A 72089-nucleotide genomic window follows, 5' to 3' on the forward strand; every position below is an offset into this window, starting at 1 on the left:
GAACCGAGCAGGTCGGTTGTAAACAGACATGTGGTTGACTTGGCAGATTATGGGCAATTTGTAAAAAAAAAAAAAAAAAATACAAGATTTGTACTTTGTACAATACAGTATACCTGTATAATATATGGTAATTCTATTGGTTCAGTATACCTTTATTTGATTTTTATTGCCCACAGCTAACAGTAATTGTGATCAGCTGTTCACATAGGGCATACCAACATTCCCCTTTTTCCTATGTTGGCAGACCTAGAGCAAGTCCCACAAGATGTACCACCTAGAATGTGACCAACACTTGGGCAAACCTCACCTTGAGGATTCCTCATGAGGAAAGCCCACATAAAACGATCATGAATACTGCTGACTGTCCTATTACAAACACTCATATACTGTACTGTACTACTTATTATATTAATACAAACAACTTAACACAATTTATAGATGAGACAATTGTAATACAGTACTGTACAGTATACTGTACAGAACAGTACAAGGTACCGTAGTACAGTACAGTACTGTATATAATTACTGGTATGTCATTGAATAATAAAGGCCATTATATTGCTCACAATTACCGGTATCATCATCTTTTAAAAAAAAATGGCATGAATATTTTTTTTTTATTGCAAAACAACTTGAAAACTTTCATATTTGAAGGTTTACAACCAAATATGAGTTTATACTGTATTTATAATGAAACAATTATATAAGAGTATTTTTTTTTTACAAATCTCCCTGGCTGATATGTTATTAGTACACTACAGTAGATTATGTTAACTGAAAATCTAATTTACAAAATAATGTTTTACACAATATGTGACCATTCCAAATATGAAATTTGGTATAGAAGTTTATTTTGATTAAATTTTCAACAAATTATGTGAGAATAAATAAAGAGAAATTGGACATTAAGACGATTGGCTGTGTCTGTGTGTGATGAGTCGCCTTGTCTTCATGTGAGTATGAGGAGTAATTTATGGTGAATGACAAAACACTATTTGTACAGTATACTAGACTGATAGTACTTGACAACACCGAGTGTGTTAGTGAATAGTGGAGTACAGTAAGTCAGTGTACAGGTACTTGTAGACACTAATAATATAACCAAACTAATGCAAGTACAGGCCTAATATCTCTCTCAGCCGGAATCCCTCTTAACCGGAACTCTTCGACAGCCGGAATTAAAATTTTATCGGAAAATCATTCCCCAAACCGTAATTTTCCAGAAAAATCCAGCTTTGGGAACGATTTTCTGGAAAATTCCAAGAAAAATTTCTCAGTGTCCAGAAAATTTGGGGGTTTGCGAAATGAAAATCAAGCTAATTTTTTCAGAAATTCCGAGAAAATTTTTCCAGTATACACGGTCAAATTCCTGGGATGGGGGATATTTTCCGGCTTTGAGAGAGTTGTCTCGTTACCCGGAAAACTCTCATTCCCGGAAGTGCTCTGCACCAATTGCTCCGGCTAACGAAGATATCACTGTACAGTATACTTGTAGTGTACTCTGGTTTATTACACATTTTCCTCGGACACTTGTTCGTCATAGTTTCCACTTTACATTTTAAGGATGCCTCTTGGTCCCAAACTTTTGGACTGCCAGCAGTGTACATCAGATATATAATAAGTTATTTATTTACTTGAAACCTTACACAGTGAATGTTGAAAACACGGCTTCTCGTATGATCAGCGAAGTTAAGTAAAATTGGATCTAGTGCAGTGCAGTATACTACTGTACACTGGCTTCAGGTACTTAACCAGTCTAGTGCAGGGCATCTGGCCATAAATGAAGGATTGACCCTGAAAACCAATTTCAAGGCCGAGCCCAGAACTAGGTTGCTTGAACTCTTCCCTCCGACCAAGGGTAAGTGAGGAAGTCGGCTGTAAATAGACAATAGACTGAACCCTGGCAAGGTCAATATGGCTGACCCAAAAGACATGTATGGTTGACTCTGCGAGGAGAAAACATTGACCTCTAAACACTGTAATACTGTACCATACTTTTTTTTAGGTCTATGGCTGTTATAAGAAATGTTTACTATTTGTTTACATTACTTGTACCTACTAATGTCAGGATTTCCTGGGTCCTAGACTAATGGTTTATTAAGAACACATATTTAAGCTGGCGACATCAATGCTTGCACTACTTCTGACATCAATATTTGTTAAGATTATTATACACTGAGAAAATAAGTGGCTACAAACACCTGGTGATCCATTACAGAGAAACACACTTCAGGTATCACTGTAATAAGTTGGGGACACAAAGTACAGTACTGACACATACAGTACAAGATAGTAATGTCAAGGCACAAATGATTTCTCTCACACAAGGCAAAACTTCTTTATGTACAGTGTGTGGGGGGAGTGTTACAGGTATACAGTGTGTGGGAGAGTGTTACAGGTTTATAGTGTGTGGGAGAGTGTTACAGGTATACAGTGTGTGGGAGAGTGTTACAGGTATACAGTGTGTGGGAGAGTGTTACAGGTATACAGTGTGTGGGAGAGTGTTACAGGTATACAGTGTGTGGGAGTGTTACAGGTATACAGTGTGTGGGAGAGTTACAGGTATACAGTGTGTGGGAGAGTGTTACAGGTATACAGTGTGTGGGAGTGTGTTACAGGTATACAGTGTGGGAGAGTGTTACAGGTATACAGTGTGTGGGAGAGTGTTACAGGTATACAGTGTGTGGGAGTGTTACAGGTATGCAGTGCGTTACTGACCCACTTGTTAGCATCATGGTGTTACTGACCCACTTGTTAGCATCATGGTGTTACTGACCCACTTGTTAGCATCATGGTGTTACTGACCCACTTGTTAGCATCATGGTGTTACTGACCCACTTGTTAGCATCATGGTGTTACTGACCCACTTGTTAGCATCATGGTGTTACTGACCCACTTGTTAGCATCATGGTGTTACTGACCCACTTGTTAGCATCATGGTGTTACTGACCCACTTGTTAGCATCATGGTGTTACTGACCCACTTGTTAGCATCATGGTGTTACTGACCCACTTGTTAGCATCATGGTGTTACTGACCCACTTGTTAGCATCATGGTGTTACTGACCCACTTGTTAGCATCATGGTGTTACTGACCCACTTGTTAGCATCATGGTGTTACTGACCCACTTGTTAGCATCATGGTGTTACTGACCTACTTGTTAGCTCAGGTTATAAAGTGATGTAAGCAGTTAAATCAGGCTGACAGTTTAGCTCATGTGTTTGTCCTCCCTGTTAAACTGACCATAGCTGACAACTGTATATGTAATTTGTATGAGCTTAAATTAGCTATTGAACTTTGTCTAAGTGGAAAATTTGTAAATGTTGTGGTTGGTTGATGTATGGTTCAGTGATCTGTATGACCAACTGTGGTATGGTGACTTGTGAGGCACAATCTTGAAATATTTCCTCTGACTCATCAACTAAAATACTAGGCTGCTGAAAGGTTTGTTCAAGCTCCCCCTTTACTTCAGCTTTAGAAATACGGTCTTGGATAGCTTGAATAGTCTGTTGTGATTGATATACTTGGGCACTCTGTCTTTGAAGGACTTGTTTCAGTGTTTTTTCCACAGTAATCTGTGAACTATGGGGTTGGCTCTTTTGAACGGTCTTCTTCGGTTGAACACTTTGCTTCTCAAGAACTTGCTCAAGTGCTTCCTTCACATCAACTTTTGATTGGTGGCGCTGTCTTCCCCGAATAGTCTGCCGTGGTTGGCGGACTCGGTTGCTTCGTTTATGAACTTGAAGTGATCGTTCAGTCATGAAATGTAAGTTGCACAGTCGGCCATCCTGAACAGTCTGTTGTGGTTGTCGAGTCTGAACATTTCGTTTTTGAAGAAAATGCTGAAGTGCTTCCCCAACAGTAACTTTGGGATTGTGGTGCTGACTTCCTCGACCAGTGTGCCGTAACCAATGACCTCGGACGCTACGTTTTGGAGGGACTTGCCGAACTCCCCTTTCCTCCGTTACTTTTGAGCTACGGCAATGTCTGCCTCGAGTAGACTGTCGTGGTTGACGTACTTTGACATTTTGTCCTTGGACGATTTGCTGGAGTACCTGTTGTACTGTAATATGTGAGCTGTGGTGTTGGTTGTCCTCATCATGCTGTTCAAGTTCTTCTTTCACTGTAACTATTGAGTCCAAATGTTTGTCATCTTCAACATTTTTCTGTGACTGATGATCTTGAACACAATGTCTTTGAAGAATTTGTTGAAGTGCATCTTCTACCTTAACATATGAGCCACAGTGATGATTGGGTTCAACTTTCTCCCGTTTCATTTCAACTTACAAATTGTTGTGTTGGCTTAACAGTAAAGGTGAGTGGCAGTTTAAGTTACAAGTGTTAATTGTTGATACTTGTTGATAACAAGTTGAAATGAAAGAGTATTACAGTATTACTGTACTGTAGCTTGTAAATTTGGGAGCTGTGTCCCTGCACAACTGACTGTAATAACCTTTTAAGTTGGTTTACTTTGGGAACTAGTTGTTGAATATTGACTTCACAGTTCTGTTGTAGGTTGACCTGGTGAGATGACTGTGGGTTATTTAATTCAAGGTTGTATTTCCCAGAATTTTGCTGCACAATTGAAGTTTATGAGTTGCACACCTGCAGTACTGTATTCTGGTTCATGTGCAATGAATGTGAATGAATAATGTATTGAACCTGTTTCCATCTAGTTGTGGATGTATGAGAAGGTGACTGCCAGGGTTGGTTTACTGACTTGACTGTTGACATGTAGTACTGTAGTTGGTTCACTTGTGGTCGGCTGAGTGACTTGTGATGATGTGTCCTTCTGTGTAAGACCTTCACTAAGGTTGTTCCACGTTCTTGATTCTATAACAAACTTGTCTCAGCCTGTCAAGGGTGATTAAAAGTTTACATTAATTGATTCCGTGCTTGTCAAAGATAAATATTAATAAATAGACTACTACAGATACAGTACGGTACAGCACAGTACAGTCAGCCCTTCATATACGCGGGTTTAGCATTCACGGATTCGCAAATACGCGGATTGCCCCGCCGGAGGAATATTCTGTACATTGAAGTGATTGAAGTACATTCAAATCTGGCGCCATTCAACTCGCGCGCGGCACCGAACACGGGACACCGCCCGCTCCCGCAACCTCACACACACACGCATAGCTCTCCCTCACTCAGTCAGTCTCGCTGTAACCACGCTTGTGTTGACTTCAGCATTGTAGTTGCAAAAATATTACATTTCCGTGAATGTATTATATCAACCACAGTATGAATAGAATATCACTAATATAAGAGTATTTTAACCGAAAACTACTAAAAAAACGAGTAACATATCTTGAACATCGGAAGGCTAGGTAAAGTCCTTTGTTTTCATGTAGTTTATCCTAATTTACATTGAAATGCATTACGTTTCAGCAAAACTACTATTTATTTCTGAGAATATGGAAATGTAATATTTTGCTGAAATGACGTACGTATTACAGTGGAAAGTGACGAAAGCAATGACTCGCTTTCTTTCGTTCAAAAGATGTTACCGTAATCGCTTTTCGAATGGTTTTCAGTTAAAAAACTGTTGTATTACAATAATATTCTATCCTAATTCACTTGTGATGCAACAGTTTTTTAACTGAAAACCATTCGAAAAGCGATTACGGTAACATCTTTTGAACGAAAGAAAGCGAAAGTCATTGTTTTCGTCACGATTTTATCCCACTTTCCACTGTAATACGTACGTCATTTCAGCAAAAATATTACATTTCCGTGAATGTAGTATATCAAGCACAGTATGAATAGAATATCATTGTAATATAACAGTATTTTAACCGAAAACTATTAAAAAAACAAGTAACATCTCTTGAACATTGGAAGGTTAGGTAAAGTCTTTTGTTTTCGTCATGTATTTTATCCTATTTTACATTGAAATACATCACGTTTCAGCAAAACTACTATTTATTTCTGAGAATATATTCATTCAGGCACAGTTTAGGTAAAATATACATGTGCTGTAACATTTTTTTAATTGAAAACGATTCGAAAAACACGTACCCTCTAGCCCTGTTCAAGGAGAAGACTGGGAGGAGCTGTTTGGTGCTTAAGACGATGACAAGGAAAATGATTTTGATGGATTTTAATGAAAATATTCAGAAAGACCCTGGCACTGTCAAGGAAAGTGGCTGCTGAAGGCTTCCGGGACATGGCAGAGGACAAGATTAGGGAGCTAATTGAAGAGCACGACACTGAGCTGACCGAGGAGGATCTACAGGAGTTAGTAGACTCAGGCAAGGAAGAGGAAGCGAAAGGGAAAGAGGATGAGGAAGAGCACCAAGAAATAACGTTGGAGAAGTTGGGGGAGATGACCAGGAATATTGAGGCACTGAAAAACCTGGCCTATAGTATGGACCCCTCCATGGTGCGTGCCCTGAAATTCATGCGAGGGATGGATGACGTTTTCGCTCCATACAAAAACATCATGGAAGAAATGAAAGAAAGAGACGACAACTCCCCATCACCATGTTCTTTGATCACCGAAGGAGAGATTTAACACCATCAATCACTGGCGGCAGTGAGGAAGCAGCTGAATCCACCGTCGCCCCCACTTCACCACCCGTTATGGAATTGAGTGACGATGAGCCCGATGACCCCCGTCCTGTCGCCAAGGATAGGTACTGTACAGTAAAGTGAAATTTTTATCTCTTTTTTTTTAATAGCTTTTCTTGCCATGTTTATTGTTTGTAAAAATGCACAGCACAGTACAGTTCAGTACTGTACATAGGAAGTGGAGGTACAGTTATTCACAAAACATTTGTGTTTGTTGTCGGCAGTAGTGACGGGGAGGAGGCAGTAGGGGTGGAGGAGGCAGAGGAGGTGGAGGAGGTGAGGAGGGAGCGAGTTGGGAGGAGTGGTGACCTTGGACGCGGGAGCAGGGATGAGTGGAGATGCCAGCCAGTACATTACGGGTGTATTAATTGTTTTTATAGCTATTTTTGCATTTCAATATTAAATATTGTACATTACGTTTCAACAAAACTACCATTTATTTCTGAGAACATGGAAATGTAATATTTTTGCTGAAATGATGCACATATTACAGTGGAAAGTGGGATAAAATTGTGACGAAAGCAATGACTCTCTTTCTTTCGTTCAAAAGATGTTACCGTAATCGCTTTTCGAATGGTTTTCAGTTGTGGGATTATAAGGCTAATGATAGGATAGAATATTATTGTAATACAGTACGAGTACAACAGTTTTTTAACTGAAAACCATTCGAAAAGCGATTACGGTAAAATCTTTTGAACAACGAAAGAAAGCGAAAGTCATTGTTTTCATAATTTTATCCCACTTTCCACTGTACAGTAATATGTGCGTCATTTCAGCCAAAATATTACATTTCCATATTTATTTCTGAGAATATATTCATTCAGTCACAGTTAAGGTAAAATACTGTATACTTGTGATGTAATATTTTAATGAAAATACGGTATCGTAGTTTTCTTTTGTATCAATTTTAATTAACAAAGATTGATGTTTCAAATGTAATGAACAAAAATTTATGTACAGTATCTATAAATAAACTTAACAAATGAATACTTTGTTTTACATCGTCCTGTGTATACCATACCATGGATTTGGCTACTTTGGGCTAGCTATGATGAAACAAGAGACTGCCCTGGCGACTGTACCGACACTCACAGCTGGTGGTGCGTTGGTGCATCGTTTCCATTGTTTACTGGTAGTTACTGGTAAATATTTTTCAACCTAACGAAACTATTACCCTTTTAGAGGTCGACCCCCAATTTTTTGCAAAATAATTTGGTCTTAAAAACTCAAACTACACACAAGTATATACGGTAAATAAGAACATGGCGGGCCAGGGGTTTTTTAGGTGGGGCGGCAGCAAAAGTACACGGATTTTTAACATTCACGGGTATCTCTGTTACCTAACCCCTGCGTATGTTAAGGGCCGACTGTACAGTACATTTACGACCATGGATGTCTGTGATGGGTGTCACTTAAATTATATGGAGCTGATTGAGAGTTTTTGAGAAAAAAACCAAGAAACTATAGCATTTTTTCGATCGCATGGTGTTCTTCCAACCTCAGTAAAGTGTACTAAGAGCAAGACTGAATGTAAATATCGCAAAGACCAACATATGTGGTGTTGTATAAGAATCTCAGAATCCAACGACGAACAAGAACCAGGCCAATAAGGTAAGAAGTAGGTGATTCCATCATATGGTTAGAGTCAGTTAGGTTAGGTTAGGTTAGGGTTTTTTTTTTAGGTAAATTTGCATTGTCACACCATTCTCTGTTAGAAAGTCAAAAATATATTTCTCTACTGTACATTATTTGTGTGTGTTTATACCGAATATGACCTTCATTTCTTACGGATATTAGCCGGGTTTTTTTATTGAATTTTTTTCGTTGGACGTTTTCCGAAAAAATCATACCAAAATACACCAAAAAACACTAGAAAAACAAAAACCTAACCTAACCTAACTGACTCTCACCATATGATGGAATCACCTATTTCTTACCTTATTGGCCTGGTTCTTGTTCGTCGTTGGATTCTGGGATTCTTACACAACGCCACATATGTTGGTCTTTGCGATATTTACATTCAGTCTTGCTCTTAGTACACTTTACTGAGGTTTCTTTATGAAGGAGACGTAGGAGACACGCAGTGTTGGAGGTGAGACAGGCGATAATGGAGGAAGGTTATTGGAAGAAAATAGAGAAAATTTTGGATAAGCTATCTCCGTTATTATACATTTCCGCCGGTAATGTAATAGATGAAAATTATCTTATAATTAGACGTCTTATTCGAATATGATAATAGATGAGTGGTAGGAATGAACGGTGTGTAAAAGCAATAATACCTTCTTTTTTTTCCTAGTGGTTTTTAGAGTATTTTTTATTCGCTTAGCCATTATTTTTTTCGGAAAACGTCCCACGAAAAAAAAAATAGATAAAAAAAAACGGCCAATTTCCGACGTAAATGAAGGTCATATTCGGTCTAAACACACAAATACACCAGAAAAATATATTTTTTACTTTCTAAAAGAGTGGGGTGCACTTATGCAAATTTACCTAGGTTAGATTGGGCTATATTTAGGGAAAAAAACTACTAAAATTTTACCGTTCCGATTGTCTTACTCGGTATCATCCAAACAACATCTGAATTTTGGTGTAATTCCATAAAGTGCTTCAGGTTGTAAGTACTCCAGCATTACTGTGGACCTTTTTACAAGCTAAGAAAGCATTTTCTTTTTATCTTCTAACGAGAAATTTCCTGTTACTGGTTAACTTGGATAATTGTAATTGAATAATATCCACTGTACAGATATATAATATACATAACAGTACTGTATATACAAACAATGTTAAGACAAAATAAGTAACATGTGGTACTTACTGGAGCCTACAGTATAAGCTGCCAAGACTACATGACATAACCATCAGGAAATAAATGTGAAGCAGGTAAAATATAATAATAATTTAGTCTAAAATATGACGCCTTTTAAGTCTTACTAAACGGCGAAAATGACAAAACATTGATAATCGTTAATATAGCCATTAATAGCAAACTCGCTCACCATTAATGTTCTGAGGATACACACACATGGTTGTTCAATTCAAGGTTTCGTGTATAACAACAGTAATAATGCAGCAATAAAACAGTTACAAGGACCCAACACAACTCCTTACAGTCTTACTCCGTGAAGGAGTCTGAATGTAGAAGGAGAACTCACTGCAGGGAGTCTGCCGAAGAAGGCAGGGAATCTAATACACAAGTAGGAGGATCCACTACACTGGCGGACACGTTCACCGCCAAGTAAACCAAAGACTATTACGGCCATATTATTAAACAACATCTTCCCTTGAAGAATATCTTTATGTCGAAAGCCGTATTTTTAAATGCGAAGAACATTTTAGTGCAGCGCACGAATGAGTGTGATGGCATGAAAACGAACTAATATCACCTAACTTTGATGAGGTAACTGTGAGCTGCTTTTCGTCACCTTTATTGTCAATACGATTAACGTACAAAGAAACACGTATTGGTAATTTTACAAATGTTTTTTTTTACATTATTGGTTTTACGGCCCATATTATGACAGTGCAGAAGCTGTTCCCTGTCATAGTACGACTGAGGTAAGAGATGTGCTGCCAGACACTGTGTTGTCCAAGGCAAGCTGGAGTCATCCCATCTTACTAACGCTAGTACTAATCTTTTAAGCACATTTACGGTAATTTATTAAACTTTTTAGCAGTTTTATAAGTGAGTTTCCGTCAGGAAAATATAAACTAGTGACGTTCTTGCCTAGAAATATTCCAATGGATAGAGGCAAATTTCACTGGCAGAAAATCATCTCAAAACTTTATGTTGCACATATTAATAAATTAAGTCCATTAAAGTTACTTAATGCAACTTTTTAGCAGTTTTATAAGTGAGTTTCTATCTGGAAAATATAAACGGGAAGTTTTTGCCTAAAAATATCAAAATGGGTAGTCAAATTTCACTGGGAGGCATTATGACAAGGATGGTAATATTACATACAAAAACACCTTTCATACAGTGGATCATGATATAATATGTGAAATACTGCAGGCTCTAATTTTTCATCACCAATTACATTATTTCGTTTTGGTAAACTTCCATTTGGCTGAATAAGGTGCATAATAAAACAAGTTCACTGGAAGCTGGAGTTTGATTATTTAATGAAAATGTGCCTTAAGCATATATGATACAATATTTTGGCTAATATAGAGGACTTCACAGCAGCTTCCCCCATCTCAGTAAAATTAAGTTCGCCCACGGCAGGTGATAATTTATGCTAGGTTAGGTTAACTTAACTAATACTCTAACACCTTTTCCAACATTTGCCATAAATACGACCGTCTCGCTATAAAACATATTGAAATTGCGGCATTTATAAATTTGTTTTCTCTGAAAACAATGATTTCTTTCCAGGTTGTCCTGTTCCTCCAAACCTACAAGTTCTATTAGCAATACGTTGCATGGCGACTGGAAGCCATCAAATAGCAATTGGAGACTGTTATGATGTGTCTCAAGCCTGTGTCAGTCTGTATCTTGAAAGTGTTTCGAGAGCAATAGCCAGCCTTAGTGAACAGTTTATAAAATTTCCTGCTGGCAATGATTTACTCAAAACAGTACAGGCCTTTTATAATATTGCTACAATGCCGGGAGTCATTGGATCTGTAGATTGTACTCATTTAGCAATTTTAAGGCCAACATGCAACAACCCTGAAGTCTTTCAATGTAGGAAGGGGTTCTTTTCAATTAATGTTCAGGCTATCTGTGGACCAGACTTATTATTTTATAATGTTTCTCGTTGGCCTGGTAGTGTACATGACAGCAGGATTTTTAAAATAGTCTAATTTGTGCCACACTTGAAGAAGGCTTGATGCCTGGACATCTCCTTGGTGACAGTGGTTATCCCTGCAGGAAGTATTTGTTGACTCCAGTATTAAATCCTCGTGATCAACATGAGGAGGCCTACAACAGAAGTCACATAACAACAAGAAATACCATTGAAAGAGTTTTTGGGGTTCTTAAGAGGCGGTTTGCCTATTTAGGATCAACTAGCGTATTAGGACAAAGCTCAACACCACCAAAGCTGTAATTGTTTCATCATTTGTGCTTCACAATATAGCCATAATGACTAGGGTCTTATTACCAGAAGAGGTAGGAGAAGAAGAAATGGATGCTTTGCATATAATCCCAAATATAGGTCAAATAAATATGCAAGGCAGAATTAAAAGGCAACAAGTCATCAGAGACCACTTTTGAATATTGTTTATACAGTGAATTACTTTTAGTTGTCCATCCTTTTAACTGAACAAAGCGGGTGATTTCTGTACGTTAAGGTCTCAGCCGTCCAGAGGCATAGTTGTGGGGTTATGAGATATTGGTTCACACTCAGGATGGGATGGAGAAAGGAAACTCACAATGTGCTCACTGTATGGTAACAAGCGTTGAGTAGAGAGAGTTGGTTGGTGAGGGTGCCCAAGGGAGGACACGCAGCTTGAGGGACGCCAAGGTTGCTGGCGGGAGCGGGAGCCACCAGGCTGGCGAGGAGGAGGAGGAGGTGTTGCTTGCTGGTGGCAGTGAGTAGAGAGAGGCTGGTCACAGCGGTGTCAGGTCTTATAAGGCAGGGGTAGGCGTGGGTAGATAGTTGACCCCCGCTCCGTAGGCAGTGCTGGAGGCGTAGGCTGGGGAATTCGAGAAGGTTCAGCTACTCAGCAACAAACGGTGCTTGTAGGGGAGGTTTTGGTTGTTTGCAATACCTATAGTTACATTCATGATATAAAGACAGGAGTTGATTTTTTAATGTGTTATCTATATACTGTACTTAAAATGAACCAATGAGACGATAATACCGAAAAAGTTAGTATTTGGTTATATTATGTAACTTGTGAGCTGGGAGCCAAATTAGAAGTCTCTACCTCCGATATAACTGAATTAAGTTAGTTGTCTCAGAGATTATAGTCATCTGCACCCTCTTTAATCTAACCTACTAAGCTACTATATATATATATATATATATATATATATATATATATATATATATATATATATATATGCAAGTAAATCACTGTAGGTGATCTAGGTATATGCTGATAACCACAAGGAAAAAGAAAACTTTTAGTGTAATTCACATCTTCAGGGTGAGTACAGAATGGATGTGAATTACAAATTATCTATATATATATATATATATATATATATATACAGTGGTCCCTCGGTTAACGAGCGCCTCAGTTAACGAGTTACCTTCCATAAGATTCTTAACTTCGGTGAACGAGCAATCCCTCGATTAACGAGTTTCTTACGAGCCGACCTCAACATGTTTTCGCTTGCATTTGGCGGTCCACCAGCTGTAGTATTAGTCCGCCATACAGTAATCGGTTCTAGGGCTTGTATTCCTTACCATTTTAGTAAATATCAAGAAGTTTATACTATTCAATAATTTTAAAAGTTTAATATTAATTTTTTTTAGTCATTTTAACAATTATTGAACATAATTGAAGGTAAGGAAACTAGTTTTATGCGCGCCGTCCTGCTCCAGGGCATCGGTTTGTGTCTGGGGCAACTTTGGGCCCGTAATGGCCTGAGGGACGTGGCCAACAAACAGCTCAAAGTGTCTGGGGGGAGGGGCTTATAGCCCCCCAAAACCCTCCAACTGGGTGGGTTCTTGCTCACCATGTTCCCCCGACGAAAACTTGGACCCCCTTTTGATATTCCTGGATCTACCCCTGAAACAGGTTGGCATTTGGCTGATTAACACCATCTGAGGAACTCTTTATTCATAAATATTAAACACAAAATACACTAGACGAGTGAAGAATGGCTAACACACGAGATGCCATAAACATTAAACCACGGGGCAGAGGCTCATTGGCTGGTGGCATCTCGAGGCTACGCTGATTAGCCGCTGGTGTGAGGGATGCTTCGACCCATTCCCCACTGTCTTACGCCCAATACAAATAGATTTCTACTACCTGAACGACGCTGGAATTTCATTAGGATAATGACGAGCAGCACCCACACCATTCTTTCGAGCAAAGCCAGGGATTCTGGGACCATAGAACACAGATTTTCTCAACCGTGGAGAGCTAGTCCCTGTCTTAGGCAATGCCTCATATACAATATGGTACACAATGTATCTCTAAGGAGGAATAGTAATACACAAAATAAAACCTCACTTTATTAAGTACCATACAGTAGTACAATATAAAATAATTAAGCTACATTTCTCTTTCCTATATTTTAATTGCCTGTTATTTCACATTCTTACATCACATACAAGCCACTGATTTCTGAAGTAATTTCAAATGTTAAACCTCAAGTGTCTCAGGACTATCAAAGACCCAAAGCAATTTATTATACATCTACACAACAATGACCATATGTGTAGACACTTCAGTAAAATAGTGACGCAAATCAGCCGATAACTCGCCTGGGACGTCGCCTGCCTAAGTAACCACAGTTTACAGGGGGATTAAGTGAGTCAACAACCATACACAAATAACTAATCATCAAGACTAAAATCACTGTCGTCATCATCATCATCATTTGGGATGGCTGGACCCTTGATCCCCGGAGGAATGAGAGACTTGTCCCTCAACATACCATGTCTGCAAGAGTCAACAGAAATGATTTAGTCACCCACAGTTATAAATAAAAATTAACTGAAAGCTTAAAATTAAGATTTTTAATAAACAACAGTACAGTATACCAGGGAGCATATCTGACACACAAACAAGGGAAGTTATTATAACATCAGTAAAGTACAGTTATTATAACATATATCAGTAAGGTAAAGTTATTATAACATATCGGATAAAGCAATACTGTACTGTATATTAACAGCAACCTGTAACCTAACTCATTCAGGAAACTGTAAAAATGAGAAACACAGATTATAGAAAATATTGTACTATACTGTACAAGTATAGAGAAAATAAAAAGTGGAGTCAATGAAATCCCAGTACCACTAACCAGCACCACTACCCTAAATGAGTTGAGATAGTAATTGCATCTCACATAACAGCCACTACACTACACAATACTTACTCAATAAGGAAAGATTCTACATCTGTGGCATAAAAATCATCACCAAACTCATCGGTGAGTCGTACAAAGTTTCCCATCATCTGTCCTGCCTTGTATATAAGAAGTGCTGGCAGTCCTGTAACTTTCTGTACAACAAAAGACAAATAACTTACAATCTTTAACTAGTTTATAAAATATCCATATAACACAATGCCATATATATATATATATATATATATATATATTACTGTACAAAATAACTGATAAACCTTCAGGTATGACAGGTTTAGGTACTACAGTACGTTGAAACAAATTAACTTATCAGATTATCATCATACTTTTACATCAATATAACACATAGTTAAAAGACTTTACAACCATAACCATGGTTTACAAATCTGCCATTTTAAATTTGAACCATAAACTGTTAACAAAATTAGCAGTGAACTTACAAAGTGGCTGCTGACACCTGCAGCAGAAGCTGGTAGTTTACAGAACTTAACATGAGGATACTCTTGTGCCAGACAGGCCAGGCACCCATTCATGGCATCACACCCCATGGCTTCCTGATGTGAAGAAATCATTTACAATAATGTTAAATTCTGTATAGTGTCAGAAACATGTATACACACTGTCTTACAGATTTTTGTAGAGACAACATGAGTGTTTGTATTGTACAGTATTACAACAGCAACTTTGTCCTCAGTTGTGGGACACTTCACACATCAACAGGAGAGGACAATGTTGGTGCTCTACAGTAATACAAGCAGTCACACAATTTTCATGACAACCAGCAAGCAGTGCATATACATTATTTGAGACAATGTGTCTTATACATTATTTGAGACAATGTGTCTTATACATTATTGGAGACAATGTGTCTTATCATAATATAATATACTGCACTGCATACAGTAGTTATTTGAATCTTTTCATTACATTTACAAGCAAGATCTCTGAGGTGGAAAATAACAACAAAAGGGAAAACATTGATCATAATTTTCTGTCTAGATGTAAAATTATTAGAGAAGCAAGTTTAAGTAATCAGGAAGGACTGACGGATGATAATGCAGTAATGTAGAACATAAGTGTAATGGAAATAATAATAAATTATGCAAAACAGAGACTGTGTTATGTTGAAGTGTTCCTGCATGATCCATCTATCCTACACTAGTGGATGAAGGTATACATTGGTACTGGATGAAACAAAAATAAAAGTATAGCCTTACAACAATAGAGCAATGACAGTACTTTACCTGATCATGGATGTGCACAATGACGGTCACTCCAGCTTCCTCTTTGTCAACAGCATCCAAAAATGTTTCTCCATTCTCAAGTGTAATGAGGCGACCAAACTGAGCTCTGATAAAGAAAAACTAGTTCCCTATACTGCATTTATAATCAATATGTTAAATAAATGTTAAAATCACTAATAATTTATATATTAAAAAAATGCAAAAATATTAAAGAGCATAACTTTGTTGATATTTACCCTACTGGAAACGAATGTAAACATATAACAGATTTCTGAATTGGCAGGCGAACCCATCAGCTGATGCTCACAACAAAATGTGATGTTCGTAAGGATTTCGTTAATAGAATTTTTGTTCGTTAACCGAATTGAAGATTCTTATGAAAGTAATTTGTTAACCGAACCGTTCGTTAACCGGGGACCACTGTACTGTTATAATACACACACACACTATATATACTGTACCTGTGCCCCTCTGTTCTGACATTTTTCACCAATGGCTTAATGCAAATTTTTTAAACCTTTAAGGTCAGCCTACAGTGTAATCATAGTTCTGTGGAATGTTCAGTACCTCAAAGACTGTCTTTGGTCCAGTTAACACAGTATTTCCACCTTTCTTTTACATTTAACACTTTACATTTCCTTTTGTCTCTCTTAAATTCAGGTCTATCACTTTGATGTCTGTTTGAGAGAATCATGAAAACAAAATAAAATCAATAATAAGCAGCAAGCACATAGCACACCCGGCTAAATGCTTGAGCCAGCACTGTCACAGCTCAAGGAGTTGGCATTTGCATCATACAAAGTGGGAATTTAGGATGACTTATTAACTCATCAGAGATCAAGTGTTGGATATTTTCTTGTAGAGAACAGACTGTATCTCCACTTTATACTGTATAATGGAAGTCAATGTACTAGAGAGAGTCATATAATTATTATAGATGTTGGCTTACTGTCTCATACTGTTTACAGTACATGTACCATTTTAAATACAGGTTTAAATTATTACTGTACTATATTTCACTTCTTAAGCTCATTTTCATCTTATTTTTATTGTGTACACCAATGTGATGCAGCATTTTGTTATATTTTAAGACATTTTAGGAATTTTTTCCCCTATAATGTACTGTACTGTACTATATCTCCACTTTTGTATCGGGAGACAATATGCATTGTTTTATGAAAAATTGACTAAGGAGAATATTTTAGGAATATCTGGTAACCCTCCCACCCATGTGTACCAGGTCTAGTTGTACAGTACAGTGCCCTGTATTTGTACATTATAAAACTCGTAGAAATTTACTTATTAGATGTAGTCACCATCATCTCCTCCATCCGCTTAGAGATGTACTGCCTCAGAAACTCTTCATCTATCAGGCCATCCACGTCCTCATTATCCTTCTGTTGCTCTTCTTTGTCTTTCTCATCATCCAGCTGAAACAGATGTGAGAAGTAAGTTAACATTATGTGCAGTAAAACTTTATAATTCAGAGAATAAAATTACAAGAAAAAATATTGTAACGGTAAGATTACATTCCTCTTATGCAAATAATATTAAGTGATACAGTAGTGAGTCGTGTATTTAGAACAGTACAGTAGTGTCATACTTTACTTGTCACCCCAACTGATTCATACTGTGTGGAATATCATTATTATTGTAAAATGGTGTGACTGTCATCTCAGTAGTTCAAGAACAGAACAGTACAGTACAGAGATGCTCATCTTTCAATACAAATAACCATTCGAAGAGTCAGTGACATAACTATAGTGTACTGTAATATTCAACCAATGAAATTAAAAATGGCTCCTATACAGCACAGTTCACTGTACTGTATAATAAGGCATTGGTGTGGCTGCCTCTGCACTCAACCACCTTCAATTCCCTAACTTGTAAAGTTAGGTACATTACACATCTATACCGGTAGCTGTGAGTGTGCTAGGATCAAACCAACACCCCTTACAACAAGAGGCAAGTGTTGTATCCACTCAGCCACGGCAGCCGTATTCAATCAATACTTAAATTAAAACATGAATACTGTACAGTACAATTATAATATTTTAAAAAAAGACATGTTGGTTGTGTGTGTTATCTGATACTGTACTGCAGAACACATGATTCAAACATCTTCACTACAAACTTTTATTGTTACACTACAATATAATGGTTCTTAATCTCAAAAAACCCTTAAGGCTGAAAGCTGCAAAACTGAAAACAGAATACAGTACAATAATAATAATAATAATCACAATCTTTAATTTAACACAAAAATGGATGTCTATTTCTGAAGTTGCCTTATAAACACATTTTTAGGATGAAACTGTGGCAAGGAGATAAGATGAACCTCCAGTTGCCTGTACAGTAGTCGACTGGCCAAAGAACACAAAATAACTTGTACATAAACAGAAGTTCCCAGGCTGAGGAGTGCTGGAGAAGCTGCTAGCTAAGTCCTAATAATAAATCCTTTGTAATTTTTCATTAAGTGAACTTGTAGAAAGAGACACTGGTCTTACATGGGACCTGCAGGAGAGTGCCAGCTTCTTGGCCAGCAAGATACGCTCTCGCTCCTGCTCAATTCTTTTTTCTGACTCTAGCTGCTTAAACCGCTGCCAGTCCTTCAGTACACCCTTTGGTCCAGTCTGTCAGTAATAATAACCATAATGTATATCAAGAGAAGTATTGTTCAACACACACATTAATCTATGGAGCTTAGGTCCACTAAGAACTCTTCATAAATGTAATACTGTAGACTAAAAGAAACTTGTACTGTTATTGACCTCCTGTTTATCTCCACTGCACATAAAAAAAAATTCTCAAGCACATTCTCCTCCACAAAGTTTACAGTAATAAAATTAGAATCCACATATTAAATACCATAAAATAAAACTTTTTCTTTCCAAACTCTCTCATGGTAACTGAATCTTACTTACATTAGTAGAAGCCCCTTCCCAACCTCTGATTTCAGGATGTTGTGGGAGTAGACTGGCCTCCTTCACTGTAGGGCTGGAGTCATTCTCCTTTCCCTCCTCCTCCTCCTCCTCTCCATCTTCATCTTCCGAACTACTGCAATAATATTGCAGTTTCTCACCTAACAAGCGGTCGTCTAGTGTTGCCATGGTCCCCTACAAACTCACACTGTAATAAACACAATAAATTTTACAGTATTTAGGGCAACGGGGAAGGACTTACTGTATTTTGCAGAGTAAAAGACGATGCATCATGGAAGACGCACCCTGATTTTGGAAATGTAATTCTAGGAAAAAACTTTTTATACTTGCTAACCGACACCAGTGAAACTGTTGCTTGATATACAGCCCTTTTGGCACAAGTACACACACCTCTTTGAATATCACCACTTAGAACTGCTTATCAGTTGTCATTTTCATCAATTTTTAATAAAAAATCTGTATGAGAAGTGGAAATCTTCAATACAGCACTCATTTTATACATCTGGTCACCTCCGCATCTAGCGGGCTGTAGAGTTTACATTCTCTCTCTTGATTTTGTTGGTATGACAATGACGAGAATTATTTTCCATTAGTAGAAGGTAAGCAAATGTAAACATGTATATCAATGTCTAAAGAAAAAAGTTTATTTAAAAAAAAAGAAGTAAAAAAGCAACTCGGTAAAAATCAGTTGAATTAAGATTTTTGGTAAGCAAACAACAGGTAGACAACCTTTCGCAATTCCTCAATAGATGGCGCTGCCGCACCACTGCCATTAGTAAACAAACCGCACAGCAGCAAGGGTTGTGTAGCTGCAGCCGTTTATTTATATTTTTTTACCTACTGAGTAAGTAAATACCTGTAATAGTATTTTTCGCAGTACAGTGACCCCTCGGTTAACGAACTCAATCCGTTCCAGCAGGTCGTTCGTTAACCGAAAAGTTCGTTAACCGAAACCATTGTTTCAATGGGTTTTTGGGTAATTGGTTCCAGCTCCCCGAAAATTTCCTAAATTCAACAAAAATGGTAGAAAAGTTCACTTACTTTGAGGTGTGTATGTAGAAGGCTCCTGGATGATGATGATGATGATGGGAATTACAATGGGGGTGGAGGAGAAGGAAGAAGAGAAGTCACCCCATGGCGCCATTTCACCCATAAAATTTTAGTTCTCTTGGTGTATTTCAAGATTATTTTCTTTAAATCAACACTGCACTGCATTATATATTATCAATTTGTAAAATATATTTCAAAATGACCAATAATTTGCTTGGAAACACAGAAAAAAGCGTTTAGTTGAAGAGAGTCTCAAGCAAGATGTTACCTCCAGTGAAAACAGAGAGAGACTAACGCCTGTTTGCTGTGTTAAGAGGCTGGATGCTGCACTATAAACTAGTCACTTTACCTTCAATTATGTTCAATAATTGTTAAAATGACTAAAAAATTGAATATTAAACTTTTAAAATTATTGAATAGTATAAACTTCTTGATATTTACTAAAATAGTTAGGAATTTAAGCCCTAGAACCGATTAATGTATTGGCGGACTGATACTAAAGCTGGTTGCCCGGCCAGTGCAAGCGAAAACATGTTGAGGTCGGTTCGTAAGAAATTCGTTAACCGAATTTTTGTTCGTTAACCGAATTGAAGATCCTTATGGAAGGCAGTTCGTTAACCGAGGCGTTCGTTAAACGAGGGGTCACTGTATATCAACAATATTAGTTAAATCAATTGTTTTCTGTATATCAACAATATTAGTTAAATCAATTGTTTTATAGTATAGAGAATACTTGTAATTGCTAAGTATAATGAGGTAACAGTCTTTGTAAGGGGCTGATCTCAGTTGACCCAAAGAAAACCTCTGCTACAGCCCATCAACTAGCGTCATGGAAGACGCATGGTAATTTTCAAGGTATATTTTTGTAATAAAAAGCGCGTCTTCTACGCCGCAAAATACAAAGCACATCAGCAGTCTAACCCTAAACATAGCGGCGATGCATCAACAAAAAATATCTTCATATAAAATACAGTACCAATAGAAAATTGCAATTCCTCCAAACTGTTTGTGATATTTGAAAGGTAAGAAATAAGTTTTATTCTATTTAAGTTTTTCCTAAAGTGGTTCATAATAATATGCAATGTTGTAAATTATTACAACATTAACATGAAGCTGTGAAATACAGTACCTAAACATAATTGGACAGTTTGAGGGGACTATACTCATTATCTATACTCTATCATGTTTTTATTTGTTTACAAAATTAATGTGATTTGCCACAACCAAAATTCAATAAAACCTTCTTTATTCTGTAATTTTATAATTTCTTTAAGTTTGTATACAGTGTAATGACCACAGTCGTACATGTTGGTTAACATAAATAATAAACGATTCATATTATGCTCAATAGCCCATAAAACATGTAGCTATGCCTTTATTATTGAGTCCCCCAGTTGAGGCGTCCATTTTCTTATCGCTTCAGGACGCCCAAGTCCTCCTTTTTCTCTGTTATATTTTCTTCGCTGAGACTCTGATATTCTTTAGTATCTCATCTCAAGATATGAAATTTGAAATAGAGAGAGAACACAAAAATATTATAGTGTATTAATATACAGCTCCTCCCCAACTTACAACGGGGTTAGGGACCCAAATCCAGGTCGTAAGTCGAAATGGTCGAAAGTCAAAATGGTCGTCAGCCGAAAATGCTTAAATAATACATAGAAAATATAAAATGGGTGTCCCTTTTTCTTCTCAGCACCACAAAACTCTTACTTTTAAGCTTGCCAGCCATTTTAAAGTGAATTACAAATGAAAATTTTGTCTGTGTACAGTACTGACGTTGGGACTCGAAAATACGTAATTTGACAAAATTTTGGTACGACTGAGGCAGGTTGTAAGTGCGGGTGGTCGTAAGTCGAGTAGGTCGTAAGTCGGGGAGTAGCTGTCTGTCTGATTACAGATGAAACATTCAAGATCCCTTGTGAGTGATGTTGAAAGCTTCAACTGTGTTTACTGTTAGTGAAAATTGTCAATAAGTTTTGAGTAGAGTTTGCAAGTAAAAGTGACAAAGCCTAATATCGCCCTTGGAGATGCCATGAGTTGCCAATTGATACTGAAGTCAAATCATTTTGATTCCCAATCATCAGAGAATCTGATGTTTGCATCAAAATTATTGTCAATTGTATATTTAGAAAGTCATTACTCTCCTGAAAATAATATGCCAGCCTGCTTATCTTCAAGATCTAACGTATACCCATAGAGGGCCCTTGTTTGTATTTCTACCGAGAACGTAAGAAAAACGTGGTCAGCTTGTGCATTTAATGTCCATTTCACTTTTGACTGGCAAGTGCAACCTCTGATTAGATTGTAAAAATAGACATAAGAAATTCACCTGATCCATGGCACTGATTTTCATAGCTAAATGTACAGCAACTGATGTAAATGAAAAATATGTAAATGTGTGAATTGCCCGTTTGGCATGACTGAGTTGCCAGGTAGCCTGTATATAAACGAATACGTGCCACTGTTTGTGAAGCTTCTTCATTGTCTCTCAGGTATGTGCACTAATGTCTTACGCCCCCCATATTAAGTCAGTTTAACTCGGTTGAAGTTTGTGAATATCAGTGTTCATGTTTTCACTTAGTGAAATTATCATGTGCCATGTAAAGAATTAACGTAACGTAAATATCGTCTGTGGCGCTGCCAGACGTTTGTGATCGAGTTTATTTTTTAAGACTGTTTGTGACGCTTCTTCATTGTCTCTCAGGCCCAGGGGAGTTGTACGTGAATACCCGCAGCTACCGGGGATCGGTAGCTGCTTTCAACCAAGATGTCTACCGAAGGATGTCTTTAATTCAGTGCGATTAAAACCAGGGAATAGCGCGCCTGGAAACCAAACGTGGGAGATGAGCTCTCGCCGTGTGTCAGAATGCAACCGACACTAATACCAAGCTTCATTTGTTGTGTAAAACACCAGCGATGTGAACCTGGTGTACTAATCTCGGTTATATGTGCCAAGTAATGTTCCTGGTCTCATGACTCACTGATTTCTTGAGTGGACGTCGCCAGGCAGTGAGGTATCAGGGCTTGGTCTCTACATTCCAACACCTCACCTGTGGTGTTCCCCAGGGGACCAAGATGGGACCACTGTGCTTCCTCATCCTGATCAACGACGCTCTATCGGACGCTCCTCACAGGTGGAAGTACGTGGATGACTGCACTGTCGGGGTTTCAGTGGACAACACCGCACCAGACTACTCATCGCTACAAGGCATCCCGGACAGGCTACAGGCATGGACTACGGAGAACAAGGTCACCATCAACCACACCAAAACCGTAGTCATGCACATCAATACCGCCACCACTCCAGTACAAGCCCCAGCAGTCACAGTGGGTGCCCATCCTCTCCAGCTGGTGGTCTGCCAAACTCCTGGGTGTTACTATAGACAACAAACTTGACTGGAAGGCTCATGTAAATAACACAGTCAAGGCAGCCTCGTACCGTCTCTACATGATACGACGACTTAGGTCACTTGGGACACCCACGCCAGAGCTGAGGACCATCTACAACGCCTTTATTCTCCCCAAACTTACATATGCGTCACCAGCCTGGTCGTCTTCTCTCAACATCACCCAACAACGTCAGCTAGAGAAGGTACAGAAAAGGGCCTGCAGAATAATGCTCGACGCAGAATACTCCGGCTACACCAACGCTCTCACCACCCTGGAAATGCCATCCCTCAGTGACCTCCACCACCAAGCACTGGAAAGGTTTGGCAGGGGACTACTGCACCATCCTCGTCATCGCCACCTTCTGCCACCTGCAGCCCCCCCACCCAACTCGCACAGTCCGCCACTACAACAAAATACAGCCCATAAGAGCCCGCACCGATAGATATAAGAACAGCATCATCCCATCTATTGTTAAAATAATAAACAACTCCTGATTTATGTACTGTACAGCCCTGTAAATGTATTCAATGCATATTATATCATTATGTCTAAATCAAATGTAAGTCTGTATATTTTCAGCCACCAGCTGCAACTCTATTAATAAACCGTTTATTATTATTATTATTATTATTATTATTATTATTATTATTATTATTATTATTATTATTATTATATGAATGGGGATAATTAGCAGAAATATGATCATCCCCAGTTGATTATTAAAGCCAGATATGTTGATATTACAAAGTATGAAATTTGGTTATGTGTGTTGTGAGTAGACTATCAATGTGTATACTCACCAATTGAGATCTGGTACATGTCCGTGTTGTTCATTAATCTCTGTTATTGTCAAGTGTGAAGAATAACCATCTTTATTGTTAAAGAAATAATATACAGTAATAGTTGTTTAATGTGTAACAAAGAATCGAAGATTTATTTTGTTACTTATAAAGTAAGACCTAGTGGTACATTTTGTCTGAGTGTGTTAATATTATCATCTTATTCACTTTTGATTTTAATAAATATTGAATAAGTAAAGTGAGAGTATCACCGCTCTATTCTTCCTAACACTTGCTTCTCAGAAAATACTATAACTCAGCTCGTGCCTAACACGCTACCTAACTCCTTAATGATATCAGTTATATTCTAATAAAAGCCTGGGTGGTGGCAGTCTACCCTTGTGAGTATAATAATTATTTAAATGGTTGCCCAGGTTAATCCATTGTATAGAATATAACTAAGCCATTGATATAAATTGAAAGTAAGAGGAAGATATAAGAAACAAATAATGACACTGAAAGAAAGAAACAATAAGTTAGAAAAGTAAAACATGGAAATGAAGTAATAATAAGAATAATGAAATGAAGACTAAGAAAAATATTTTAACTTTGAAAATATAATGATATAGATGTAATATATAATAACAGAAAAGAGAAATATAAAATATAAAATTAAATAAATATACAAAAGAAAAGATATCTCCTCTTACACAGATATAATAAGAAAATAATATAATAGAAAGAAATTAAAAAACAATTTAATCCCCCCCTACAACAGTAATCTGTTCAACACTGTCCAGTAGATGTATAAACTGAACAGCACATATATTCATTCATTCAGGATGGTAAAAATGGCAAAACTAATACAGTGTTGTGGAAACTTGTTCCTCCCAAACAACTTGTGCTTTTCATGAGGTAAGAAAGCATTCATCTTTTATAGAAATATTTCCACAAGTTGTTGGTTTATATGCACTATGTATTGTCTTCCTGTACAATACTCTATGTATCACCAAACCTTTTCCTTGGGGGGGTGATGACACTCATGTCATCATTTATCAGCTCACTAGCTGTTTGGTCTTTTTTTTATGAATTTTAAGAATTTTATTGTCTAATGTTAGTACAGGAAAAAGCTGTAGTACTGTACCTGTTGAAAACTTGCCATGTTTGGTAGTGTCATACTGGACAACACAACTGTCCTGGTGTTACAGTCTATCTGCTTCCCAAGTCAGCATGCTCTTACACCTTCCTCAGTTAGGTAAGTTTTTTATAATTATATAATTTGCATTTATGTGTATAACAATTTTTGTGGTCTTAACCTACTCTAACTTAACCTAACTTATTCTAACCAAACCAATCTAACCAATCTTAACTTGACCTATCCTATCCTAACATGACTTAAACTATCCTAACCAGACCCAACTTAATCCAATCTATCCTAGCCTAAGCTATCCTACCCAAACCTAATTGGTGGAGCTCTCAGACCACATATACAGACCACTACACTGGGCCAGGAACAACTCCAGGACTCACCAAGAGGATACAGCTACAGCCAACCACCAGTACAGTATACAGTTGCTGTCTACTATACCCGGCCTATGGCCCCCACTCTACAATGAATTTGACTCGATCTGTTTGAGAAACAATGTCCCTTCTGCAGAATTCTTGAAGACTTGCGTAGTTTAGCTGGAAAAAGTTACCTCCTGTATTACCGCATTAACAAAAGCTTAAAGTAGTAAGAGTAAGTGAAGCACGGCGAGAAATAACTCACCTACAAGGTTAATACAAAAGTTTCAGCTGTGTGGAAGCTTCATATCACTAAACTTGTTCCTCTGAAACTTATTGATCGTGTGTCACCGCCTCCTGCTCCCTCTCCCTCACCCCCCAGCCCCTCCCTCCTTCCCCTGTACTGCACGCACAGTATTAGGGCAAAAATTTCATAAATCATCCAGTAAAATAGTTTAATATTGTACAAGTAACTCTTAATATAGACAGTTTTTTAGATAAAGTTGGTTGTGGTATAGGTGTTGTGTCAAACTATTCCAAATTTACACATTTATACCACAGATGGCGCCACGCGTGTTAATAACAGGTTTAAATGTTGTAGTGAGTGATGAGAACAACTAACGTACAATACAATATGCTGTACTGTACTGTACTGTAGTAACTTATTAGTGAAGTAAATCATGTCTATACCAGACAAATCTTGGCAGCCGCCTTATGTTGTCTTAGAAACCTCGTGAGTGTTTCCACGTTTTATCTTTATCATTAACAATCAAAGGCTGCAAGTAATATTAATTGGAGACTAAATGATTGTCTAAATTGCAGACTGGGTATACTTTACTGTACTGTACAGTGTAAGTACATAAGAACACAAGAAAACAAGAGTCTGCAATAGGCCGGTTGGCCTGTGCATGGCGGCCCCTGTCGAGAGTTACTACCACTCTCTATCATCCATGAATCTATCTAGCCTCTAAAAACTTTCCAGAGTTCCAGCATTTACTACAAAGTTGCTAAGCTTGTTCCACTCGTCCACCACCCTATTTGTGAACCAGTTCCTTCCTATCTCCCTCCTAAATAAAGGGTATTATTTCACTCGTTACCACTGAACGAATTTCTGGAATTTTTTATTTACAATTGACACTTGCATTTCTCCAATGGCATTCGTGACCCAAATTACGTTTAAGCGAGATATTGAACATTTTATTATGTATGTTCGTACGTGGCAGTACACAGCCAGAACACCGACAGCGCGGTCTGACTAATTACTGTACACAAATGTAGCCAAATGTAGTCGCAATGAAGTCAAATGATGGTCCTACAAGTGTAAGTCGGGCTGTGAATCACTTCTCGATTATTATTTGGTGTCATAAAGTCACAAAAAATTGGTAAACTTAATTTAATCTGAGTTGTGTTAGGTTAGGTTAGGTACGGTACATGCACTCGATCTATTAATTCAGATTAAATTAAGTTTACCAAATTTTTGTGACATCGTGACTCCAAACACTAGTCGAGAAGTGATTGGCAGTCCGATATATTCTTGTAGGACCATTATTTGACTTCATTGTGGCTACATTTGGGTAATTAGTCGGACCCCCGACAGCGAGCGGTACACACCAAGGAATCTTGAGTAAATTGTACCTGAGTTCCAGATTCTTGAGGTTGTACAATACTGTACAGAGTAAATTAATGATGACTGACCCACTGCCAATTTTTTAGGAAAATTTGTAAAATGTCATTATTTCACTGTTTTATGAGAGACAATGTCGTAGTTCGTGCATATGTGTTAAAAAGTGGGTTTTTCTAAATTAAATGTAACCTAACCTTAGTTGGTAAGAAAAATAAGCAGCAGAAGCAGTGTAGAAAACCTCACTAACCTAACCAAACAAACCTAGCTAACCTTACCTGATTTCCTCGCCATGGGGCTCTGCCCCCTGGTATATTAAACAGAAAGAACTTACCATACATGGTGTAATTTTATGTTCTTTTATGTTCTTACAATATATTTCAGGAATAAAAAATATATTGCATATTTCAAGATTTTGTGGTAAAAAAACAAATTGATATCACACCTTAAAGCACAGTTTTATATCATATATTAGTTTTGTATTATGTAATAATGTGCTGTAATTTTTATATTGACCTTTGTATGCACGTAAAGACATTAGTTGTTGAGGTGTGGTATACTGCTAGATTCTGGGGTCACTAATTCTAAGGGGATAACTTAACTCTATTCTTAATTTTAAGGTCGCTGCCACTAGATCCCCCCCTGGACAGTATGTAGCTCGTTAGGTAGCGGGCAGAGTAAGCTAGGCATTGGGTTGAGTTTTTCATTGACCAAATCGATAGTGGGAAGAAGAGTGAAACATCACGCATGTCTTCCTCAGAAGAACAACTATAATTTTCATTACACTACGCCTTGATACATGTCTTACATCAATTGAGTACCATTAACATATTCATTCTTCATAACAATCACTGACCTCCTTACCTCAGTCATTCCTTCTTACCATAACACCAAACACATCAGACTGCACCACCTGTTAGAGTATAACATCACCTGTTACATTACAAAAAGAGTTGGCCTTCATCAGAAGAACAACTATTATTTTCATTACACTTCTCTTAATGAGCAGATGGGATACTTCCCAGGTAATCATACCAGTACTGGTTCCATGCCTGGCATTAGGAAGTCGCGCCATGTAGCGACCGCGAAACTTCTCAAGTACAGTATACTGTAATTTTCTCCTATCCTGGAGGGTGATATGTAGGGTATCCACAGATTTGCAGTGGAGGTGCATGACCACTGTGAGCAGACGCACCCCACATGGTGCGTTCCTCACAGTGGTGGTACTGGCTGACGCTGTGAACTCGTGGTACCTGTTTGGTGAGAAGTCAGGGCATCACTAAGGGCGACGCTTTGCGTCTCTCACTGAACTAGGCCTACAGTTTCCAATCTTTAATTTTCTTTTTGAATTTTTATGGTTCTCACATCTCCATTTTCCTATCTATTGTGACCTTATGCCTTATAATTATATATCTTAATCCTAAATTACAAACTAAAGTAAGGTTCTGCTTTGCTAGTTCCCTTGGGAAATTCATTGGGTTATAATATCAATGCGGCACGCCCGAGGCAGCCAAGGCCCCAACCCAAACAAAGCCTAGCGTCATATTTTCATGGCGTGGGTATACAAGATATTCTCTTTGAAGCATAGTTTCTGGATCGCTTCCAACACTTCACATAGGTCTGATACATTTATCCTTTTTCCAGATCATTGTTCTCATGTATTTTCATCTGATATCTGCGGTCGCTATGCTCACTAATCGTTCAGACGTAAATAGTATGACCTTCAAACATGATCTACACTTAGCCCTTATAGTACACTAGTCCATATCAATTGGACTTTCCCAACCATATTATAGCTCCTTGAGTTCTCCTTAACACTATGAGTACATACACTTAATATTATTTGACCGTACCTGGGTACAATTTGTATAGAACAAACATCAACATTCAGTAGGTGAGTTATCCTTTATCAACGTTTCCCGTTTTCTGAGATTCTACAAGCACGGTGGATTTGAATGTTATGTAGCTTAATATGAATTAAAGGGATTCTAAGGATGACAATGATGTGCGCAGTACAACAGTAGTAACATTATATCAACAATACAGGCCTTAAAACCTGTGGGCTTCACTTACTGTAGACCTGTACAGGGTAATACTGTATCATAGGAGCTGTACAGTGCTGTTGTGTCTGGTAACAGCTGACTGAAGCCTTATACTGTATCTAGGTGGATGATGCAGCACAAATGTCAACAGTGACATCATCAGCCACCTGGATATGGTAGACTTGTGGTGAAACTTTATACTTTTCAAGATAATTTTGAAGAAATGGTAATACAGTAAACCCTCGATAACTGGGCACATATGAGCTCTGGCCTTGCTGAGTTATCCCAAATTCTGACTTCTCGAGGCACTTCTCCCCTTTTACAAAAATGCAACAACAAAAAATTATCAACCCATATATGTGTACTACATGTAATTACTAAATGTAAAAAGTCACTTACCAGCACTGCAGGCGAAGAATGAAGCATCATGGTAGGTGATGCAGGTGGTCAGATTTGCCGAGATTTTCCCAGATAATTTTACACATCTCAGTATTTCCAGAGTTATACTAATACTGCACATTCTGAGACCATATCCATGCCGAGTTATATGAAATTTCGAGTTATCGAGTGTTTACTGTATATGTGTTACATGACTATATTGGCCTTCAGGTACAGCATCAATACATGGGAAACTTGTGGGTCACTTAGAAAACCTTTTTATTTCTCCCGTAGCTATATTTATCCCTATATAAAGTACAGCAATGATATATACCAGTTATGGAAGTCACTGTACTCAGTGTCTAGTTGTATTGTATCAGTAATATGTTGACAGGTTCTTGCGCACTAACATTAAAATAATGGGTTGCAGTATGGGCGAGGTCACCCTTGAGCTGTACTGGAAACACGCCCCCAACACTTGTCGAAATTTTGCAGAGTTGTCCCGGCGAGGATATTATAATGGCTGCAAGTTTCACCGAATTATTAGAGACTTTATGATACAAGGTAGAGTAACACACTGTAATTTATTTTGTCAGTATTTTTCCTCTTGATTATTTTATTTATGTATAAAACTTTTCCTGCTGCTATACTGTGTAATGTAAAATTATACCTGAATGAACATTAAAGACTAAACACATCCTTTCCTTAGTCAGTGTCATTCATTCTTACAGCTGTAGTATATATATAATGGTGTTCCTTGCCTCAACAAGATGTCCAAATACTTATACTGTTCACCAAGATTACAGTCAGAGCAGCATCACCAGTCACCACCAAGTCATACACTGCTGTACACTTTCACACCAGTATACACTGTGCTGTACACTTTCACCCCAGGATTGCTGTACACTTTATTTTGAGGTCTTGTCCACAGGTGGGGATCCAACAGGTACAGGAAGAGGAGGAGCATCAATATACGGCAAACACTTCAACGACGAGATCCACGACGAACTAAAACACACGGGGGCCGGCTTACTGTCCATGGCCAACGCAGGACCAAATACAAATGGCTCTCAGTTCTTTCTTACTCTGGCTCCTACACAGTGGCTGGATGGGAAGCATGCCATATTTGGTAAGTGGTGTAACTATGATACTGTGTTGTACTGTACCAGGAGTGTTTTAGTGTACTATAGGATAAAAGGAATACCAAGATTTGTTTGAAAATGTTGAGATAAGATGTGACAATTATCATAAATGTTAGGTGTAAGGTGAGGGTAAGTTACATTGATAAGTATAATATGGTTTAAGTGCTTTATATCAATGTTTTCTTTACTATGAGAAAGGTATATCAATTAAACATACTGTATTGTATATTAATTTTTACATAACACAGTCACTGACTAAATTTTGTTCTGTAATGTTGTTAATGTAGGTCGTGTGTCGGCTGGGATGCAGGTGGTGAAGAGGATGGGCCTGATTGAGACGGACAACAATGATCGACCTGTGGATCCGGTTAAGATAAAACGTGCCTATGTTAAAATGCATTAAACACTTTTTTGTCTTAATTCACATTTCATTATGGCCTCTGACACTAGTAGATAGTGAAAAAAAAAGATACAAATACGAATTCTTCATTGACGAGTCAGTACAGTATAGTACAGTACAGTACAGGTAACCATGATATACGATATTCCGATCGGCGATGTTCCGCTTTAACATTGGTCATAAATTAAGACCATCTCACTGTATACGATCAAAATAACTCCTTTAATGATGTCCATTGGTTGGATTTTTTTTTATCTAGTGCAAAGTCTGGGTTGTATATACTTACAGTACTCAAATTAATTGTTGTCTTACAAGGATTCCAGCAATGCATATACAAATTTTCTGCATTAAGTCGGTGACATTTTTTAAGGAAACAATATTTAACCCTATGTACGACGCTCTCTACCTTCACTTGTCACCCTACCAACGCACTACAGCCGTGTTTGGCTCTTTGTCGATCGTAAACCTGCCATCGCGTGGTTCCACAATTATTGGCCAGCATGTGGTTTTTTCTTATATAGTGAGAGGACAACACTAACACTTAGAATGACCTGTGTTATGCCGACTGTGAAGTGATATTTTCTTTGTTTTTGTGACTGTAAAGTGCATCGACTCTGTTGTTGTGAAAATGTGAGCAGTGTCGGCCACTATCACTGTTTTTGTTATCATCATTCGCTCTGTTTTTGTGACTGAAGTGAGCAGTGTAACTTTGAAAATGTCTGGGAAGGCCAAAACAACTGTCTCTCTGAGGTGAAGCTTGACATTGTTAAGCAGCATGAGACTCCCCAGAGGTTGTGTGGGAGTCAGAGTGAAGTCTCCACCTACAGGAGTCCCCTTAGCCTCGAAGGGAACATGTGATGATGACCAGGCTTATTTGTCACGAGGTGGTGAGTGTTGTTTAAATATTTTGTACTGATAGTAGCAGTAGAAATTGTTTTGTTGATGATACATGTGTGTTTAGGAACTGGCTGGGAATGCATCCCATTGAACCCAATGTTATAATGCTCCCTATCTATGATAATTCACCTAGCAATGAGTTTTTTAGCAACCTAACCCCTTCATATTTCGAGGTTTACCTGTACTCCATTTGCTCAACCATTTGGATGTCAAGTCTCTCACCATTCATTTTAATATTGGATTAAATCTGGTAATTTAAATCTTGATGTTATTTTGTGAGAATATAAACATGAAGTAATTCAGCCAATCCTCACACAGCATACTGTATAAAATTGATAAATTCATGAACATTTTTCATTATGTATTTCACTGATACTATACCCTGACTCATCTTTTCCTGTATACCAGGTAAGCAAATTCAAATAGTTGTGTCCAATCCACTTTGGACTGCACCTCTCCACTACAACCTGTGCCTCCCCAGGGCAGGACCAGACCCAGTCAAGGGAACCATCAAGTATACATATGGTATACAGTACAGTGAACCCTCACTTTACGCGGTTAATTCAACCCACAGGGTACCGCGGAAAGTGACAAAAAGCGTAAAGTGAACAACATAACATATGGGATTAATTGAAATAGAGACCGGGCCGACCCCCAAACTCCACTTTTTCAGACACAATACCTACGTTGTAGTAAAAATAACTTCTTAATTTTATGATGGTATGCACACACAATTAATAATTAAGAGAAATATCAATAATATTAGGTTTTTTAACACTTACATTAGTAGAAAAGATGGCTGGGCACACGGGGATGGGGGGGTTGGTTCCGAGGCAGAGGGCAGTTTATTGGCCCTCACCTGTATCACTTGTATCAATTGTATACTATCCACCACAGAGGCTTGCAGGGCCTCTTTGTCAAACCCCTCAAAGTCCATATCCTCACTATAATTATCACTATCACTGACTTAGGCCGGCTGTGGTGGGTGGCGGGTGAAGAACTCGGCAATGTTTTGATGACTGGGCGACCTTGTGCGCACCCTGCTCGCGCCGCTTACACAACATGGCGGATGGCGGGAGGTTTGGATCCAAAAATGGCGCGGCTCGCCAGCCGCTCTCCGCATAAAGGGGTACACGCACCGCGGAATGTGAGCATTCCGGTTTTGGCAGGGTACCGCGTAAACGTGGAAACGCGGAATGTGGGACCGCGTAAAGCGAGGGTTAACTGTATACATAAACATTTAATAACAAAATATATAATGTTTAATAGGATAGACTAGAGTAATACTGTATTAATACTGCACTGTATATATACTGTATTGTGCTACACACTCGTCATCATAATACTTGAAACCACAAAATTTAACACAATAAATCAAGGTTAGTTAACACAATGTAATCTTTAATCAGGATTAGTTTGCACAGTTAATATGAAGAAATCATTTACTGGCTGATGCTGTTTTATAATTCAAAATACAGTATCTACTAATTCCATCCATCTTGGATAAGCTTTGTTTATGTTTCTAAAAACAGTATATTTAACAAGGCTAGACCATTTTATCTGTCTTGTCTCACTGTAGAGTCCAGGTAACTTTTGAGATTCTTCACTTGACTGATGGAGCACTGGCATTCCCATGAACTGACTGGTAAGGTTGCACTGACTTGGAGCATAATATGATAATTATGCTGGGATAAAATAAAGGAGAGGTTTGCTTGAGTGTAGCTGTGAGGGAGTTTGGCAAGTCTGACTTACAAGCATTCTATTTCTGCTGCCAGCACTCCAGTTCTGTTTCAACACTCTGGTGATGGAAGATCACTGACCATTGATTCTTTGTACCTCCAAACCTTTTTCTTCCATTCCGAGTCATTTATCAATAAAGATCATGATGAGCTGCTGAGAAATAAGTGAGATGGAAATATTCTTTGAGGGAAACTTCTGGTAAGTTGAGCTATTAATCTGCCTGTAGGGGCATTAACTGAGGCAACAGTTTCTATGTATCAAGTGTCGCCAACTTGATCAGTATCACCACAACACTGTTTACCTCTGACATAGCTGTGCAGATGTCAATAGTGTGACCTTGAAGACTTACACTGAGAGGTTTTATGTAACCAAGTGCATTGTGACACAGTAAATGACATCGTAAATTCAAACTATGTAGTGTACGGTAATTGCAAGGAACTGATTTTCCTTTAAAAATTCACTTGAAGTTCAATGATTCTCTATCCTCAGTAATGTTTAATATTTTACAGTTTCTACAAGAGCTAAATAAAGTTCACCAAATACCTCAAAAGCATCTTGTTGACCAACCCAATAATGATTATGCTAATCAACCAAATTTAGCCTGGAACTCTGAAGATACATATTGACTATGTCGTCTTCAAGCAGTCACTGGAACTCAGGCGAATACTTTAAAAATATTCAGGTAAGGCCTCACCCACCTCCTGCTCCTTTATCCCTCCACATGTACAGTTCCATGTAGGTGAAGATGGTCATGTTATATCATCTTGTGGTAGTGTTCAGTACAGGGGTATTGTGAAGATGGTCATGTTATATCATCTTGTGGTAGTGTACAGTACAGGGGTGTTGTGTAGATGGTCATGTTATATCATCTTGTGGTAGTGTACAGTGCAGTTTTGTCAAATATCAGGTTAAAAGAAAACAACTTATCCCAGCTCCCAAGATTTAGCCTAACAGTTTTTAAAAAGTTAAATGTACCATCAAAATGCCAATAAAACAATCATATTTACTTTAAAATTTGTTTTCATGTGTTGAGGTAAATATTACATGACGAGGAATTCTTTACATGCCATTCGGGAAACAACTGCATCTAGAAGGCTGGTCACTCTCAACTCGGAATCAGTCACCTTGTACAGCTGTTTCACTCTGGCTTGGTTTGTCAGATTCAACACCTCTGTAACTGCTGTTAGCTGAAAATTATTTTATATGTAATTAAAATGCTCCCTACTTTAAAAGGTTTTAATCCCATAATATTGTTTCTGTAAGACAATACAGTACAGTACTACTAGTGTATTCTCCCCACGTGCATTCCCAAGTTGGTATTATTATCAGGTTTTTAGTAGCTTTTCATGCATTCAATCCTGCCATGATGCAGGCTGGCCAGACAGGTGCTCTTCCCCATATTCTTAGCATTCAGCAACAAGTGGCTTACCCTACCCCTTGGCAGGGTGCTAGTCCACTCAAAGGCTGTTTCACCACCAGCAACACAGCAGATAGTGTACAGTACTCATTTCACTGGTGAGTGTTTAAGGATTAGTGTACAAGGAGGGACCCAGTCCTCCACACCAGCTGGGACCCTTTGCTTGCAAAACTAATGCTCTACCACTGAGCTATGGAACTATGGAAGTGAAAAGGGTATATTAGAAAAACAAAATATTGAACTTTGAAATACCATTTTATTGCCAAAAGGAAAAGTCAAGTGACTTATGAAATTCCTTCCTACAGAACAACCCTGATAGATCTTGCCTTATCCAGGGTACTTACTCTATTCTGGGGCATGGCCACTATACTACACTTGCCAGTGTTAGGGTTGGTTAAACTGGTATTTGCCAGGTAAATCTGTGGTCAGTGTGGGTAAAACCTCAACCATGGTACAGCTTTGCTTTGAAAGGATTGTAAGGTCTGGCAAACCCTTAACCAATTTACATGTCATGGTCCCCTAAGTCATTAATTTGAGTCTCAAGGTAAATTTTCACTTTTTTTTTTTTTTGGCTGTTAAGTAAATCCACTAAAGAAGAGGATATATTCCAAGTCCCTTAAGTTTCCCTTGGCCATAAAATGGAATGTACAAGTACAATAAGGCACTATATTGGGTTTATGGCCTAAAATTTTTCAACGAGTGACTTGTAAGATTCCAGACCAACTGGAAAAGGGAAGGAGCTGGTCATATGTCACAATACCAACTTTCCAGCACAACTCACCATTAAGAGGGTGAAACCCATTGTATTATTCTGAACCAATATCAATTATGCAGAAACAAGACCAGTGTAGATTCAGTCAAAATAAATGTAACTTTACACTACACAACTGTGTAAAGGACAGTTTTCTTGTTCCAGAATATAGCCAGCCCCTTGGTAGATCTGGCTCTACAGCAGGTAATGTCACAGGTCATGTGATCAGTAACTAATAGGCCATAGCAATGTCCATACTGTAGCTACTGTTTGATAAAAATTTTGTTGGGCAACTGACAAAAGATTACAACTTAAAGACAATGTTAGTGTCATCGTCAACCAGTCAAAGTTTATACATTAATCATATAATAAGCAATTGTACAGTATTAAAGTTAACACAACAATTGTTTTAAAGTTAACATGTAACAAACTCTCTTAATAATGACCTGCACAACTTAACTCATTTTACTATAACAAAAATAAATAATAAATATTGACCTAAATGCTGCTGAAAGACAGACACAGTAGAGGGTTGGTCTAATCATTCATTAATGATATTCAACTACCGAATTGAACTGACCTCAAATGATGGTCTCCTTTATCAATCACAATTCAGGTGTTACTGTATATCTATTACTTTAGTTAATCAAGGAAGTACATGAACTGCTCAGTACAGTACTGTCAATGTCAGGCACACACACTAACAGTACAGTACACTAACTTACCTCTCCTCTTATCTGGCTCTTTAATTTCTTCACTTTTTCTCCAGATTCTTCATCCAGAACCACTGCCAGAATCTCTGTGTCACCATCACCTAGGCCAAAGTTCTTCAGTGAATCTGTAATCTGAAGATTCCCTCAAAGTTAATATTTACAACTATGATCATTATCTATTATACTGTAAAGCAGTACAGTATTGTACCAGAAATACACACTTGAAACAAACTATTCCTTCTAAACATTGGTTCCCAGAAAATAATACTTACTCACGTGCCTATACATCTACCACACTACCCATAAGCTTTCCATGAGTTATGTTATATTGTAACAAAAGTCTGGGTGGTGGCAGCCTACCCTTGTAAGTATAATCAGTGTTGTACTAAGAATAACATGGTTTCCCAGACTAACCCATGTATGAGAATATAAGTAAAAACAGAGTACAGTATATACTTCAGAAAGGTAAAGACATTGAAATTTAGAAAATATAATTTTATACCTGTATATGAAAAGAAATGAAAGACTTGGAAAGTATAAGCAAAGAAATATAAGACATTTATGTACATTGTGGAACTAAAGACCCAGCATAGAAATTATTAAATAAATACACCATTAAAGTTTAATATAAAAACATACATAACTAAGAAAAGAATACTAAATATGAATATAAGCCAGAATATAAGGTATATATATTAAATTAAGAATTGAAGAATAATAACAGAAAAGAATATCTGGATGGTAAAATATGAAGTAAAGAAACTCGGCCCATTACACAGTACAGCATGTATAATTCATATTTGGGAGGACAGGATAGATTTTTGGTCACCTACCATTAAGGATGAAAAAGGCTTATAAAAATCTAATACAATATTTACATTTTTTGTTGGGGACAAATTAAAAATGATTTCGGCAAAGACGGAACGAGTCACCATCTTCTTGGCAGCCAGAGACCGTACAGCTTTGTTTGCCGCCACTATTACTTGGAAGGTGTCCACGACCTGTAATAAATCACATGGTGGTACAGTATTAAGGTATAATGGTTCACCATAACACAGAATATAACACAGTACTTATATCTTATGTTATGCTGCTCTGCTCAGTACTCTACTTATATGAGAGCATAAGCTACTACCGGTACTTGTTTCACTAAGAGCATAAGCTACTACTGTCTCACTATGAGAGCATAAGCTACTACTGTCTCACTATGAGAGCATAAACTACTACTTGTTTCACTATGAGAGCATAAACTACCACTTATCTCAACATTAAGACAGAAATATCAACAAACAAAGGTTAAAACACCTGTACAGTATAAACTAGACATTTGTTCATTACTTACCATCGCAGGTTTAATTAGACTGGCCTCCACCTGGCCCTTCATTATTAACTGACGTACCTCAGCTGCATTCTCCACTTTACTGTACAGCAAGATGTGGCATCTACTGTGAGCTGCATCTTCTAGGCTGACTGTCACACTCATACTGTTGCTCTTCATCAACCTGTAAAAGTAAAGTGTGTAGCTACAGAGAGGGAATCCCCACATCTTTTGTCTTAATATACACCATATACTGTAGCATCATTTTTATATTAACAAATTACATTAAACAATCTTCAGACATATTAAGCAGATGCAACCAATAAAGCACAGGAAAAGAATAACACTTGCTCGACAATAACACAGCATTAAGCTCCCCCACCTGGGCTAAGTCAATGTAAGGTAACATGCAATGTTGGTGAGGTCATGATCAGAGTGGTAACATTGTTGCAGAATGATCACCCTTCCTAGACCTGCATGATTATATGGTTGCACAATTATCAGTGTGGCAAATAAGAACAAGTTGGAATGTAGCAGTACAGTACAATACCTGCTACTGTACAGTACTTTGGGAATTTTATCAATTTAGTGCAAACGAGATGCTCGCATTAGAAGGGGTGAAGCACCAAATAAAAAAAAGCTGAGAAAAAGTGTTAAAAGTTTTTTGAAGTTCAAACAACCAAAACTGTTTTTTTTTTTAAGCTAGAGGGTTAATTTTTTTATCGTGCAGCTCAATCCCTCTCCGAGCGAACTGTGAAAACTGGAAGTTAGTCCTGTGAATAGTTATTTATTTTATCGCGAGTTGAATGAGAATAACTACCCGTGATGTACAGTTGTTTGAGCTTCAAACCAACAAGAATTGTGCTTTTCTGCAAAAGTTTCTTATTATTGATGGCTAATACTGTAAAACAAGTTAATGATCACCAAAAACAGCACTTGTCTTACACCCACCCCCCATAACCCCCCCCCAAAAAAATAATAGAATAAATAATAATAATAATAAACTATTTTGCCTATCGGTATTCATCTTTCCGTCCCTATTATTAGCCAAAAATTTATAATATTGTTAAGTATAATAGTTTGTAATAATAAGGAAACACCCCCATAATTTACATACGAATACAAAGGCGGAGAAAGCTTGCATAATCTTTGGTGAAAACAGTACTAAGATAATAGTATTACAATCTTACTTTGTTTAGTTCCTTTGTTTTATTATCCCTGAAGATCACAGTAACTGGAAGTTACGTAAATCCTGAGGAGTGCGTATAACTTTAACGGCCTCGTCACAATCAATCACGTACTGGTCAAAGTCTTTCTCTGCACTCTCTAAACATCGCCACACAGATTCTTCATGAACTAAATCATTTATTATTGATGCTGGCAACAGTTCAGTTTCATTATAAGACTGACCAATACTGTATCATGGGCATTTTAAGGCCATGTGCACTTGATATTAGGAGATATTCGAGGTCAATAGTAATTACTTTTTACTACAGTAGGGTCATTATCTATCGCATGATAGGGTCCAACGATCTTCGCTATATGTATACTAAATCAAGATATATAATTATGTGTAATCAATGGGGAAAATAGGATTAGGCTCTGGAGGCCCAAAAAAGTGACTAAACTTGACTTAGCGATTTTATTTTCTTACTAATTAAGCAACAATGAACACTAGACTCAGGAACAATAGGCTGTTTCAATATCTATATCAAGGAACACCAGATTCGGGAACACTAGACTCAGCAGCTGACGCACCATCCTGGGAACACCAGACTCGGCAGCAGGTGCCACACTGCCACCCTCACTTGACGATCCCATTCCTACATAAACAAACACCCAAAATATTAGTTACAGTATGAAATCTTTTCCAGTAAGCTTTCCATTCTCTTCTCTTCTCTTCACTTTTCACGTCACTAGCAACCAATTTACATTCGTTTTAAAAATTTGAATCTGCACCAGACTCGACAGCTGATGCGCCATCCAGAGAACAGACGACACACTGCCACCCTCACTTAACAATCATAAACGAACAAACCAAAAATATTAGTTACAGTTTTAAATCATTTCCATTATCCTCACTTCACTTTTCACGTCACTAGCAACCCATTTACACTCACCTTAGAAGTCGTAATCTACAGCAGAGTCGGCTGCTTACTCGTCACTCACTCAGAAAAATTGAGCGGGTGAGCGTGAATGCGTGAGTGAGCAGCCACGGTGGCGCCTCTGGTGAGCAAATAACACATTTGTTTGCCATGGTGGTACATTTGAAATATTTCCTGCCCGATTTCCCTTGCGAAATAAAAAAAATTATCGCTATACGTATATAGGAAAATTTTGATAATTTTGCAAGCAACGATATAATTTATTTTAATATAGAGTGGCGATATATCCCAACCCCACTGTATACAAAAATGGCTGAGTACAAAAAAGAAAAAGTATTGGAATTTTCTGATTAAAAAGAGGGGTCTGGACCCCCAGGACCAATGGATAGGTAGTCTCTGTGTGTGTTCACAGGCATGAAATGTTCTTCGGATGTGATATGTCACGCAGGACAAAATCACAAACAACTAATAAAAAATTTCTGTAAATCTTCAATATAAGCTGTACAGTAATTATTAATTAAAGAAATAATTTATAATGCCTCAACCAAAATTGTTGACAAGTTGCTGCTACTTGTAATACTGTAGTTATATAGTACACCTGTACAGAATTGTACGACACATTTATGTTTTATCACTAACAATGGCGGTGACAGGACCACAGAATAGAACAGATCAAGAGTGAGTATGGTTATATATGTTGTGTTGTCAATAGTAAGAGACAATTGAGACCCTGCAATTGTGTGTAAATGAGGCAAAAAGACAGGTCATCAACCTGGGACTTGGTCACACATGGCAGCAGGGTCTACCATTAGACAACACATTTTGCTCCCAATATCTTCCCAGGCGGAAGTACCTCCCTGTTTGGTAGCTGTCTACTACCTGTGAAGTAAAAGTAAAAAGTAACATGTGTCCCAATGTGACAAAGAAACAGCATTAACGAAGATCAAATGTGAAAAGAACCTGGGTGTGTATATTGACAACGAACTGAAGTTCTCGAATAATTATGAGAAGGTGACAAATAACTACGCTAGTAGGTCTTATAAAAAGCTTGTTTACACACCTCGTAATGCTCTTCAAGAGCGAGATACTTCCCTGTCTGAAGTACTGTCAGTAATTATTTACAACTTCACAGCTGCTGATTTTTATAGAAAACGAATTTAAGAGCATCACAATTTCACTGTGTTTTATACAGTAGTGGACACTGTTGTAGTTCGGGAAAATGTGTTAAAAAGTGGTTATTTCTAAATTAAACCTAATCTAACCTTAGTTGATAAGAACACAAGTGGCAGAAGCATTGTTAGATGACCTCACCAACCTAACCAACGAAACCTACCTACCCTTACCTAACTTCCTAGCCGTGAGGCTCCACTCTCAAAACCCCCCCGGCATATTAACCCTTAAAGGTCTGACATCGTCCGACGCAGTAGGGGTCTGATGTCGTCTATCTAGTGCTTCATTTGTTAATTTTCCCGCATGAGTAGCGTGACTACTATTGTGGCAAAGCTCATCCCCCACAGCATCTTAAACAAAAAACAGTCCAACAGTTGTCACCAAAGAGGAAGGTTGTGCGTCTACCTCTCTGGATTATCCACTTAGAACTCCAGCTCCCAAGCCCTGCCACAGAGTGGTGAATGTACTGTAATAATAAGGAACCATGTGAAGGTGTTGTAAGAACATGGAGTGAGTTGGTAGTGCACCACCGTTCACTCCAAGATAGGGGGGTGCTGAGGTACCATGACTCACCAATAACCACAGGTGGTGAGTACAGTAATAATTATGTTAATTATGTTATTTCCTATTGACTAACATGTATGTCTAACATTTCATAAGACTAAAACATTCATTTTATGATTTTCATTTTTTAGCTTATTATTCAGTTTCTGAATGGAGACTTCCCAAGATACATCAGACCTTTAAGGGTTAATTAAACAGAAAGAACTTACTATATGGTGTAATTTAATGTTTTTTGTGGACGTGAGAGCAGCTGCTGCCCGATCATAAGGCTCATAAACATACAATAGCAACTGGCATCAACTGGAGATGCTTGACTGTGTGCTGCCGCATCATGCCAGCAAAGACAAAGTAGTGTGTGCCTATTCACCTAATTATTTACCAAACAAAGCAATTTCCCCCTCAAAAAATGATTAGGTACCACCTAATTGACCTCTGAAAATGGGTTTTTATAGTGTAAATCATCATGTTAAACACAAATACAGCATAACCTTCATTGCCGTTGGAAATGAGCAGTAGTTGAGACATTGAAAAAAGAAAAGTGGAAGGTCAAGCAATGTAAAAACACAAAAAAATATAACACCCTAACCTAACCTAACCCCCAGTGTGTAAGAAACTTACCTTAAGTAATAGATACAAGAGGATAGAGTGATGCAACTTGAATGAGGAAATGGTGTCTTGGTCAGTGTCCGCCTCTTACCACAGTACCATGCATGGTGATCTACACAGTACTGACACTCTGAAATACATCTTGGACACTTTACAGATGAAACAAGAACACCGTGAGCCCTAAAAATGTCAACGGCTGCTGCTTCACTGTCCAAAATGTGCTGAATAATGTGTCAGCCAGTCATTGTACAGTACATCATTCTCACACAGACGCCATCTTCCAACTGCCCGCAAATGGAGACTTGTGTTGATTAGCGCACAAGTATTACGTCACATCGGCACTCACGCTGAGTGGCACGCACGACTATGATGTCATATCAACTCAAGCTGATTGGCTGATTATTATAAAAGAAGTTAAAATAACAAGAAAACTATAAATTTCCAATGAAAACGTTAGAGAACAAATTATTTTTAATTTTTTTCTCTATCTCCCCATATATGACTCAATATTCACTGATGAAAAAGCAACAACAAAAACACGTCAGCTGTGAGGTCGTCTATATTAGCTGTGTTGTTGCCCCGTCTGGTCCCCGAGATATGCTAGAGACTGTCAGTTGATTGAAAACGTCCTAAGGAGGGCCACCAGATTGGTGCCTGCACTACAGCACCTCAGTCACCTAGAGATTAGAACACCTGCAGCTCCCTAGCTTATACTATAGCCAGACAAGGGCTAACTTAAAGTCTATGAACACCTCAGAGCTGATGGACGTCCGCCCCACTAGAGGTCACAGCTTAAGGTTGAAGAAGCCATGAGTTCAGAAAATTGTGAGGGCAAACGTTTTCAGAGTGAGAGTTGTGAACTGTTGGAACAATCTGCGGTAATTATGTAGGACTAACCCGTGGCCAAAATTGCTTGAAAATTATTAGAAAAAGCTGGATTTTCACTGTTATTTACAGCGGACACTGTTGTAGTTTGTGCAAATGTGTTAAAAAATGGATAATTTTAAAAGAAAAGTTACTTAAAATTTGTCGGTATGAAGAACAGACCTAACCAACTTCACCAAACAAACCTACCTAACCTTGCCTACTGGTAACTGCCTTATGGGGCTCTGCCTAACCCCCCCATATATTAAACAGAAAGAACTTACTATCATATGGTGAAATTTGAGGCATTTTCTGGACATAAAATGATACAGTGCATCGGCACTATGCAGCCCAGGCGGCAGAGTGATTTATTGTGATGGCGGGAAACATCGAGCCATGGAACTGAGGAAGTGATATTTTTATCCTCTTCACCACTGATCAGCTCATCTGAAAGCACAGGAATTCCTGCAGTGTGGACAGTCTCTATTTAAAGGAACAATGCCGTGGTCTCGTTGTCTTTATCCCTAGATTCACAAATTACATACATGTAAGACCAGCGACAACCTTCACACGACATGCTGAAAGGTATTATTTTTACTTTCGGGCATAGCGTGCCCCAAAGTTATAAACTACTGAAACATTTAGATCTCCCTATTCTGGCAGAAATGGATAATACAGTAATGACACAATTGAATTTAATTAAATTTACGTACTTTTCAGTGTTCGTCTATGTGAGGAGATGTTACCGTCGTGAATGCGAGCTAATTATGAGCGCGTTTACATCACGCACGCGTGACATGTTCCAGTCGTGAACAATGACATATCCATCTCATCACGCGAATTTTTTTCGACCAATCAAAATTTTATTTTTTTAAAGGGAGGAGCCAAGGTACAGATTTGAAGGATTTCAATTTCAATGCCCTGTGTAGCAATGGCCGTGGTAGAGGTTGGGTGTGAATCGTGATCCTACGATTATTTTAAGTTTATTGCCGAGTTTTACGAGAAAGACGATCAAGCTATCCAATTCCTACACAATCAGGTGTTCTCCCTACGTCTGTTGAGTGCCCGCACTGTAAATTGCCTTGTAAATTTAGAAGGAACTAGCATCAGAGGTTGACCCTGAATCTATCCCTGGTCCTTCCACTTCTAACTAAGGTATTGTACTTTCGGACATGGGGCGCCCCAAAGTTTAAAACTACTGAAACATTTAGATCTCATTATTTTGAGTCTTTTGAACCCCATTTATATTAGTTGGAAATGAATAGGATAGGATAGGTTAGGTTAGTTTAAGCTAAGCCTACCGGGAGTCCAGGGACAGAGCCCTCTGGCTAGGGGTTAGGTTAAAACCTCAATTTCCCAGGCTTTCCCCCACTATCAATTGGGGGGGGGCAAAAACTAGCAATTTCCGCCAAAAATGAAGGTCAGATTCGTTTAAAACACACCAAAATACAATGGAAAAACATATTGGTCAACCCCTAGGGACTCATGCCCGAAAGTAAAAATTTACCTGCTGAAAAACAAACTGCCCCGGGAGCAGTAAAAGCGACTCAGCTAAGCGAGGCGTCATTACCGCCTGGAAGACAAACTAGGGCGCACCTAAGTGCCTAATTATCTATGGTACAAAAAAATTCCACAATAAATGATTATCATATCAGAACTCACTGATGAAAAATAATGTAAGAAAATAAACAGTACTGAAAATAACTCGTCCACGGGTTACTCCTATATATTAACCCAATCTGCCAGTGTTGTGATAGCACCAAATGAGCTCATTCAAGATCAGACTTGACCAACACAGACACATTCTGGAGCCAGTACATGCCTAGTACCTGCTAACAGTGTGTAACAGAGAACCAGTACATATCCAGTACCTGCTAACAGCGTGTAACAGAGAACCAGTACATATCCAGTACCTGCTAACAGTGTGTAACAGAGAACCAGTACATATCCAGTACCTGCTAACAGTGTGTAACAGAGAACCAGTACATATCCAGTACCTGCTAACAGTGTAACAGAGAACCAGTACATATCCAGTACCTGCTAACAGTGTGTAACAGAGAACCAGTACATATCCAGTACCTGCTAACAGTGTGTAACAGAGAACCAGTACATATCCAGTACCTGCTAACAGTGTGTAACAGAGAACCAGTACATATCCAGTACCTGCTAACAGTGTGTAACAGAGAACCAGTACATATCCAGTACCTGCTAACAGTGTGTAACAGAGAACCAGTACATATCAGTACCTGCTAACAGTGTGTAACAGAGAACCAGTACATATCCAGTACCTGCTAACAGTGTAACAGAGAACCAGTACATAGTAAACAGTGTGTAACAGAGAACCAGTACATATCAGTACCTGCTAACAGTGTGTGTACATATCCAGTACAGTGTGTAACAGAGAACCAGTACATATCCAGTACCTGCTAACAGTGTGAAACAGAGAACCAGTACATATCCAGTACCTGCTAACAGTGTGTAACAGAGAACCAGTACATATCCAGTACCTGCTAACAGTGTGTAACAGAGAACCAGTACATATCCAGTACCTGCTAACAGTGTAACAGAGAACCAGTACATATCCAGTACCTGCTAACAGTGTAACAGAGAACCAGTACATATCCAGTACCTGCTAACAGTGTAACAGAGAACCAGTACATATCCAGTACCTGCTAACAGTGTAACAGAGAACCAGTACATATCCAGTACCTGCTAACAGTGTAACAGAAACGTAAATCCACCGCCCAAATAACTAACATGCATTCCATTATGTACCTGTATACCTGCACCATGAAGGTGTATGAACGTGTTACAGTACATTACCTCACAGCACAGCAGCCACCCTCGCCTCTTTGTTTACTTTTGACTCATATTCTAAACAAAACTTTTTTATTCACTATCATTTCAATTTATCTTTAAAGCCGATTTGGAACAGTTTGTAGCCTTCAGCCTTTGTTGACTTAGAAAATAAATATATAAAAATACTAGAAATGACGACTTAGCATAAAATACACAATATATATGTTTGGGGTGAAAATAATAACTTAATTAAAAAATAATTAATTTTTGAGAAGGGGAAAATAGAGGAAGGTGTATCATAATACGCATATTCTTAATAGTTCAGTATCAGACTGATAATAATTTTAACCTTACACTTCAGTAGTAACACTGAACAACAATGTTCCCATACCCGGGCCGCAGTATAGTGAGCCTACTACTATGCTTGTTGCTTTTTAATTTTAAGTAATGCTCATATAAATGTCTGAACTCGTGGCTTCTTCAACCTTAAGCTGTGACCTCTAGTGGGGCGGACGTCAGCTCTTTAAGTTAGCCCTTGTCTGGCTATAGTATAAGCTAGGCAGCTGCAGGTGTTCTTATCTCTAGGTGACTGAGGTGCTGTAGTGCAGGCACCAGTCTGGTGGCCCTCCTTTGGAAGTTTTCAATCAACTGACAGTCTCTAGCATATCTCGGGGACCAGACGGGGCAACAGACAACAGTACTGTACTGAGTGTACTCTACATGATCACGGTGGTGGATGAAGAACGTTAGCAAGTCAGCTGGTGGTGGTGAACGTCAACACAGTCAGCTAGTGCTGAAGAACGTCGTCAACAAGCGTCAGACTCTCAGTCAGTTCAGTAGTAGGACAATGATGGGGTCGCCTCAGCCGTCCTTCATCTTCCCGCTGGTGATTGTGAGCTTCACGGCCGTCTCCTACGTGTGCCTGGTGGTGGTGTACACGGTGCAGCCCACGCCCTTCATAGACGAGGTTTTCCACATACCTCAGGCCCAGAAGTACTGTGACAGCAAATTCCAAGAGGTACTGTACCGTGCGTCTCTCTACTGCACTGTACCTTTTTGGCCTTTGTGTGTTAAAATAGGTCTACCATGGTTTATATCACAAACACTGAACAATAAAGGTCATAGGGAAGTATTAAAGGACATACAACAGCTAGTAAGATGTAATGCTAAATAACGAAAACAACTACAAAATAATACAAATTAAGATTTTGAGGTTTTTCATAATTTCAGACATTGCTGAATAATTTATTATTAAATTTTATCTTAGCTCATACATATGAACTTATCATCCTTATGGCTATTTTTACTAGCATCAGTTTTCACTTGATGGCTTCAGCACTCTTATTTGGAATTTTAAGATAGGATCTTTACTCATGCTGATTTAACCCATTCAGTCTGATGGAATATTTATAAGAATTTTTTTTACCTCTTAAGTACACGATGGTGTTGTCCCTACCAATGAATAACCCACTGACTTACCTTCCTAACCTAACCATACCTAATCTACATTCCCTAACTAAACTGAACATACATAACTTAACAGAATATGATAATAATATTTTAGTACTGTAATAATACTACTAATAATATATACAGTACTGTACCTCCATCCAAGGATAGGTTGGTCAGATCAGCTTGAAGGCTCATCTTACTGTATATACTGTATAATAAATCATAGTACAGTACTGTACTGTACAGTATATGGTAAAATTTTACAGGTGGCCACCCTGCCATATTAAACAGAAAGTACTGTACATGTACTTATTTTGTGAGCTGGTACTAATGAAATCAACTTTGTTGGAACATCATACTTTTACTTTTTACTTTTATCCTCTTCACCCCCGATTGGCTCGTTAGCCGCTTGGGCAATCGGTCACGTCTCTGTCACACAATGTTGACAAGTACTGGGCATGTACTGGCTCCTGAATGTACCTGAACCCGCTCCAGTGTTGGTCAAGTCTTGTCTTGAAAGAGCTTGCACTCGGTGCCGTCACAACACTCTGGTAGATTGTTCCAAGAGTTCACAACTCTCACTCCAAAAAAGCTTGCCCTCACAGTTTTCTGGACTTGCAGCTTCTTTAACCTTGAGCTGTGATCCCCTGTAGGGGCAAGCGTCCGCCAGCTCTAGGTAAGGGCACTCGACTGAGTAGTGCCCCTTGAGATGTTTATACACCTCAATTAGGTCACCCCTTATCCGTTTTTTGTGGACGTGAGAACACGCTCGGATTGAGCGTGTCAGTTGTAAACAACGAAATCACATGCAGTGACTCAGCAGATTTTTCAGAAGATTATTTTTGGTATATAATCAAAATTGTCAAATACTGTACTACTGTATCTCACTCACATGTAAATTGTGATAGAAATACTGTAAGGAAAATTGATAGAGAGATGAGTGAGATCTATCTATAGCAATTATTCATTTGTAAACCTCTTTTGAGAGTCCACTTGTAAAATAATACCCAGTACAGCATAATGTAATAATAATAATAATAATAATAATAATAACAACAACAACAACTTTGATTGTTTCCATGCATGGAAAGGACAAGGAAAATTATGCTGCTGTTGTGAAGCTGCTGCTGCCACATTGATACTGTGCCCGGTACTATACTATACAGTATTACAAGTACAGTAAGTCCTCGCTTAATGTCGGGGTTACGTTCCTAAAAACGCAACGTTATACGAAACAATGTTAAGCGGATCAATTTTCCCCATAAGAAATAGATAAAACATGGGAGTTACGTTCCTGAGCCTCCCTTTGCCCCATGAAATACATTACATATACAGAAAATCCTTGTCATTTCTATAGAAAATAATGCATACATATACAACTACTAAGTTTGTATTGGTACTCACCGATTGGCGGAGGTGGTAGAGCGAGTGTGTGGTGGGTAGTGAAGTGGAGGAAGTGGATGGCAGGAGGGGAGGAGTGTGGCGGGAGCGGAAGAGGGCGGGAGTGGACGAGTATGGCTGGAGAGGAGGAGGGTGGGAGCAGAGGAGGGCAGTGAGTCATTGAGACTCTGCACCACGCCGAGAGAGCATAGCGCGGCCAGATGAGGTGATGCACCGTAAAATGTAGTCTGACGACGCAAAACAACGTAGTATCGGATCATCGGGACATTAAACAGATTTTGGGTCTCTAAAGTTTAGCGACGTAGTACTGAAACAACGTTAAGCGTGGACTTACTGAACTTTAAACATGACTAATATTAAACTGTTGACAAGTGCTTCTTATTAACCAACTCAGTGCAGTACTAAACAATTGTATGCTACCTAATGACTTGTAGTGTTAATGAAATGTTTCTGCTTACAATAAAACACAAATATGGAGTTGTCATTATTGTCAGGTGGATGGGATGGAACATCTTTATTTATGAAAAAAAAATTGGGGAAAAAAATATAGAAAAAGTGGCATCCCTCCAGCCAAATTGGGGTTATTATTTACATAAAAAATAAGTTTTCTTCTATAGAAACTTATAACTAGTTAGGTAGTTAACCCGAACAACTGTCATTAACAGTTACCAAAAATGGATCCTACCAAACCTTTGACGGAAGATATGGAGATGATACAAACCTGACTATTTACTATCTTGAAGGGAAGAAAATAAAGTCTAAAGGAAACAAATAAACAAAGTACAGTACAGCAGTGCCCACAGCCTCAGGGAGTACAGCTATCATGTAGACTTCACCAGCTTGGTACAATTACAGTGTGTGTGTGTAACCTTACCATTTATCTGTCTAGCTACTGAAATTATTTAATCCAGTCATGGCTACAACATGGGATCTCAGGTGTACTGTATACACTTTTTCACTACCACTCACTTTCATTTTTGTGTTAATATAAATAAATGTGTATTGTCTTGTTCAACAGTGGGACCCCAAGATCACAACACTGCCAGGCCTCTATTTGTTTTCTATCGGTCTCAATGGTCCAGTGTCGTGGGTGTTGGGGCGGCAGCTGTGTGATGTGTTCTCTCTACGCATCACTAACCTGGTGGCTGCAGCCTTCATGTTGCTCACCATACACAAGCTGCTCATCCACCTGCACGGAGACAGGGTAGGTCATGGAGACAGATAGGGTAGGTCATGGAGACAGATAGGGTAGGTCATGGAGACAGATAGGGTAGGTCATGGAGACAGATAGGGTAGGTCATGGAGACAGATAGGGTAGGTTAAGGAGACAGACAGGGTAGGTTAAGGAGACAGACAGGGTAGGTTAAGGAGACAGACAGGGTGGGTTAAGGAGGCAGACAGGGTAGGTTAAGGAGGCAGACAGGGTAGGTTAAGGAGGCAGACAGGGTAGGTTAAGGAGGCAGACAGGGTAGGTCTTCCACAGGTAAAAGCTCCATGTTTTAGCTACTACTCTACAGTATTGTGATCTCTGTACTCCACAAAGTTGTTTTAAATACTGTACTTTTTCTTTTCGTGGTGATACAGAAATAATGTATTGTGATGTTGGTTACAGATGGACAATTGGAAGGTGATGTTGAGTGGGTTGAACCTGTCCCTACTTCCTGTACTCTACTGGTTCACCTTCCTGTACTATACAGACGTGTTGTCTACCCTGGTGGTGCTGGTGATGATCCTCCTGCACCTTCACCATGCTCCCACCACTGCTGCTGCCATGGGTCTGTTCACCTCCTCATTGAGTGTGCCTCTCACCATCAAGTACTGTACTGTAATATTAATGGTCATCTTAAAAAATGCAAAATGTTTTGTTCGGTATTGTAGAATCCATAATCACGTTAATTGTCGTGTTTCGTGTATGTACTGTACGGCATTTGTGAGATATTGTGTTTTTGTGCTTTAGAAGTTATTAGGTGGAGTGTATAAGAATATGTTGTTGGACAGGTGTGGTGGCGGTGATGATGCGGCAGACCAACATCATATGGGTTGGATTCTTGTGTGTGTTGATGGCCGTTGATGTGCTGGGAGTGAGGGTGCTCAAAGCTCCAGTAAACACTCTGTCTGATACAAAGGTAAACAAATAATGTTAATTTCACTCAAGAGAAACGATGTGTGTCAAGTGAATGTATGTGTGAACTTGTGGAGGCGTAGCTGGCTTGCCACTCCCACCCCAATGTGACGTCACAGCCTACCAGCACACACTCACATCTTGGAGTCAGCTGGGTGACTGCCCGGCTGATCTGTGTTGTGTCACCCAGATGATGGTTTGAGTGTGGAAGGAGCTGGGTTTTTTTTGTACATAATATATGTGCTATTGAATTTTATGATATGCTATTTATGAATTTTATTATTTATCATGGTAACTTGTTTTTATTTTTCACATATGCAATTTGATATTTGTTAGAATTAGGCTCACCTTTTGCTTACTAAGCTGTTTAACTCTGAACCACATCAACTGTAGAAGATTGGTGTTAATAAATAAATTATTTAACTTCAACACCGTTTATAACAAACTTGTTTATTATTAATATTGAGTACAGTACAGACTGTACTCAGTGTTCACCATCCTGCCATTTTAACCTGTTGTTCGCCCTCTGTACTTTGGTTTTATTCCTCGTTTAGCAATAATTTTGCTTAACTTTATGTTTTCCAGGAATACAACCCCATTTTTAAACAAGGGAAACCTGTACTGTATAGTCAGCTAAGGCCTAGTATTGATATGATAGTAATGATTTATGTATAATATGAATAAACAATGTACAGTACTGTTGGGGGTACAGTATGAGATATACAGTATGGCAGATAACAATAATAATTATAATTTAATATTGGAGGCAGCAGGTACAGTATAAATTAAGTAGAATTTTGTTGCATTGCTAAATATAAGATGTTAGTAACCTTCTCTTAATCTGTGTTTTTTTACAGGCTTTAATGAAGAAAATAAAGAAAGCAGCTGCAAAACCTTATCGCTTGGCAGAGGTTTTGGCAGATGTTGTGGTCGACTGCTTCAGCTATGGGATAGTGCTGGCCGGCTTCCTCCTCTTTGTCATGTACAACGGCAGCGTGGTGGTGGGCGACCGCTCTGCTCACGAAGCCACCGTGCACCTCCCACAGCTCGGTTATTTCTGCCTCTTCTTTTTAGTTTTCTCTCTGCCGTACACCCCTAGTCACGTCCGCCCCTTCATAAAGCTGTGTCGTCGCCATCTAGCGTTTGCCGTGGCCGTGTTGGTGGTTGGAGTGATGGTGGTTCACTCCAACACACTGGTTCACCCATACCTCTTGGCCGACAACAGACACTTGACTTTCTACTTATGGAATAAATTATATGGAAGGTTCTCGTTTGTCAGGTATCTCATGGTCCCAGTTTACATGTTTGGTGCGTACATGGTCCATGTATTTATTCAAAATCGTAGTTTTGTTTTCAAGGCCCTGTTTTTGGCGTGTCTGGTCGCATCAGTGGTGCCACACAAGTTACTTGAGTTGAGATACTTCATCGTCCCCTTTCTCCTGGCACGGATGCAGTATATATCCAGAAACTGGTGGCAACTGTGGATAGAGACCCTCTACTTCCTGCTCATAAATTCATTAACTCTTTATTTATTTGTCAGTAAGACCTTTGTGTGGGAAGACCTTCCAGAGCTGCAGAGGATCATTTGGTAGTGAGTCACTCACACTCTTATTATTACTGGTTTATTAATTACACTATTGTACAACTGGTTTATTATAATTATTATTATTAATGGTGATTTCTTTGTAAGTTGAGATTTATTCTTAGTAATTTTCTGAAGTATTTATCATTAGTTTCAAGATGTTTGTATTGCAGTACTGGAATAATATTTTTTTTATTTATTATTTCATTATGTTGGGTGAAGAAAATGTTGTGTAGGTGCAAATGGTTCAGAAATAAGTTACCTTTTATTATAGTAGAATCTCGATAAATCGGACTAATTGGGTCAAAGCCCAGTCCGAAAAATGCGAATATGTGGGGGGTGGAGATAACACTGCTTATCTGAACTGTTTAAAGAAAATCAGTTGATATTATGTTATTACTGCACTTCAACAATAAGATCTGTAAGTGTATAACAAGGTTATTAAAAATATTACATAAACAACAACAAAAAATTTAAACAACTCTCTGGGTTGAAAGTCAGACATGTTAGGTTGTCAACAACTGTTTTCACCAAGATGATTGTTATTTACTGTAGTGTTATATTTAAGTAACAACAGAATTTGTGTTATGAATAAAGAAAAAATTGTCTACTGTACAGTACTATAAAGATAAAAATAAGAACAAATAAGTGTAAGAGTATATTGTATGTGGGAGCAGCTGGCACAGGGAGAAGGGGGGTTAGCATGGCTCCCTCCCCCAAGATTCCTTTAACACTTTTTTATGCAATTTCACCATAATTCTTATATAATTTAGGGTCATTTGGTGCCAGGTTGATAAAATATTATTCTAAAGGAATAAGCTTTCCTAAAAAAAGAATCCCATACTGAACCGAGTCATTTGTTTACAAAGAGCAAATAGCTGATTGGCTTACCACAATGTCTGTCTTCAACACTTAGTAAAATAGTACAGTACAGTACAGTCGTGTATTTATCATCACTTAATAAAGACTATTGCAGTGTATATATCACCATTTATTAAGTACTGTTGTGTGTTTTTCATCACTTAATAAGTAATATTGTAGTGTACAGTATTATGGATCTGCATATACCCTGGTTTATCCATTAATCATTTGTCTAAGTGTACAAGTAGCCAAATTGAGTCATCATATAACCCTCAAAGGTAGTAAATAATGTTTTTAAAAAGGTATCTTCATATCAAATTATACAGTGTGTTATAGTGACCCCTGTTATAAGCTGGTTTGCTGGAAGCTCTCACAGGAACTCATCTTGAGTAAACAACCTTCTGATACAGCTTATCCTTTTATTTTCAAGTCATATTACAAATCACATACAGTAGTGTATTTTTCTCTATAACTGAAGACGAGTGATCGCGGGCACGTTCATGCCCTTGTGAGAGTTTGAACGCTCATGACAGCGTACATCGAATGAGGGTGTGCCAAGTCCGTAGACTTGCATGGTTAATTAGGGTGCGCCAAGTCTGTAGACTTGCATCGTTTTCCATCGTAAATAAAATTGTTAACTAATGCCTTCCTAAAGAAACCATCGACATGGGACCAGGTTTGTTCCACTCTACGAATTTTTTGCGATTTTTCCACCAAGTTTGATGAAAAACGATTGTGCCGTTTCGGCTGCCCAGAACAGACACACACACAAACAGACACACTCCTAGTCCTATAGTATATTTGATGTTATATTAATCATGATGAACCATAAATCATATGAGAATATAATACTGAATCAATAAATAAATAAACCTGATGAATGTGGCAAGCACCTGATCAGCCCCACCCTGCTTACAGTGTCTTGGTTATCTGTAGGCCTATCACAAATCTCATTAGACCACTGTACAGTATTCAGTAAGTGTTGTTCATTTCATAAGTTTTTTTTTATTAATCATCCCCATTTCTTAAAACAGAATTTTTTTTCTGGTGACCAGAGCGTCTCAGTCCTCAAAAGCTAATTCCAATATACCCTGAACAGTATTGAAGTCTGATTTATCGAGGTTTTATTATATTGTTATTTAGGAGAATAAACATTTTGTCCCATGTTTGGTTTGTGTTCAATTCACTATACTCTACCATACTACACAGTGGACCCTCCATTAACGAGCGGTTCAATTTATGAGATTTTAGTGAACGAGTTACTGTACCAACCGTAAGGGCTTTCAGTTCTATTAACGAGTACAAATTCTATTAACGACTGCCTTACGAGAAACACGTTTGGGCGCGTGCATCAGCTGATCGACTCGTCCGCCAATAATCGGCTCTTATGTTTACCTTTGTTTCCAGTGGAGTAAACATCGAGAAAGTTGTGCTCTTGAATATTTTTGCCTTTTTACATTAAAATTATTGGTCATTCTGAAATTTAGTTAGTATATTGATAATATACAGAGCAGTGTTGGTTTAAATAAAAAAAAATCTGGAATTAGTTAAATAAATTGTTGTGAACTTAAAATTTTATTGGTGAAATTATCAAGCATGAATCCAACGAAATCTCGGAAAGTGATTTCAATTCAAGTGAGGCAAGAAATTATTAAGAGATACTAAGAAGGCATTAGAACCAATGCACTCTGTAAAGAATATGGCATGTCATCATAGACTGTGTCTACAATCGGCTGTTTGAGCTACCACTATGTAAACAAAGCCGCTGGGAATTCTACATACGCACCTCAAATTAAGTGTTATAATATTTTATTGGTTTTTTATTTATTATTTTATAGTATACTGTACAGTACTGTATATTGGTGAATGTTTTGTTAATTCTATTAACCGGTATACAGTACTTTGTATGTACTTTTTAATTCAATTTAAGGGAATTCTGTGAGTTGGAACCAATTACCCAATACAATATACCATTGAAATAATAGATTCAGTTAACGAGTGAGTCACTGTGGAACCAATTGTGTTTGTTAATGGAGGGACCACTTTACTATACTGTACCATACTGTATGGTACTGTGCTATACTGTATGGTACTGTACTATACTTTATGGTACTGTACTATACTTTATGGTACTGTACTATACTGAATGGTACTGTACTATACTGCATGGTACTGTACTATACTTTATGGTACTGTACTATACTGAATGGTACTGTACTATACTTTATGGTACTGTACTATACTTTATGGTACTGTACTATACTGTATGGTACTGTACTATACTTTATGGTACTGTACTATACTGAATGGTACTGTACTATACTGTATGGTACTGTACTATACTTTATGGTACTGTACTATACTGTATGGTACTGTACTATACTTTATGGTACTGTACTATACTTTATGGTACTGTACTATACTGTATGGTACTGTACTATACTGTATGGTACTGTACTATACTGTATGGTACTGTACTATACTTTATGGTACTGTACTATACTGTATGGTACTGTACTATACTTTATGGTACTGTACTATACTTTATGGTACTGTACTATACTGAATGGTACTGTACTATACTGCATGGTACTGTACTATACTTTATGGTACTGTACTATACTGAATGGTACTGTACTATACTTTATGGTACTGTACTATACTTTATGGTACTGTACTATACTGTATGGTACTGTACTATACTTTATGGTACTGTACTATACTGAATGGTACTGTACTATACTGTATGGTACTGTACTATACTTTATGGTACTGTACTATACTGTATGGTACTGTACTATACTTTATGGTACTGTACTATACTTTATGGTACTGTACTATACTGTATGGTACTGTACTATACTGTATGGTACTGTACTATACTATACTGTATTGTACTGTACTATACTATACTGTACAGTATGGTACTGTACTATACTATACTATACTGTATTGTACTGTAATATATTGTACTGTACTGTATTGTACTGTACTATACTATACTATATTGTACTGTAATGTATTGAACTATACTGTACTGTAGTGTACTGTAATGTATTGTACTGTATTGCACTGTACTGTAATGTATTGTACTATACTATACCGTATTGTACTGTAATGTATTGTACTATACTGTACTATACTATACTGTATGGTACTGTACTATACTATATTGTACTGTAGTGTATTGTACTGTATTGTAATGTACTGTACTGTAATGTACTGTAATGTATTGTACTGTATTGTACTGTACTGTACTGTACTATATTGTACTGTAATGTATTGTACTGTATTGTACTGTACTGTATTGTACTGTACTGTATTGTACTGTAGTGTATTGTACTGTATTGTACTGTATTGTATTGTACTGTATTGTACTCTACTCATGTTACAGTAAAACATTTTTAGTTTATATTTATGGATAAGTGAACATTTTTAATCAGTTAATTTCTTCATGTTTCTTAAAGTTGCCACATTAGATGAAAGTTCTGTTATACATTTAGTACATGTAGCTGAGTGATGACAGTTGCAGTCACATTTTAGCTATGCCAAAATCATTGTTTTTCTCCATTCTTAAATTTCTGGGTATAAATCCTTGATAGCCTATAATGCCAATTTGACATGCTTACCATTTTGACTCAGTGTTCACAAAATCAATAATTATATACTACATTGTGCCACAAGCATTTGTATTGTAAGTATTAGTGTAGTGAGGTGTTTGAACAAGTCATTAATGTAAGTGAATCTTGTGAGATCAGTTATCCATCATTCTTATATCTGGACAAGACTTGAGTTATTGAATCAAGTGGATTATAAGAGTTAGGAAAGGAGAGTCTCTGTTTCACTTGATTCCTGCCATCTGTGAGCAAGCTGACAACTTGGAGATTAAATATATACTGTACAGTTGTCACAAGACATAAGACGTTGTACAGTTGTCACAAGACATAAAACGTTGTACAGTTGTCACAAGACATAAGACATTGTCAGAAGACATCTTTACTTTGCTTTATCCTCTTGGCCTGTTACTGTTAGCTTCTTGAGTGGCTGGTCACATCTCTGTTACACACTGTTGGCAAGTACTGGCTCTCTGTTACACACTATTGGCAAGTACTGGCTCTCTGTTACACACTATTGGCAAGTACTGGCTCTCTGTTACACACTGTTGGCAAGTACTGGCTCTCTGTTACACACTGTTGGCAAGTACTGGCTCTCTGTTACACACTGTTGGCAAGTACTGGTTATGTACTGGCTCCAGAATGTATCTCTGTTGGTCAAGTCTGATCTTGAATGAGTTCACAATTCTCACTCCGAAAAAGTTTGTCCTCACAATTTTCTGAACTTATGGCTTCTTCGACCTTGAGTTGTGACCTCTAGTGGGGCGACATTCCCCATTTCCAGGAATTTAGCATTCGACTGTAATGTCCTCTTGAGGTATTTACAGACTTCTATTAAGTTACCCCTTGTCTGTCTATAATATAAGCTAGGCAACTGCAGGTGTTCTAATCTCTGTGTAACTGAGGTGCTGTAGTGCAGGCACCAGTCTGGTGGCCCTCCTTAGGATATTTTCAATCAACTGACGGTCTGTAACATATCTCGGGGACCAGATGGGGTGATAGTTCTCCAGACAGAGAAGCACCTCAATTTTGAGGAACGGACAGTCTGCTGTAGGTATCTGAAAGACCTTCCTATAAGACGTACTTGCTTAGTTGCTTGATTCACCTTCTTCTCACAATGGTCCGAAAAGTATAGTTCGTTGTCAACATTTGGTATCTGTTAATGCAGTTTCTTCGTCCCATTGGGACATGTGATATGTCACCTTACCATTGGTATGACCTATATATCGTGATACTGAATCTTCACAGCTATTCCCTTGACCATTCCTGAAGTTGACAGAGATATTTCTGTAGCTCTTGTAAGACTTGTTGTCAAGGTAGATGACACTCTGTGTCCTTGTGTGCAAGTACAGTACAGTAGATGATACAATGTTAATAATATAGTCCTCAATTATATGACACTCTGTGTCCTTGTGTACAAGTACAGTACAGTAGATGATACAATGTTAATAATATAGTCCTCAATTATACATTGTTTGTATACGAGAGTTGCAGGACTGCACGTACATGTCTCTGCTGTTACTGTTAATGTCACCTTCTAATATTGTTTACTTTATACTCTAGTAGATTGTCATAAATGGACAACCGTTTTTTGTGACGGTCGAGGTTAAACTTTCCGTCCATTCTTAGATGTTAGTTGGATTCTGAATGTTAAACCAGAGTTATAAGTTTCCGAAGTCTGTTGTCTGGTGCTCCTCATCAAACTTCAGAACAAGTGTACCAAAATAAGCAACAAGTTGGACCATTGAAGACATAAAAAGTTTTGCTTTATTATTTTTTTTAACAAGAAGCTTTATATCTGTTCCTGGAGAAGACGAAGATGAACCCTTTTGTGTCTGTTTGAAACCATCAACTTGTGGTCTCTTCTCAGTGACCTTGGGTGGACCACAAGGACTGAGGCTGATAGACATTTTCCTGTCTTCCTTCTCCTTTTTTCATGCTACAAATCCCGAGTCCTCTAGAAGTACAGTGACCCCTCGTTTAACGAACGCCTCGGTTAACAAAATTTCAGTTAACGAACTGCCTTCCATAAGGATTTTCAATTCGGTTAACGAACAAAAATTCGGTTAACGAATTTCTTACGAACCGACCTCAACATGTTTTCGCTTGCACTGACCTGGCAACCAGCTTTAGTATCAGTCCGCCAATACATTAATCGGTTCTAGGGCTTAAATTCCTTACTATTTTAGTAAATATCAAGAAGTTTATACTATTCAATAATTTTAAAAGTTTAATATTCAATTTTTTAGTCATTTTAACAATTATTGAACATAATTGAAGGTAAAGTGACTAGTTTAATGCGCGGCATCCAGCCTCTTAACACAGCAAACAGGCGTTAGTCTCTCTCTGTTTTCACTGGAGGTAACATCTTGCTTGAGACTCTCTTCAACTAAATGCTTTTTTCTGTGTTTCCAAGCAAATTATTGGTCATTTTGAAATATATTTTACATATTGACAATATATAATGCAGTGCAGTGTTGATTTAAAGAAAATAATCTTGAATTACACCAAGAGAGCTAAAATTTTATGGGTGAATTGGCGCCATGGGATGACTTCTCTTCCACCCCAATGCCTTCTCTTCTTCCTTCTCCTCCACCCCCATTCTAAATCCCATCATCATCATCATCATCCAGGAGCCTTCTACATACACACCTCAAAGTAAGTGAACTTTTCTACCATTTTTGTTGAATTTAGGAAATTTTCGGTGAGCTGGAACCAATTACCCAAAAACCCATTGAAACAATGGTTTCGGTTAACGAACTTTTCGGTTAACGAACGACCTTCTGCAACGGATTGAGTTCGTTAACCGAGGGGTCACTGTACTTAATATTAGAGTACTGTACATGGTGTGTGGTAAACCTCCAGGTGTATTTAACCCTGTGAAGATGGTGATAGCAACTTGTGGTCATTACACACTGGGTGTGGAATAAAAAAAATGAAAAAGAACATAAATGCATTTGCATGTTACTACAGTATAAACTCCTGCCAGAGTTCAGTGGTCGTCGCAGTAAACAAACAACCTCTTGTCAGACCTTGAGGAAAGTCACCATCATCACTCATATCACTGTCACTATATATGGGAGGGTTATCCTTCTCCAGAATCAAATATAATGGTGCCAGTTTCCTCCAGTGTGGGTCACAGCACGCGAGAGGATGAGTTATGTCTGTCCATTCATTACTAGTGAGAGAGGCCTAAACCGCATCGGGGCAGCTGCCGGAGATACTGGGCCAATGCATAACACAGGAAATTTAGACTGGACATAAGAAATACGTCCAACTGTTGTGGGGTGCAATAGGTCTGCCAGAGGCTACCATGATAGCAGAAGGTGTCTGCTATGAAGGTTAGGCACACTGAAATGGTGCCATATAAGGTGCTGATGTTGTGCTGAAGATTTCTTATAGATATTGTGGGTAATTTTCACCAAGTCAAAATGTTGAAGTAAATGTTTATTGATACTCTACTGTACACAGCAACAAATGAATACAATATACAGTAAAACTTTTGTACCTGTAATGGAAAGTGTCTGCTTGTCCACACCAACAGTTGATGTTGTAGCACCACCTAGTGATCATCTGCTGTACAATACAGTACAGTACAGGCTGCACTACATATGGAAAAGTATTACTTTAAGAAGTCTACCTGTACTGTACCATGTACAGGTACAGTGTATCATTAAACTGTAAATATACAGTAAATACTGTACAGCTGACAAATTACAGTACAGTACAGTGATGTGTGAGAAGCTGACCTCATTAAGGTATTACTGTACCTCTTCATGTTATTACTGATCTCACTCCTGTTGGGTTGACTGTATTATGTAGCATACAGTGACCACTCCCACACACACACACACACGTGGCATACAGTGACCACACACACACACATGTAGCGTACAGTGACCACACACACATACATGTAGCATACAGTGACCCCACACACACATGTAGCATACCGTGAACACACACACACACACATGTAGCATACAGTGACCACACACACACACACACACACACACACGTAGCATACAGTGAACACACACACACACACACACACACACACAGCAGTAACTCACATAACTCTCACTAATATGTCAAGGGTTCGATCCCGGACACACGTGAAAAGGGTGTTATCCAGTGTGATTCTCACTACCAAACACCACAGGTTTCCCGGGCCCTGGTTTCCTCCTGTACTAACACTGGATAAATCACCCAAACGGCTAGTAAGCTGATAAGTGGCGAATATGATAAAAAGAATAGTTTAATAAAAGTGATTTTTATTTTTTTATGAAAATCATTACATTATTTTGGGTCCATCCAAGACTGACGGATCACTTCAACAATAACAGAAGGTAATTTGATAATGTTTTGTCCTGGAAGTGTCTCAGCTCAGTCTTATGATGTGGGTTAAGTGGAGTAAAGCTGTACAGTACTGTAGAGTGACATACAGCAATAGTTAATGTATATACGTACTATAATATACTGTAGCTGTTGTGTGTTATGTCACTTTACTTCATAATTTAATGCCTGATTGTTTCATGTAGACAAGAATTATTTAATGTAATTTACTATACTTTCTTATTTATTATTTCTTTATCACAAGTTGAAGGTCATGAAGAAATGTCTCAACTCAACCAGACACAACATACCAGGTACAGTACAGGCATTTTGATCACTCTTCAGTGTGTAATATTACTCCTCCATAAGGTACTATAACAATTGAACTTAAAGAATATCAAAAAATAAAATTGTACATGTAGCAGCATGGCAGGACGGAAACTTTAAGTGTATGAGTTAGTTAGGGAAAACAAGTCATAGGTCAGCTAAACATGGTCAGAAAGGTAACCACATTTTTATATATATGACCCAGAATGGGGCACCTCTCTTAACACAGTACAGTACAGGCTGCTGACTGTGGAATGGGGATACACTGTACCTTCTGTCTCAAATGTAATGTACTGTGATTCAATAACTCTTGCCAGTCATCCTCACCTCCCCAGCTCACTTGGGTGGGTTTTGGAGATGACTTGGTGTACTCAGTGACACGGGAGGCCTTACTTGGTGTGAGCTTGACCCAGTGATCACTCTTAAGGCTTTACTTCCAAGATCAACATGTGGCTGATACAGTAGTCTGGGCTCTCGCCATCAGGGGAAGAGCACACATACTCCACATACAGTTAAAGTCAAGGACTCTTTTGATAAAATAGTCAGCAGGAAATACCTGTGGTAGAAATTATCCTGCAGTAGGACAGCTTAAGTTATCAGTTATGTAAGATTATTTATATTTTATTGCAGTTTTGCCAAATATGGGTTAAGTTCTGGCTACAGATTATATGTCAACCCCCTCTCGCTACCCTTCTGGTACTCCTGTCCATGGTCGAGAACCTCACTCCCTCGCAGTCTTTTGATGCTGGTTGCCTCAGTACCAAGAACGTTTTTTTTTTCCACTTTATTAAACATTGGGTAGAGTGATCCAGACCCAAATTGTATATACTTAGAAATGCATCTGCCAGCCCACAAGGCTAGTGGTCAGAACTTAGGTGGTTGATAGGGCCTGTACACTGCTCCTGCATTTCTGCTTATGGGAAGGGTGCTGTCAGTGTGAGATACAGCTGAGGGGGAAGGGTTGTACCAGCACAGGGGTGCTTAGTGATGCAATTTGTGTCGAAAGACCATGAGAGGGTTACCTGCATCTCACCTCACTGGGAATGTTCCTTCAAGAATTAGTTTGTGGATACTGGCATACAGTACTTGACTGATCTACTGTACTTGCTCAATGTGCCAGTTGTTTCTCTGCTTATACTGTATTTGATTGTTCTAACTAAATTATTTGTTAACCCTTTAATAATGATTATTATGGCAACTGTGCTTTGTGGTGTACAGTACTGTATTGCTATTCTTGTACTATGTATGGTAAAAAATTCTGCTGTCTTTATTTATAATTTCCCATTTTATTTTGTGGGTTGTGCACAGCCTCTGGCCGGCCAGCCATACAGTACTGGTAACATGTAGGATGGCAGCCTGGGACTACCACATTGTATGGTTATATTTATACTGTACACCAAGTAATGCTGTGAGGTCACACTTTCTAGGGGCTACTAGTCAACAACAATTCATCAACCACACACACACACACACACTCAGCGGGGTCTTGGGGCTCCAGAACCCCCTTTTCATCGGAAAATTCATATACTTTTTCTTTAGTGCAGTACTGTATTGTACTCAGGCATTTTTAAATGGTAAAAAGTATTTACAATTGAACTCAGAATATCTCATAATATTAAGTGTACAGGGCTTCAAAATGGCCTCAAAATGCCCTTGACATTGATTAAAATTAAAAAATATCTCTAGTGGGGCTTACAGCGCCCCCCAAACCCTCCCGCTGTGTGTGCTCACTGTGCTCTACCACCCACAACTTCTTGGACCTCCTTTTGATATTCCTGGATCCACCCCTGCACATACACGGGTAAAGTTAGTTATTACAGTACTCGCTTGTGTATTCAGTACAGTACAGTATAACACAGTACAGTATAATACAGTACAGTATAATACAGTACAGTATAGTACAGTACAGTATAACACAGTACAGTATAGTACAGTACAGTATAATACAGTACAGTATAGTACAGTACAGTATAATACAGTACAGTATAGTACAGTGCAGTGGAGTGGAAGATGAATGAGGTCGAGTGGAGTGGAAGATGAATGAGGTCGAGTGGAGTGGAAGATGAATGAGGTCGAGTGGAGTGGAAGATGAATGAGGTCGAGTGGAGTGGAAGATGAATGAGGTCAAGTGAAGTGGAAGATGAATGAGGTCGAGTGGAGTGGAAGATGAATGAGGTTGAGTGGAGTGGAAGATGAATGAGGTCGAGCGGAGTGGAAGATGAATGGGAGTCACTGTGGCCAGGCAGTCACATAATACAGTAGACCCTTGTCATTCGCGGGTTTGTGATTCGTGATTTCGATGATTCGCAGTAAGCAGATGTCAGCTACGGTGGCTAGCTTGCGAGCCTTTTTCCGCAGTGCAATGAGTCACCCCACTCGCCCACATTGTCTCCTCTCCCTTTGTTCACGCTCAGCCATTGCCTGTGGCACAGCATCTCGTGTTGAACTCTCAAAACTTTAGTGTTTCTGTGTGAAATGGCCCCTAAAAGACTGCCTAGTGTCAGTGCTAGTGATGCTAGTGGAGTGAAATGTAAAAGGCAGAAGTCAGTGAAGACCCTGACAAAGAAAGTTGAATTATTAGATAAGTTAGAAGAGGGGGATGAGTGCTGCCACGGCTGGTTGGTTGTTTGGTACAGTAGTGCATTAAATTAGTATAACTTAATATGTATTTGCGGTTTCGCCTATTTGCGCCATTCCTTGGAACCTAATCCCCGTGAATAACAAGGGTTTACTGTACTGAACATTATACAGGAGTCATGTATCGGGGGATCCCCGCCAATACAAACTGGGTTAAACTATAAATTTACAGTATTTTATTTACCTGATGACTTAATTTTACTTTCATTTACTGTATTTTGTCATTCTATTTTTTCTTTTGTCTTAAATTAAGTGATTTTAGATGTATATAAGGACTTAGGCTATTGATTTGTAAGTACAGTATGCACATAGCATGTGTTCCAACTTATGTACAAATCTGACTCAAGAACGTCCTCGGGAACGGAACTCGTTGGTAACCCGGGGAGCCACTGTAACACTGTACATGAGTTACTGTGGCCAGACAGTTATGTAATACTGAACACAATCAGTTATAAAAGTACTGTAACAAGTTTTACCACAATTACTTGGAAGAAATTAATATCCATACATTTCTTGTCCTGCCATAATAAATATAAGTTGAAAAGACCACATTGAAATAAGATAAATGTTTGGACTTGAAGCTCATGCACAATACAGTGATGATGAGTGAAAAGGTAAATAGGACAAGTGTATGTGCTTATATTAATATATATTTCATTATACTATACAGTATATTTAACTAACGTCTTGTTGATATGAGAAATGGAATGTGTAGCACTACATAGAAAAATATGTAATGCTTCAGTAGCACAACAGACAAATAACAAGTGCTGAATCCTCTTGTTAAAAAATCCTGCAAGTGTTACAATAGATTAAGCTTTCATTATGTTGTCATTACTGTACTGCTCTATCTGTGTAGTGTGGTGGACAGTTATCAATTCTTTGCAGTTGAAATCAGTGTGTTCCATTGTAACAAGTAAATCTTCAAATATAACACTGTACTACAGCATTTTTCAGCCCAAATGGACAATATTTCAGTTGGTGGTGATGTACGAAGGCCAATAAATGATATTTGAATCAACAGTTGTACAACATGAACTGACAAATATAGCAACAAATGACATAAAAGACATATACGTTGAGCCAATGTGTTGAATGAATGCTTCAACTCAAAGTACTGTATATGTCTCCTACGTTGTATACTGTACAGTACTGTATTTGTCAGTTTATGTTTTATAACTCAATTAAAATATTAGTTATTGGCCTTAGCACATCACCACTAACTGAAAAAATCGCCATTTGGGCCAACAAATGCTGTAGTAAATATGTACTTACAAAGCAATGTAGAGCCTATCAGCATCTGTTTCTTACACACATACTCCATACACATACCTCAGCTGTTGGCAAATAAACTAAAACCATTTTTCCACGAAGTGATACAAAATAATGTTCAGAAATTTTCTTGAGCAACAGTGTCTCTTCTTAACATCTATTAGTGAAACCTTTGGTCCACATTATCACATACAGTACAATACATAGGAATTATTTAATACTACGTACTACAGTACAGTGGTCATGTCAGGTCAGTGTCCAGACAAAGCAAAGGAGAGGAAGTAATACACATGCTTAGCAATATTTTCAGTGATGCAGTAATATTATCCAGTTCTATTGTAGTTCACTTAATTCACTGACACTAACAAGTTTACATGTATATTTGACTAAGTGTTATAGTTATTATTTCCTGTGTAAGAGTACACCTTTGTCTCGGGCAACAGGTGCTCCTCAACTCAAGAACAAGCCTCAGGAAAGTAACTTGTTCATAAGCAGATCGCCTGTACTGTAGTTGTAGCTTTTCTTAAATTATCATTGACCAATCTAATGGACTTTTATTGTCAAGCAGCCACATAGCATCTGAAGCCTGAAATGATCAAACTCAATTTTTTTTTTTAAGAAATCAATTACAGTATGTGGCTGTTAATACCAAAGCTGACCAATTATGTGGCTGTTAATACCAGAGCTGACCAATTATGTGGCTGTTAATACCAGAGCTGACCAATTATGTGGCTGTTAATGCCAGAGCTGACCAATTATGTGGCTGTTAATACCAGAGCTGACCTGTTCTAACTTCTTTGTCTAAAGTTCCTTCTGTGAGGACAACAGCTCCTTATTTTATGAGACAAACAGTCTTACATTTCTTTTTGTTTGAGACAAACAATCTCACAAATATTATTATGAGACCTTCAGTTCACCTTGTTGTATGGAGAAAGTCAGTTACTATATATGATTAAGGTAATGAAACAGTTTATATTATCATAAAATAACCAGATATACAGTCCACTGAGTTTTAAATAACTTATCACAGTGTTTATTATGAGAAGCTACTACTGTAGTAATAACTACTGTACAGGTAGTTCTGCTATAACACGATAGTTGTGTTCTTGTAAAACATCGTGTTATAGAAATTCGTGTAATAGAAATAACAGGGTTTATGGAGATAATAGGGTTAGGTGCAGAGTACTCCAAGTCGAAAAAAAAATTCGTAGTTAGCCTAACACAAAGGATAGCACAGTCTAAATAAATGTTACATTCATATCTAATAATGAAATCATACAGTAAATGTTACACTTTACCTTAAAAAAATATGAATATAACTTGATGGGGGAGAAGGGTGATGTTGAGGAGTCATGAAACATCAAGCTTTTCTTCAAGTGTTATAGCCTTTCTTTTACGATCACCAGAGTGCTTCCCAGAGATATTCTTCTTTTCCATGGTCACAAGATTGGAGAAACAGTAATCACACTTCACTGAGGACACTTCAAAACTTCACACTGGAGTCAACAGAGCGCGGGTCTAAAACGTTATGTATTTTGTTTTTCTCTTATTTAAAATTTTACATTTTACATATACTGTACAGGTATACTGTATACATAAATATTACATAAATTATTTCTGCAATTCTTCACAAACAAAACACATAAATCAATTGAACAAGTGATGTTAAACGTGAACTGTAAACATTGAGCCAAGCCACAACACTGTACAGTACACTTTAACACTTTAAATGCTACGTATTTAGTTTTTCTTTTATTTAAATTTTTACAATTTACATATATATATATATATATATATATATATATATATATATATATATATATATGTAAATTGTAATTTACATATTCATATTATGGTAGAGCGCCCACAAACGTTTGAGTCCCCCAGTAGAGGTGTCGACCTCCACCACTCCAGGGTGTCTTAGTCCTCCGTTTTCTTTTTGTGTACTCGCTCAGGGACTCAAGTATTTCTGTATATGACACAGGATGATAAGGGAATTTGAATTTATTTGTTTATTTATTTATATATAATATACTGTAATATATTATATATACTGCAAGTATTTTCTTTAATTTATATACGTGTTTCTCGACAAAGGGAGGCTACATTTATGGTGATCGTTAAGGACCAAACTCCCAATCCATGACGTGACTTCTGTTCATTATTTATATCCTAAATTTACCACTGTAGGTAGTTTCAAGAATTAATGCAGTCATTTACTGAATATTCTTTGCAAAAGAATAAATTTTAAATGAATTATTTATAAGAGATAAGTATTATGATCAGTAAATATACAGATATGCATTACTGACCACCTCGGAACACTAGGACGGTTTAAAATAGCCACAGACGGTCACAGTCAAGATCACTTTCCCTTTCTTGTCACTGGCAAATGGGGGAGGGGGGGATGATAATAGCAGCTGTGTTTATTACAGTATGTTAGACTGGTTTATAATACATTTTTATTATTTTAATATACCGGTAATCTTCATTTTAATCCAGCTTCCCAAACGTAAATTTCAGTATAAAATAATTAGTGGTACTGTAGGACCTTGTGAGTGGTTTACTGTATACATAAATATTACATAAATTATTTCTGCAATTGTTCACAAACAAAACACATAAATCAATTGAACATGTGATGTCGAACGTGAACTTGTAGGGGTATCGAGATATTAATGTTGTCTAGCACTCAGGATGGAATGAAACTCTAATGTGGTTTTCTTGTATAATATATAAGTTATATGATAGACAGTCTGGTGCTGGAGATGCCGTGTGGTGGGGAGCTGCTCAGTAGAAGACGTTCGGTGAGTAGCGTGTTGAAGGAGGTAGATGTGCAGGAGCTTCGTTAGAGAAGATGTTGCCTGTTGCTGGCCTCCAGGTTGAATGAATGCTGAACGGCTAGGAGCTTGCTGGGAGGAGGTGTTGCGTGTTCAGGAAGATGGGCCAGAATGAGAGTTGGTTGGTGAGGAAGCTCAGAGAAGGACAGCTGGTGGGTCGCCATGCTCCCGCCAGGCAGGCGAGGAGAAGCGAAGGCCGCCAGGCAGCGGCAGAGGAGGAGGTGTTGCTTGTTCAAGAAGAATGGTCAGAATGAATCTCAATGGAGAGACAGAGCTTATATACCCAGCAGCAGCTGCTATGAGTCATGTTGGGAAAACCCAGAAAGTCGCCGGTGACTGGTTCCGTTGCTAAGATACGGTAACATCTGGTTGGTTGCTAGGGAAGGCGGCACATTGGAATGCGATACGCAGTTTGTAGGGGAGACGTCCACTACAAACTGAAGCCACAACAACCGTTCGAGTGGAATCGCGTTAGAGCAAACGAGTTCGCGTTTTACAAATATCGTTCCTCAATTCATAAATCGCGTTCGAGCAAATTCGCGTTGTCAAAACACGCGTTATAGCAGAACTCACTGTACTCATATTATTCTAAAATAAGGAATTGCCATTCCCCATGACAAATCATCTTGCCTGCTATCAACCCATACCTACAGCTACTATAGTGGTTACACACTATCCATCAAGTCCAAGAGGTCTTGACCTTTGTCAGACATGGAGTCATCATCCTGTAGGGTCAGCTCCCCCAAGATCTTGCCCAGCTCTGGTCGACCGTCCCGCTCCCCGCCCTCTATTGTGATGATGTCACTCACCAGGATCTCATTGTCATTGACACAGCTTCATTGTAGGAAAGAGAAGACACTGTCTTGTTATGTGTCTAGGTCAAAAACATTCATATTATTACATTATAATACATGTACAGTATCTGTATTTCCAGAATGATAATAATACAGTTACTGAAAACAACAATTGAAACAAAACAGTCACATATTTACTCTCACGCACCTGTTGTTCTCATCTGTCAGGAAGAGATTTAATCTGAATTCCTTTTTTGTAGTGGATGCTGAGCCAATAAGCTGAGCCAGAAGGTTTAATTCATCTCTGGCTCTTCCATTTACTGGGCAGCTGAGGCTTCCATCATCACTGACCAGGGGGAGAAGTTCAACAATTGGGGACTAATATTGTATACTGTACTCAGTGTCTTTACCTAACTTTGTGTATAAGTGTGTGTATGTAATGTATGTGTGTGCATAGTGTGTGTGTATGTAATGTATGTGTGTACATAGTGTGTGTATGTAATGTATGTGTGTGCATAGTGTGTGTGTATGTAATGTATGTGTGTACATAGTGTGTGTATGTAATGTATGTGTGTGCATAGTGTGTGTGTATGTAATGTATGTGTGTACATAGTGTGTGTATGTAATGTATGTGTGTGCATAGTGTGTGTATGTAATGTATGTGTGTGTATAGTGTGTGTATGTAGTGTATGTGTGTGTATAGTGTGTGTGTGTATGTAATGTATGTGTGTGTACTGTATAGCATGTGTTGAGTATATACATTATATAATGTATATGTGTATGTGCATGTACACACATTGTGTAGTATGTATATATTTGTGTATGCATGTGTGGATTTGAGTGTGCACCAACACATCTTTTGTATCATCTTGTACCTCAACTTGAACACCAGAATATTGTACTTCATGTACAGTACAGTACCTGCAGGCAGGTGAAGGCAGAGCAGTATGGTGATAGGAGCAAGATAGAGTTGGATCACTGAAGGCAGCGTTGTCATCTACCCTGGTTGGCCGCTCATCGTTGGTTTGGCTCTCATACCTGCCACACCAAATTCAAACTTCAAACATCTGTTATGTATAAATGGTAACTGTGTCATATGGAAAGCATTATAATCATCCATTACTCAGGCTTGAATGCACAAGGGAGCAGTTCATGTTATTTTGTGAAGAAAGTTAATTTTGAATTAATTTAAGACTCAGAACAGTATTGCAGAAGCAGATAATTAAGTACTGTATACTGTAGTACAGTATAACATACATGTTGGTGCCAAGTGATGTGCCCCGAGGGCCAGTAGGAGCCAGAGAGCCGTATGGGAGTGCCGTTGTGTACTGCCCTCCAGAGGGGAACCTCACCACACTCACCACCTCCCCTTTACCCTCAAACACTCTGATAATGCCTGGTACCTCACTCCCTGTAATGTCAACAACAGGGAGTCATGTTATGGTTCACTGTACTCAGTCAAATATCATAAGTCAATGTTTCTTTAATAATACAGTACAGTGTTCCATAAAGTTACCTTGTACTGTACATACTCTCATGTGACAACAATCATCTCATTAAACTCCGTGCAGTAATTGCTGAAAACAACAACAATAAAATTAAATATTGTGATAAAACATTTGTCCTTATATGGTACAGTACCGGTAGTTGATTTACAGGAATACTGTAGTGATGGAGATGCCTGGAGGTGATCCAAGTAGCCTGAGTATGACTTTGATCCTGGTTAACTATGCAAGGAGCTACCCAGAAATAACTTATACAGGTCTAATAGTACAAAGTAGCCTGGAACTATAATGCCTCTGGCCATGACAACATTTGTTACAATGGGGATACTGTAGTGTATAGTATCTCACTGATGACCTATACTGTACAGTACTGTAATTATAAATGTGGTGAAGGACACACCATGGGGAACAGGCCCATGAGTGGGCAGGATGAAGGTGCCGGTGGGTGTCTGCTGCTTCTCCTTCAGGAAGATAGACACTCGGATGCGCAGGTCCTGGACAAACCCCAGCAGCGCCCTCCGTACTTCAGCCAGTTCCCCCACACTCATGCTACAGAAAGTCTGACACAAAATGGTTAGTTTTAATATTCTGTGGTATTTTTCTTTATACAGTATAGTACAGTATATATATATATATATATATATATATATATATATATATATATATATATATATATATATATATATATATATATATATATATATATATATATATATATATATATATATATATATATATATATATATATATATATATATATGTGTGTGTGTGTGTGTGGTTCATATCTATGAATTATTTTTAAGATATTTGATATTTACTGAATGTATCTTGGTGTTGAGAAAGATTTATAAAAAGAAACCAATTCAGTACAATACAGTTAATATTATAATGATATATGAAAGCTGAAATCTTCCCTTTATTTTATCTATATGAAGTTCTAAATAGCTTTACATATGACATGGAATAAAATAAGACTGTAAACAGCTTTCAAACGCAAGTGGGTGGGAGGGGGGATGCCCCGCTAAGATACACTGTACTGCACTACAGTATAATATACCCACTCACCATTGCCTCCAGGAGTCTTACTGGTCAGCACATTAGAATTTGTTTTTGCACAATGTTACAATAGATGTTTGTATTTATGCATTAAACTCAAGGATTTGCAGGGTGTTGGAGGATAGTCTAAGGTGTATTAAATCAATGAATTATTGAGACAGCTGCTATCCCAAGGCAAGCCAACCGGTCTACTATGGCCAAAGTAAATAATGAGGTGTTCTATAGCATAACTATATTAATCCCATTTCTCATTTATATACTGTACTGTATTCTACTGTACTGAC

General features: G+C 38.1%; 6 protein-coding genes across 21 annotated transcripts in view; 2 read left to right on the forward strand and 4 right to left on the reverse strand.

The window, feature by feature from the left end:
- Positions 1-2618: 2618 nt before the first annotated feature.
- LOC121869016 lies at positions 2619-9804 on the reverse strand. 4 transcript variants are annotated; one of them, XM_042370078.1, is made up of 2 exons: positions 9729-9804; positions 2619-4854 (listed from the first exon to the last, which is right to left on the reverse strand). In XM_042370078.1, exon 2 carries the CDS (start codon positions 4275-4277, stop codon positions 3288-3290), a length of 990 nt encoding a protein of 329 aa, XP_042226012.1. In that variant the 5' UTR covers positions 4278-4854; positions 9729-9804; the 3' UTR covers positions 2619-3287. The 4 variants fall into 4 exon arrangements, with proteins under 4 accessions (XP_042226012.1, XP_042226011.1, XP_042226010.1 ...); XM_042370077.1 differs by having other exon boundaries at positions 9685-9804; XM_042370076.1 differs by lacking the exon at positions 9729-9804 and adding an exon at positions 9573-9719.
- A 38-nt stretch (positions 9805-9842) lies between these two features.
- On the forward strand, positions 9843-31083 carry LOC121869019 (peptidyl-prolyl cis-trans isomerase-like 1). 4 transcript variants are annotated; one of them, XM_042370085.1, is made up of 4 exons: positions 9843-9973; positions 29952-30085; positions 30453-30650; positions 30951-31083. In XM_042370085.1, the coding sequence occupies exons 1-4, from the start codon at positions 9969-9971 to the stop codon at positions 31064-31066; spliced, it is 453 nt and encodes a 150-aa protein (XP_042226019.1). In that variant the 5' UTR covers positions 9843-9968; the 3' UTR covers positions 31067-31083. The 4 variants fall into 4 exon arrangements, with proteins under 4 accessions (XP_042226019.1, XP_042226020.1, XP_042226016.1 ...); XM_042370086.1 differs by lacking the exon at positions 9843-9973 and adding an exon at positions 25907-25925; XM_042370082.1 differs by lacking the exon at positions 9843-9973 and adding an exon at positions 25982-26213.
- Positions 14003-25869, reverse strand: LOC121869018 (phosducin-like protein). Of its 2 annotated transcripts, none has more exons than XM_042370080.1 (8): positions 25746-25869; positions 18738-18942; positions 18321-18446; positions 17113-17243; positions 15814-15919; positions 15010-15123; positions 14579-14703; positions 14003-14139 (listed from the first exon to the last, which is right to left on the reverse strand). In XM_042370080.1, exons 2-8 carry the CDS (start codon positions 18921-18923, stop codon positions 14034-14036), a joined length of 894 nt encoding a protein of 297 aa, XP_042226014.1. In that variant the 5' UTR covers positions 18924-18942; positions 25746-25869; the 3' UTR covers positions 14003-14033. The 2 variants fall into 2 exon arrangements, with proteins under 2 accessions (XP_042226014.1, XP_042226015.1); XM_042370081.1 differs by lacking the exon at positions 25746-25869 and adding an exon at positions 25508-25640.
- A 3619-nt stretch (positions 31084-34702) lies between the features above and the next one.
- Positions 34703-46818, reverse strand: LOC121869021 (EKC/KEOPS complex subunit TPRKB-like). Of its 5 annotated transcripts, XM_042370089.1 has the most exons (7): positions 46032-46254; positions 43493-43655; positions 42357-42474; positions 37924-38083; positions 37460-37582; positions 36594-36713; positions 34703-34887 (listed from the first exon to the last, which is right to left on the reverse strand). In XM_042370089.1, the coding sequence occupies exons 2-7, from the start codon at positions 43515-43517 to the stop codon at positions 34741-34743; spliced, it is 693 nt and encodes a 230-aa protein (XP_042226023.1). In that variant the 5' UTR covers positions 43518-43655; positions 46032-46254; the 3' UTR covers positions 34703-34740. The 5 variants fall into 5 exon arrangements, with proteins under 5 accessions (XP_042226023.1, XP_042226022.1, XP_042226026.1 ...); XM_042370088.1 differs by lacking the exon at positions 46032-46254 and having other exon boundaries at positions 43493-45191; XM_042370090.1 differs by lacking the exons at positions 34703-34887; positions 46032-46254 and adding an exon at positions 34923-35315 and having other exon boundaries at positions 43493-45192.
- Positions 46744-52750, forward strand: LOC121869020 (putative Dol-P-Glc:Glc(2)Man(9)GlcNAc(2)-PP-Dol alpha-1,2-glucosyltransferase). The gene is made up of 5 exons (XM_042370087.1): positions 46744-47025; positions 49879-50064; positions 50473-50635; positions 50859-50986; positions 51840-52750. Exons 1-5 carry the CDS (start codon positions 46744-46746, stop codon positions 52572-52574), a joined length of 1494 nt encoding a protein of 497 aa, XP_042226021.1. The 3' UTR covers positions 52575-52750.
- A 16168-nt stretch (positions 52751-68918) lies between these two features.
- Positions 68919-72089, reverse strand: part of LOC121869022 (protein OSCP1-like) — a 16353-nt gene continuing 13182 nt past the window's right edge. For 4 of the 5 annotated variants that reach the window (XM_042370093.1, XM_042370095.1, XM_042370097.1 and 1 more), the window contains exons 5-9: positions 71150-71309; positions 70502-70655; positions 70166-70282; positions 69453-69590; positions 68919-69284 (exon numbers count right to left, since the gene is read on the reverse strand). In XM_042370093.1, coding sequence (XP_042226027.1) covers positions 69116-69284; positions 69453-69590; positions 70166-70282; positions 70502-70655; positions 71150-71309 — 738 coding nt within the window. In that variant the 3' untranslated portion in view covers positions 68919-69115. The remainder of the gene's footprint in view (positions 69285-69452; positions 69591-70165; positions 70283-70501; positions 70656-71149; positions 71310-72089) is intronic. The other variant, XM_042370094.1, reaches the window with a different exon arrangement.

This window comes from Homarus americanus, unplaced genomic scaffold (assembly GCF_018991925.1).
Source record: "Homarus americanus isolate GMGI-L3 unplaced genomic scaffold, GMGI_Hamer_2.0 scaffold24694, whole genome shotgun sequence".
NCBI classification, from domain to species: domain Eukaryota; kingdom Metazoa; phylum Arthropoda; class Malacostraca; order Decapoda; family Nephropidae; genus Homarus; species Homarus americanus.

Bases quoted from the DNA above. Each gene is read 5' to 3' on its own strand.
- LOC121869016 (XM_042370078.1), bottom strand. From the start codon at position 4,277: ATGAAACGGGAGAAAGTTGAACCCAATCATCACTGTGGCTCATATGTT.
- LOC121869018 (XM_042370080.1), bottom strand. From the start codon at position 18,923: ATGGCAACACTAGACGACCGCTTGTTAGGTGAGAAACTGCAATATTAT. The intron at 14,704-15,009 runs GTAAGTTCACTG...TTTGTTGTACAG, and splicing joins CAGGTGTCAGCAGCCACTTT to AAAGTTACAGGACTGCCAGC. The intron at 14,140-14,578 runs GTAAGTATTGTG...TGACTCTTGCAG, and splicing joins GTAGAATCTTTCCTTATTGA to ACATGGTATGTTGAGGGACA.
- LOC121869019 (XM_042370082.1), top strand. From the start codon at position 26,161: ATGTCTATACCAGACAAATCTTGGCAGCCGCCTTATGTTGTCTTAGAA. The intron at 26,214-29,951 runs GTGAGTGTTTCC...AATGGGTTGCAG, and splicing joins TATGTTGTCTTAGAAACCTC to TATGGGCGAGGTCACCCTTG. The intron at 30,086-30,452 runs GTAGAGTAACAC...TCTTGTCCACAG, and splicing joins TAGAGACTTTATGATACAAG to GTGGGGATCCAACAGGTACA.
- LOC121869021 (XM_042370089.1), bottom strand. From the start codon at position 43,517: ATGCCTCAAATTTCACCATATGATA. The intron at 42,475-43,492 runs GTAAGTTCTTTC...GATGTATTTCAG, and splicing joins TCAAATTTCACCATATGATA to AGTGTCAGTACTGTGTAGAT. The intron at 36,714-37,459 runs GTAAATATTGTA...GGGAATCTTCAG, and splicing joins ATTTGTCCCCAACAAAAAAT to ATTACAGATTCACTGAAGAA.
- LOC121869020 (XM_042370087.1), top strand. From the start codon at position 46,744: ATGAAGAACGTTAGCAAGTCAGCTGGTGGTGGTGAACGTCAACACAGT. The intron at 50,065-50,472 runs GTAGGTCATGGA...TGTTGGTTACAG, and splicing joins TCCACCTGCACGGAGACAGG to ATGGACAATTGGAAGGTGAT. The intron at 50,636-50,858 runs GTCTGTTCACCT...GTTGTTGGACAG, and splicing joins CACCACTGCTGCTGCCATGG to GTGTGGTGGCGGTGATGATG.